Source organism: Peromyscus maniculatus, chromosome 22 (assembly GCF_049852395.1).
Source record: "Peromyscus maniculatus bairdii isolate BWxNUB_F1_BW_parent chromosome 22, HU_Pman_BW_mat_3.1, whole genome shotgun sequence".
NCBI classification, from domain to species: Eukaryota; Metazoa; Chordata; class Mammalia; order Rodentia; family Cricetidae; genus Peromyscus; species Peromyscus maniculatus.
Genome location: NC_134873.1, coordinates 11,917,213 through 11,981,259, shown reverse-complemented (window position 1 = coordinate 11,981,259; position 64,047 = coordinate 11,917,213). Strand labels below are relative to the sequence as shown.

The following is a 64,047-nucleotide window of genomic DNA, read 5'->3' as shown; positions in this document are numbered from 1 at the left end:
TCTCCATGTCATTATTTGGACCTGGTGGTCCCACAAAAGAAAATCTGACTACATATCTCCTACATATCAATGTGGTTTCTGGGGATTGAACTCAGAACATCAGGCTTGGTGTAAGCATTCCTACCCACTGAAACATCTCACCATGCCTTTTTTATTTTAAATTGGACGTATCTCTTAATGAGCTTTAATTCTTCTTAACAGAATAAGTTTTGTAGGTTTGGAACACAGCTCAATGATGGAATGCTTCCCTGGATGCACAAGGCTGTCTCTATCCCTGTGCAGGAAAGGAACATCTGTAAACATGTTCTGAAACATATCCCAGGTAGAATTTTATTAGATTGCATTGACTATATTTATTAATATAGAAAGAATTTACTTCTTTCTTTTGTTGGTGAAAGTGGTGATGGTGCTTTTTTGGTTTTGTTTTCTCCTTTTATTCAAGGCAAGATTTCTCTGTGTAGCCCTGGCTCTCTTGGAACTCAATACCAAGCTGGCTTCAAACTCAAAGATCTGCCTCCCAGGTGCTGGGATTAAGGACATGGGACACTAGTCTGGCAAATTTGCATCTTCATAAAAATAGTCATTCCACCCTGAAGTATGGATAACACCTATTTATTCAAGTAAGTTTGTAAACCCTTTACAAATGTTTGGTCTGCTTTTGCTGTCTCCTATGTGATCTTTGTTTCTGATTCAAGGATTCATGTGACCAAGGCTGACTTTAAACTCTGTGTGTATCTAAATTGACCTTTAACTCATAATCCTTCTACCTCTATATCTTGAGTGATAAACACTATTGCTCTTGACTCATGGTGTACTTTTTTAAAGCTTTCCTATGGAAATGTAAGAAAACACTTAAGGATATCTTTTCAGAGGTATTCTTTTCTTTAAAATGTTTCTGAAGGTTGAGGATATAGCTCAGTTGGTAGTGTTTGCCTAGCATGCATAAAGCCACGAATTCAGTTCTCAGCACAGTATACAACTGGGCCTGGTAGCACATTCCTGTAATCTCAACACTCTGAAAGCAGAGGCAGGAGGATCAGAAACTGAAAGTCATCCTTGGCTAAATAGCAAGTTTGAGTCCAGCTTGGGCTACATAAGACCTTGTGGTCCCCCCTCCCCTTTTTTTCTCTAAAAGACCAGGCCAAATTATCTTCTAGTATATTTTAATTTTTCTTCATTTAAGTATGATATTTTTTATATTTATGTGTATAAGTACTTTATCCATAAAAAGGGGGATAGATATGATAGGATAATAAAGTAGATTATTATATCTATTTATAAACTAAAAAAGCTATCAGTCTTAGATAACTTGCATTGGTATTGATTCTTGTATATTGATACAAATTCAAAATTATTTTTGTTATAGTGTATGCTTCTACTTCTGTTTAAAATATTTTTGTATATTGATACAAATGTGAAGTTATTTTGTCAGACTGTATATATGTTTCTACTTCTGTTTAGGATATTTTTTGTATCGATGCAAATTAAGGATATTTTTGTCCTATTGCATTATACATTTCTACCTCTGATTAAGATCTTTTGTATATGTCAGAGCCTTGAGGTCACTGTTCTTATACTGTACATCTATTTAAATATTGTTTATTTTCATAATGTGAAGCTTTAGTCTATATAGGTTGATAAGAATTGCAGGTTAATAGTCACCCATATTTGTAAAATTTATAGTCATGTTAGTTAGCTTTTCTAGATGCATGGAGATATATTCCACAAAGACAGGTAATCTTCAAACACTTCAAAGACCTAGAGAATGTGGCATTTAAATGTTTTAATAACTTAGAATTCTGTTGATGGGAAACATGACTGCTCCTGGTAGCACAGATCTACTCCTAAGATGATGACAGGCACTGAAGACACTCCATATGGAATTTGTTTTCTTCTTGGTAAAACTTGCATATTGGGTAAAAAAAAACTGCCCTTGCCTTGACTGCTGGCAATAAGCACACTGTTCAATCTGGACAAGCAGGACACAAGGAAAAGTGACTGCTGTACCTTGCCAAGACAAGGTAGGACAGTCCTTCAAATTTTCCTGCTTCAAAAAATGGTCTGTCAGATATTCTAGGCATATAGACAAAGTTGGATGCAAGGAAACATTGGGTGGCTGTCCAGGCAGCCAGCAGTTTCTGTCATTTCTTGCATTTTTCAGAAGTTGTTTGCTTGTACTTCCTTCTTACTCAGCTAATATTACTCACCTTCTTAGGTCTTCGATGAGGTTGGAGACTAGATAGTTACAGTTACAATCTTTTCAAATCTTAGGTAGGGGCATATTAGGTATAAGACTTAGACTCTTCAGGATAGGACAACTATTGGAGTAATCTCTATAATTTGCCAATTATCTATGGTCTGGACATCTAGAATATCTTCCTTGCTTGATGTTGTTCTTGTTGGCTGTAGTTCCCTTTTGTTTATGTTACTACCTATTTTCCTCTGGACAATACTTGATCATTGTTCTTTATTTTTAATTTTTTTATTTTATTTTATTTAACAATACCATTCAATTCTACATATCAGCCACGGGGTCCCCTATTCTCCCCCTTCCCACCCCCTCCCCTTACCTCCAGCCCACCCCCCATTCCCACCTCCTCCAGGGCAAATCCTCCCCCGAGGACTGTGATCAACCTGGAAGACTCAGTCCAGGCAGGTCCAGTCCCTTCCTCCCAGACTGAGCCAAGTGTCCCTGCATAAGCTCCAGGTTTCAAACAGCCAACTCATGCAATGAGCACAGGACTTGGTCCCACTGCCTAGTTGCCTCCCAAACTGATCAAGCCAATCAACTGTCTCACCTATTCAGAGGGCCTGATCCAGCTGTGGGCCCCTCAGCCTTTGGTTCATAGTTCATGTGTTTCCATTTGTTTGGCTATTTTTTTCAATAATTGAGTAAAACCGAAATTTATTATAAGCCACAGTCATCCTAGGGACCTCCACGCTATATATATAGCCTCCATGGTTCTATGGGTTGTTGTAGCTAGAGTTTTCCTGCCTTGCCCACAGTCAGGACAAATCTTTGTCACCCGCCAGTCCCACAGCTGCTCAGACCCAACCAAGTAAACACAGAGACTTATATTGCTTACAAACTGTATGGCCATGGCAGGCTTCTTGTTAACTGTTCTTATAGCTTAAATTAATCCATTTCCATAAATCTATACCTTGCCACATGGCTGGTGACTTACCGGTGTCTTCACATGCTGCTGGTCATGGCAGCAGCTGGCAGTGTCTCTCTGCCTCAGCCTTCTGCTTCCCAGAATTCTCCTCTCTCCTTGTCCCACCAACTTCCTGCCTGGCCACTAGCCAATCAGTGTTTTACTTATTGACCAATCAGAGCAATTTGACATACAGACCATCCCACAGCAGGTTGTGGTCTGATTGTTCTTTATTTTATATCTAGAATCCACCTATGCGTGAGTACATACCATGACTGTCTTTCTGGGTTTGGGTTACCTCACTCAGGATGATTTTTTTTTTTTTAGTTCCATCCATTTGCCTGCAGATTTCATGCTTTCATTGTTTTTCTCTGCTGAGTAGTACTCCATTGTGTATATGTACCACATTTTTTTCATCCATTCTTCCATTGACGGGCATCTAGGTTGTTTCCAGGTTCTGGCTATTACAAATAGTGCTGCTATGAACATAGCTGAGCATGTATCTTTATGGTATGAATCAGCATTCCTTAGATAAATGCCCAAGAGTGGGATGGCTGGGTCTTGAGGTAGTTCGATTCCTAATTTTCTGAGAAACCACCATACTGATTTCCACAGTGGTTGTACAAGTTTACATTCCCACCAACAGTGGAGGAGAGTTCCCTTTGCTCCACATCCTCTCCAACATTGACTGTCATTGGTGTTTTTAATTGTAGCCATTCTGACAGGTGTACGGTGGTATCTCAGAGTCGTTTTGATTTGCATTTCTCTGATGATTAAGGATGTTGAGCATTTCTTTAAATGTCTTTCAGCCATTTGTAGTTGTTTTGTGAATTCTCTGTTTAGCTCTTTAGCCCATTTTTTAACTGGACTGTTCAGTATTTTGATGTCTAGTTTCTTGAGTTCTTTATATATTGTGGAGATCAATCCTCTGTCAGATGTGGGGTTGGTAAAGATCTTTTCCCATTCTGTTGGCTGTTTTTTTGTCTTATTGACTGTGTCTTTTCCCCTGCAGATGCTTCTCAATTTCGAGAGGTCCCATTTATTAATTGTTGTGCTCAGGGTCTGTGCTGTTGGTGTTTTATTTAGGAAATGGTCTCTGGTGCCAATGCGTTCAAGAGTGCTTCCTACTTTCTTTTCTATTAAGTTTAGTGTAACTGGATTTATGTTCAGGTCTTTGTTGATCATTGTTCTTATTGTATATAATTTTATATTAGGATCATAACTTTCTTAATTAGATAAAAAAGAGGAAGTGTGAAAATTCTATCTGTCCAGCTAATGGTATTGGGGTGACTAACACTAGGGCATGGTCTTGTCTAGGTACGTGACCAGATAAGAAATGGGGAGGAGGGTTGAGCGCTTTCTCTCTCTCTCTCCTCCTCTCTCCCTCTCCCTTCCCACCCCCTGGGACATGGAAGTTTTCCTGACACCATGGTTCAGTGAGCTGGTATGGAGCTTTCCCCATCCTTCCCTGTTGCATGAGGTGACAGTGGCATTGCCTCTTCTGTATTCTGTATTCACAAATGTGTAATTCCCATTTTATCGCTTAATAAATTATTGTCCAGACTTCCATGGGTTCTCACTTTATGCCTGGTACCTGAAGTGGCCAGAAGAAAATTTCAAATCTTCTAGAATTGGAGATATAGACTGCTGTAAGCCACCATGCGGGTGCTGGGAATCAAACCTGGGTCCTATGGAAGAGCAGCACTGAGCCATAGAGAATTTCAAATTCAGACAGAAGAAATTAACAGTGAAATTTTCTCAAAATTGGATCATAAGGTTACAGAAAGAAAGCCAGTTTTCACACAATCACCCTTAATTTATCCGGTAGCCATACAGTAGCTACCTGATGAAGAGAATGAACAAAATACTTGGATTCCAATTGAAATGCTAGACTTACGAAGATTTAAGAAGGCAGTAGCATCTTATGGCATGAATTCCCCATATGTAAAGCAAATGTTAAACACCGGGTCAACTTGTAATAGGATTTTACCAAACGACTGGTGGGATTTGGCACAGGCTGTTCTTGAACCCAGACAAAATCTCCAGTGGAAAATGTGGTTCAATAATGAGGATAAAAATATAGAAAAACAAGCCGAGCGGTGGTGGCACACGCCTTTAATCCCAGCACTCAGGAGGCAGAGCCAGGCGGATCTCTGTGAGTTCGAGGCTAGCCTGGGCTACCAAGTGAGTTCCAGGAAAGGTGCAAAGCTACACAGAAAAACCCTGTCTCGAAAAACATATATATATGTATATATATATATATATATATATATATATATATATATATATATATACATATATATATAGAGAGAGAGAGAGAGAAACAATGGAGGGGTAAAGGAACACAAGTCTTCCAGGATCAGCTTACTGGAGAAGGCCAATATGCTTCAGTACAAACACAGTGTTTATATGATGTCCAAAGCCTAGTTCTATGTCAAACAGCAGCCTTGAATGCATGGGACAGAGTTGAGGAACCAGGAAAAAAACTGAGTCATTTACAAAGGTTATACAGGGTCCAAAAGAATCTTTCACAGATTTCTTACAAAGATTGACTTCAGCAGTACAGAGAATGGTCCCAGATTCAGAAGCTAGTCAGGTAATAATTGAATCTTTGGCCTTTGAAAACGCAAGTGCAGCATGCAAAAGAATAATCAGGCCATTAAAGGCAAGATCTGCACCTTTGCAAGATTGGATTAGAGATACAGTTAATGTTGAGGCTTATGACCATGATGATATGTGGGTAGGAGAAGCAATTTCAAAAGGTTTGAGAAATGTTAGATGTTTTGGATGTGGAAAGCAAGGACATTTGAAAAGGGACTTTAAACAGGTCATTCCTAGAAATAATGTTTCTTCAAGGAACACTGGCAACAGAATCCCCCTTTCTTCTGGAGTATGCAGAAGTTGTGGTAAGGTAAAACACTGGACCAACAAATGTAGATCAACAAGGGATAGACAGGGTAATCCTTTGCCTCAGGCTTCAGGAAACTCCCTGAGGGGCCTCAGGCAGGCCCCCACTGTAAATCCAGTTCAAACCTCTCCTGCAGTTGTAGAGGAAACCCCTACTCAAAGCAACTAAATAACCAAATGCTTATTGGAATAAATCATGTTGGTTGGGATGATGAAACAGAGAATATGAAATTCAGGAAAAAACATAAAGAAAATTTTTTGGCAAACTTCTATTAATGAACAAAGACCAAAACTAACAATAAAAATAAGTGGTGTTTTGTTGTCTGCTCTGGTAGACACAGATGCGAACATGACCATAATTGCACCAGAATTTTGGCATCCAACTTGGCCTCTTCAGGAGGTAAACATTCAACTGTTAGGGATTAGGACATTATCTCAAGTGAAACAGAGTGGCAAGATGGCTCGAATGTATAGGTCCAGAAGGACAGAAAGGAAAATTAAAACCATATATGGCTAACAACTATGAACCTGTGGGGTCAAGATTTGTTACAACAATAGAATACTCAGATTAATATCCCTTCAATCTCAGAAACAAATCATAAACTAGCACATGTTTCTGAGAAAAATATTAGAAGATATTATTCTAATGAGTGCTCACCAGCCATCCATATTATACAAGAACAGGGCACAACAACTGATAATCTTCCAAAAACACCAACAGCTCTACCTTTAAAATGGTTAACAGAAAAGCCTGTATGGGTTCAGCAATGGCCTTTAACAACAGGGAAACTCCAGGCTTTAGAAAAGCTGGTAGAAGAACAGTTAAATGCTCAGCATATTGAAGAATCAACCAGCCCTTGGAATTCTCCAGTATTTGTTATTAAAAACAAATCTGGTAAATGGGGCTGGAGAAATGGCTCAGAGGTTAAGAGCACCAACTGTTCTTCCAGAGGTCCTGAGTTCAATTCCCAGCACCCACATGGTGGCTTACAACCATCTGTAATGAGATCTGGCACCTGCTTCTGTATACATAATAAATAAATTTAAAAAAAATAGTAAATGGAGAATGGTAACAGACCTTAGAGCAATTAACAAAGTAATTCAGCCAATGGGCTCTCTACAATCTGGAATTCCTTTGCCTACTCTGTTACCAAAAGGATGGCCTCTCATAGTTATTGATTTAAAGACTGTTTCTTTTCAATACCCTTACAAGAAAAAGACAGAGAAAGATTTGCTTTCACACTGCCTACTTATAATAATTCTCAACCGGTTAAAAGATTTCAGTGGAGGGTTCTCCCACAGGGAATGTTGAATAGCCCAACTCTGTGCCAATATTTCGTACAACAGCCATTGGAAGTGGTATGTAAAAAATTTCCTAAATCTATAATTTATCATTATATGGATGATATTTTACTAGCTGACTCAAATGCAAATACTTTAGAAAGAGTGTTTGAAGAAGTAAAGAAAATTTTGCCTTGCTGGGGATTACAAATTGCTCCTGAAAAGATACAAAGAGGAGATTCTATTAATTATTTAGGATATAAAATAGAGCTACAAAAAATTAGACCCCAAAAAGTGCAAATTAAAAGAGATAGACTACAGACTCTTAATGACTTTCAAAGATTATTTGGAGACATTTCTAATCTAAGAACTATTGTTGGGGTAAAAAATGATGAACTAAATAATTTGTTCAAAACCTTAGAAGGTGACAAGGACTTAAATAGTCCCAGATAATTATCACCTGAAGCTGAGAAAGAATTGGCCTTGGTAGAAAAGAAAGTACATGAAGGGCACGTGGATCGTATTGATCCAAAGCTGGATTTTGGTTATTTTGTATTTTGGTTATTTTATCTTCTAGGCATTCTCCTACAGGAATATCAATGCAGAGGGAAGATATTATATTGGAATGGATATTTTTACCAAATAAACCAAATAAAAAATTAAAAACTTATGTGGAAAAAAATCTCTGACTTGATTTGGAAAGGAAAATTGAGACTTCGTCAATAGCAGGAATAGACCCAGCAGAAATTGTCGTACCTTTAACTAAGGAGGACACTGAAAAATTATGGATAAAAAGTGAACCTTGGCAAAAAGCTTGCAGTAATTTTTTGGGAGAAATTAACAGCAAATATCCCAAAAGCGATAGAATTGATCTTATAAAGAGAACTGGTTGGATCTTGCCTCAAATTGTATGGGAATAACCCATATCTGGAGTTCATACATTTTTTTTAAAAGATTTATTTATTTATTGTGTATATAATGTTCTGCCTGCGTGTATGCTTGCAGGCCAGAAGAGGGAACCAGATCTCATTATAGATGGTTGTGAGCCACCATGTGGTTGCTGGGAATTGAACTCAGGACCTTTGGAAGAACAGCCAGTGCTCTTAACTGATAAGCCATCTCTCCAGCCCCATACATTTTATATAGATGCCAACAAACAAGGAAAGGCAGGTTACAAATCAGAAAATTTAAGTAAAGTTGTTCAAAGTCCATATAATTCAATTCAAAAATCAGAACTGTATGCTATTCTGTTGGTATTAATGGATTTTTCAGAACCTCTCAACATAGTAACTGACTCTCAGTATGCTGAAAGAGTAGTATTACACATTGAGACTGCAGAATTTATCCCCGATGCTTCAGAATTAACTTCACTATTCATTCAATTACAAGGTACAATCAGGAAAAGGAGTCATCCTTTATATATAACTCACATCCGATCCCATACTGGTCTGCCAGGCCCTCTAGCACAAGGCAATGATGAGATTGATAAATTATTGATAGGAAATGTGCTGGAGGCCTCAGAATTTCATAAAAAAAAAAAACATCATGTCAATAGTAAAGGTTTAAAAAAGGATTTTTCCATAACCTGGCAACAAGCCAAAAAAATAGTAAAGAAATGTCCTACTTATTCCGTCTATAATTAAACACCATTGCCAGCAGGATGTAACCGAAAAGGTACTCAGAGGAATGAAATCTGGCAGATGGACGTGTTTCACTTTGCAGAATTTGGAAAATTGAAATATGTACACCACACCATCGATACTTATTCAGGATTTCAATGGGCAACTGCTTTGAGTTCTGAAAAAGCTGATTCTGTAATCACTCATTTGCTAGAAGTTATGGCCATCATGAGTATACCTGCAAAAATTAAAACTGAAAATGCTCCATCATATGTTTCTGTTAAAATGAAACAGTTTTTTGCTTATTATAATATAAAGCATATTACAGGTATACCACATAATCCTACAGGTCAAGCAGTTATAGAAAGATCAAACAGAACTCTAAAGGATATGCTATATAAACAGAAAGGGGTAACAAAAACCCCCAGAAATTGACTACATAATGTTCTATTAACTTTGAATTTTCTGAATGCCAATGAGAAAGGAACAACAGCTGCAGAGAGACATTGGATAATAGAAAAGACTACAGAATTAAATCAGCCTATATACTTTAAGGATGTGCTGACCTCAGAATGGAAACCAGGATATGTGTTACATTGGGGACGAGGTTTTGCTTTTATTTCTACAGGAGAAGATAAGCTATGGGTACCATCAAAATTGATAAAGGTTCGATCTGAACAAGAGAGACCTCTTAATTAGAAGAGGTGATAGTTCATCAACTAGCATGAACATCCAATTTAAACTAACTTATACCATTAACACATGCATTTTCATTTAATCAGATAATAACTTGCCAAAAAGGAACATCCCCAAAAAACCTTGCGGAAAGGTTTTTGTTTTTGTCTTTTAGGAGAATGAGGGTTAAGGAATCTGAAGAACACTGGACAAATGAGACAACTGAAGAAAAGGGACAAATCATCTATCCCAGGAAACAGAGTGAAATGGCATAAGGGGTATATATTATCTAAAAAAATTTATGTCTTCCTAAATGTTTGTTTCTGCTTTTCTTTAAAGATGTGACACTATTGGTCTTCTAATAGTTCCAGTTCAATTAAAATTTAAAGCTGACTTTGGAGTTGGAGAATGGCTCTCTCCTTCTTTAAACTCAAGCATGTTGTTAAAGGGAAAATGCAATTTCCCTGTATTATGCCAGAAGAAAAGAGCCATCTTCTGTTATGGGACAGGAGAAAAGCAAAATTAATTAAGGGACTATTCTATTACTAATCTCAACTCTTTGATTCTATTCTGATTCTTTAAACTTTTCTTAAAGTATGAATTTTATATAAACATTTACAAGATTAATATATATATATATATATTTTAAACTTTGTTAAGATATGAATGGTCATATAGAGTACTAACTAATTCTAAAAAGAAAAAAGGCTTTAATTAGCTGCATATATATGTCTTTGTGTTCCAGTCTCTTATCAGTTTTTTGCAGAAAATCGGGGCCAGGCCTAACATCAACTGAAGTCTCCAGAAAGAAGATGGGGCCCCACAACAACAATTCCACATGGACAATAATAACATCACTAAGCTGACAAACATCATCTACAGATCAGCTTTGAACTACAAAGTGCTCAGAGCAATTTTGAGAGAGCTAGCTGAGATGATCCAGTCTCAAAGACTACTTGAATAAGGATTTGAGATAAACCCTGAACTTTGGCATTATACACAGACTGGATAACGAAGGATATAGTTACCTTTCCTAGAATTTGACAATTAACCTAAAATTTTTCTTTTCAGGAAAGAGATACCTTCACCCATACCCAGCAGGAAGCAATTTCAAGAATACGATGCCCACATTTCCAAAGAGGTGGTGTGGGGTGGGTGGGTTTTTTTGTTTGTTTGTTTGTTTGTTTGTTTTTGTTTTTGTTTTTTTTTTTGGTCTTTTAATGGGTTTTGAGTCTGGGAAAACTTTCATTGAATAGGGGGGTTGGTTACAAGTTGTTGTCAAGGGTTAGGAAAAGGGCTAAGCAAAGGAGATTAGATTTAAGGTTCTTGTTAAAAAAAGAGAGAAAGAAAGAAAAGAAAAGAAAAATTTAAATACTTTACATTGGATTGGATTGTTTTATATTGTATACAAATTATATATTGAAATTGGTATTGTTAGAAAATGCTATATGTATATTTCTAATTGTACTTATACCATTCATTTAACAATGTAATGCAATTTTCTGATCCTTGAATGTTGTTATTACCAACTATTAGGATATAATGAAATGAAAGTTAGTAGTTATTCATTATAATAGAACTTGTAGTCATATTAGGTATGTTTTCAAGATTGAATACATATATTTTAGATAGACAGGTTATCTTCAAACCCTTCAGAGATCTACAGAATATGGCATTTAAAACGTTTTAATAACTTAGAAATTTTTTCTTTTTTGTCATGACTATAAGACATGCCGGCTCTTGGCAGTACCAATCTACTTCAGAGAAAATATGGGCATTGCAGAAACTGCATTTGGAGTTAACTTTCATTGTGGCAAAAGTTAGCCACTGGACAACAAAGTATCCTCGAATCAACAGCTGAGAAACAGGACAGACAGAACATGAAACAAAGGACTACTGATTCTTTTTTTTTTTTTTTTTTTTTTTTTTGGTTTTTCGAGACAGGGTTTCTTGTGTAGCTTTGCGCCTTTCTTAGAACTTACTTGGTAGCCCAGGCTGGCCTCGAACTCACAGAGATCCACCTGCCTCTGCCTCCCGAGTGCTGGGATTAAAGGCGTGCGCCACCACCGCCCAGGTGGACTACTGATTCTTGCCAAAACAAGTGTGGTTATGGCTTTATCAAAAGGCATCTTCTGAGGCCAGGACAATATGGCACCATCCCTGAAGTGGCCTTCGTAATCTGGAAAAGGTACAGTGCCCTTTTCTTCGAAGGCACCTGAACAGGCAGGGCCGATGGCCGCAGTCACAGTCCCCACCCCGCCCTCCCGCAGGAACTGCATAGGACAGACTTTCGCCATGAGCGAGATGAAGGTGGCGCTGGCGCTCACCCTGCTGCGCTTCCGAGTCCTGCCGGACCACAAGCAGCCGTGCAGGCAGCCGTAGCTGATCCTGCGCGCAGAGGGCGGGCTGTGGCTGCGGGTTGAGCTGCTGAGAGGGGGCACGAAGTGACCCAAAACCTGGCCTGGGGCTGCCTCACCCACTCACTCACCTACCTCTAAAGGATCCAGAATCAACAGCACTGTTGCCTGCTCGAACCTCACCCAGCACCAGCAGGGAGCGCTCGAACCACCAGAGGCCTGGATGAGAAGGTTGGTGTCTTCTAGTCCAAGAGCCTTCCTGTAGCGAGGGGACCACAGGACTTCCTCCCTGAGCTCAACCATAGACTATCCAGTAAGAACCACAGTACATGCTAAACAGAAGAAGGAACGAACAAGTTTGAGGTTCTGTCACTGAAGCAAACACTCCATTTTTCTTTTGTTTCTTTTGAAACAAGGTCTTGCTTATGTAGCTCTTAGTGGCCTGGAACAGACCTTGTGGATTCTTATTACCCCAAACTATGGAAATCCTGAGAGTGTGCGGTAACAGAATTCAATGAAATAGTCTACCCCACTGCCTACCAAAATACCAACTGTTTACCCTCACCCCCCATACAAGAGCTGCACTGAAAACATTCCAAGGGACTAACATCCAAAGTGCATCTGCCCCTCTATTTTGCTCCAAGTTCACGCATCTGGGTGATGTGTAATGCTCCTCTCATGTTTTGATGTGGGTGACTATGATCTGAAAACAATAAAATCAAAAACAATAAATCAAAGGTAGTTACCACTTCAACATATCCACAAGTGGATCGTGCTCATTTAATCCTGTCTCGAAAAGCCAAAAAATAAAAATAAAACATGAAAGAAGGAAAGCTCCAGGTTCATTAAGAGGAAATAAAGTGGACATACTTTTATCTTTGAATAGTTTTGGCTCTCTATTCTCTATTCACATGAATTTCATAAACAACATGTCTATTCATACAGTGAGTTCTGCTGGAACTTGGATTGAAATTTGTTTTATTTTGTTTTTCAAGACAGGGTTTCTCTGCATAGCCCTGGCTGTCCTGGAACTCTCTCTGTGGAACTCATGTATTCCTGGCTGAGTATTTTTTAATTACTTTAAATAAGAGTATTTTTATTTTATGTATTAAATTACTTTTTATTTTATTTTGCTTGCGTGTATGTAAGTGACAGTGTAAGTGTGTGGTGCACATGAAGATCAGAAAAGGATGTTGACTCCCCTGAAACTGGAGTTACAGGTAGCTGTGAGCCACCATGTCGGTTCTGGGGAAAGAAGCCAGGTCCTCGGCTAGAGCTGCAACTGTTCTGAACCCTGAGCAACCTCTCCAGCCCTGTCCTCAATCGCTTCATTTCATCTATTTATCTCTGTGTGTACCCATATGCACACACCTATGCACTGCCATGGCGGTGTCAGAGGAGCAGCAGGTAACCAGGTTAACCACCGTGTGTGGGGGGGAGGGGGAGTTGGTTGTTTTGGCTTTTTTTTTTTTTTTTTTTTTTTTTTTTTTTTTTGGTTTTTCAAGACAGGGTTTCTCTGTGTCATCCTGGCTGTCCTGGAACTCACTCTGTAGACCAGGCTGATCTTGAACTCAGATCCACCTGCCTCTGCCTCCCAAGAGCTGGGATTAAAGATGTGTGCCACCACTGTCCAGCTATGCCTAGTTTGATGTGATTCTGGAGGTTGAACTTAAGACATGCTATTCAAGTACTCTACTGAATGGTCCAGGAATATAGAAGTATAAATTTAGCCCTGGGGTTAGCTATTCTTCAATAACCCCCTACCACTCCCTACGGAAACCAAAGTTAACTTTTAATGAGGTCTACATGACAACCTGCCTCGCATTGTTTCGTATTCCTCCCCATGGAAACCCAGCTATGTCAGGAGAAGTAAGTAACAGGTTTGAACAAACATCAATTAACTAAGTCAAGACGGGCTGCAGGGATGTACAAATATTGTTTAGCCAAAACCCCCTAAAACCTTGTTAATGGAAACATTGTAAAAACCTAAAACAATTTGTCTCTAAAAGTTAAAAATTCCTTTGTCTATGTCTCATGCTTACCCCTTACTATAAAGGAAGATTGAGCCCCCTCCCTGCCCCCTCCCTGCCCCCTCCAGCTGCCACGGCCTCAGAATTCCAACATGGGCTGTGGTCTCAGCTAGCTGATAAGCTTTTGTACCCCGCAGTGGTTTTGTTTTGGATTTTTGTTTGTTTGTTTGTTTCTGGAATAAAGTCTGCTTCTTGTTTAATACTTTGGAGGTCTGTGTTAGGATTCTGCTTCCACTCCAGCTGCATGCCCACACATGCGCAGTTCAGGAGCTAAGCAAGGGGTCTTTCATCTTTAGTCATCTGTGTGCTGTGTGGTTGTGCAAATGCAATGTGGTTGCACAGTCATGCAATCAGCACATACGTGGGTAGCTCCGTAAGCACCTGAGCATGTGCACAGGAATCCTTAAAAAGCCGGACACAGACTCCTCCTCTCTCTTCTCTGTTCTCTCCTCCCCCACTACCTCTGTCTCCCTCTCTCTCTCTGCATGTGCTTCTTCCCTAGGCCTGGTTCTTTTGTCATCGGTTGTCATCCCCCGTCCCCGTCCCGTGTCCCCCCCACCCCCCACCCCCCGAGATAAAGCTCAGATACTGGGTTTTGTCATGTCTTATGACCTTTTTACCCAGTAACCAGTGTCGCTTATCATTTTTAAAAACAACAGTCTGTCCCCCATTATTTCGAGACACTACCAACTGAACTATATCCCTAGCCCTAATTTTTCTTTTTTTATTTGGTGACCTGTTCTACTTACTTTCAGCTGCTGTGATGAAACATTGCCCAAAACCAGCTTAGGGGAGGAAGGATTTATTTGAGTTGTATGTCCCAATCACATAACGTTTAAGGACATCAAGACAGAAGCTCAAGCAGGAACAGGGCTGGGAACAGTGGAGAAAATCTGCTCACTGGATTACTCCCTAGGCTACTTTCCTACTCCGTCCCACAAGGGCCTGGGCCCTACCACATCCATCAACAGTCAAGAAGGTGCCACCCAGACATTGCCTACTGTGATGAAGGCATCTATCTCTGTGGTTCGGCTTCTCTTCTACCAGCTGACTCTATTTGTGTTGGCAAACACTAGCCGGCACGTTTCTGAAAGGCTCCTGTGTTGCATGCAGGCTTGGTCATGAGCTTGAAGTGTTATATGGAGGGCGGAGCTGTCAGAGGTAGGCGGAGCTATCAGAGGTGAGGACCAATCAGTTGAACTTAGGTTCTAGTGGTATGCCCCTGAGGGGGACGATTGCTGCTCAGCTCTTGTTCTCCTTTGTCTCGGCCACCATGAGAAGTTTGCTATGTCATGGTCCCCTACCATTATGCTCTGCTATGGACCCTAAACCCATAAAAGCTGTTCACTATGGCCTAAAACTTCTGAAAGGGTGAGCCAAAATAAACATTTATCCCTATAAATTGTTCATTTCACATACTTCACTACACTAACTACAGAAGGCTGACTATATTAGTTACTTTTCTCATGGTGACAAAAAAAGATGTTAAAAGAACTCAAGGAAAGAATGGCCTGGAGGGCAGGGCTGCAGGGGGCCAATGCAGTCCTGAACACATGTGGTTGTTGATGGAGCACAGTCTCCTCAAGGGCCCTGAGGTCTCAGACCCATGGAAACGGTGAGGCTCAGAGGGATGGCAAAGCCTAACTATTGAACTTCAGCTAAAACCAGTGTGTGCAGAAACTGCTCCCCCATAGAAACTTCCAGACCTAGACCAGCTAACCCCCCCTCCTTGTGCTGTGCATAATAAATGCTCACCCACGTGGTGGAAAGAGAGAACTGACTCCTATAAATTGTCCTCTGACCTTCACAGGTGTGCCATGGCACACGAGGGTACACACACACACACACACACACACACACACACACACACACACAAGAAAAAAATGCAATGAAGAAAATTAAATACAAACTACAAAACCCTCCCACAGCCGTACCTAAATGTCTTTTTCATGAAATAACTGGGTAATGTCATTCAACCAAGTTGAGACAGAAAACACACAATCACCTTTCAGTGGGAGAGGAAGCATGGTTTGCCACCATAGTAGGAAGGGGGCTGATTTTTACAGGTTACATTTCCCAAAAGACCCTTCTTTTTATTAACATAATTTTTTTTATTGATTCTTTGGGAATTTCACATCATGCACCCCAATCTGTAAGGTCTATGTCCTTAATTACGTCACCAGCCTTCGACAGCATCCCAGCCTAAAAAGCGGGCATGCCCCCTGTGCCCTCTCTCTCCTTCCGTATTCTCCCCCCTCTACATCGTCTCCCCCCCTCTCTCTTTCTCTCCCAATAAAGCTCTAGAAAGGTAACCATGGCTCATGACTCTTCCATCACCAATACATCCAGCACTCTCCTCCATCGACATAGCCGCCACGAGCACCGCTGCTTAGCCAACATTTGGGGCTGCTCAGACTCAGATAGACCACCGAGGATCTGCTGTGACTGCTGCCGCTTGCCGCCTCCTCCCCCATCCAGCAAGACCGGGAGACTGAGAGCGTGTCCCTCGCCTCCACTGCACCCCCATCACGATTCTTCACCACAGTGAGTTAGTCCGCCGTTCTCACAGCGACGGACACCCCCGGGGTGGGGGTGGGGGTGGGGGTTGTCCTCCGGCTGCGCTGACAATGGCAGACACATTTTCACTCTTGACAAGAAGGTCAATGCTGTCTCGGGTCCAATGGTGGACCAACTGCAGTGCAGCTACAGCCCTTACTGTCCCTTGACGAAGAGGACCGGTAACTTGAGCTGATTCTTAGATCTCTCTTCGCTTCCAATCCGGAGATTGGATTCTGATCCCGGTTTGTTATTTTAATTTTTTATTTTTCTCTTGGCTACAGCCATGGGTCAAAGGGGTGGATACACTTACCTCTTACATTGGCGGAAAGGGGCGGGTACTGGTAAGGGCCACATAACAACATCTCGGGAACTTCTGCCATCAAACGGGCAAATAAAATAGTTACTTTATCCCCAAGCTAAAGCTAAAGCTCTAAACTCTTCTTCCTCCCTATTTCTGCCTCTGCCACGAGCAACCTTTTCTGTCTGACTTCTGCAGGCAGTGGGCGGGCTCAAGTGGGTGGGCTTGAGTGGCTTCTACTGACTCTCGCCCTAACTCACCTTAACTCCACCCACTCATTCTCAAACGCCTTGAGAAGCACAGACAGGTCTGGTAGTGGCTAAGATCCATACAAATAAGTTTACATAGTCAGGATGGCTCTTAAGCCAAAAATCAGCTTATAGCTGATTTATAGCCTCAGACAAGTCTTCCAAGAGGATTGGTTTATAATCTGCCTCCTGGCAGATCTTCCAAAAGCTGTCCTTAAGCCATCAATCATCAGGGGAAAAAAATTCAGGACACAGAGTAAAATCTGTCTCTTGTTCCCCAGACCTCTCTGACTAAAACTTAAGCATCTGGAGAGCAAGTTCCTGACCCCACAGGCAAAAGAGTCATCTGTGGCATTTAAGGTGTGCCAGGGAAGAGATAAAAGCCTGAAAACAAAATTGCCAAGTGCTGGCACTCACTGACTCCCAAAAGCTGTTGGGTCCCTGTTTTAAGTGAGGAAAAGGCCACGGGCTAGGAAATGTCCTTCCAGGCCATCAACAGCCTTGTTAAAAGTGCCGCCTAGAAAGACAACCAGTCAGCTGACTGCCCCCAGGTGCCAAGATGCATGAGTACATCAAGCTAAGACCTCCAACAGACCTAGGCTTGGCTACGGACATGACAGGGAACCCAGAACGCAGCAGGGAAGCAATCCGTTTCTTTATTTCTGGACACCAGAACCACTGACTCAGTCCTGGGAGTTTTGGGATTTCACCTCTCCTTTCTCTATCATCGGGTACAGAGGACAGCCTTACCCACCTCACCAGATTTAATTGCACTTTCAGAGTTACTTAATGAAAACAGATTTCCAGCTAAGAGCTCATTGTTTCACTCCAGATCTACTGCCTGTGTTTTTCACGTGCATACAGACAGGGCCCTGATCTTTGCCTTGTCCCTAATTCCAAAAAATAAATTCTCATGCACCACAAACTTTTCTCTTCCCAGTTCCCTGTTCTAACTCACTGTTCAGCTAATGGTACAGGACCACCATGGAGCCGGAGTCCAGAGATCATCAAGTAAGAAACTGTAACAGCTAAAAGGTATTTACATCCCCAGACCCAAAAGTGTCTGAGCGCTACAAAAAAGACTTTAATGTAAATATCTATTACTGTGAGATGCTTTTAACAATTGATCACCTATCTCCTGGATGCCGAACTAGTAAAGAAAACAGGTGCTTTAAAATAATCTGTCTCTGATAAAGCTTAACATGTTTCGAAATCCATCTGGACAGGCTGGATCTACCTCAGATAAATGTCAACATAAAATAATAGATTCTTTTCTCTCTAAGCTTTTTTCTGTGTCACCAGCGTCTTGTCAGACAAAAGGTTCCCAGCCACAGCCAAGAGGGATACATGTCTCCAGAACAACAGATGACAGACAGTATCCTACAATGCCTGTCTACTTCAAAAGACTCCCCTTCCCCATTTCCCCAAGAGCCACCCGACATCCACCATTCAGCCGGAAGCAGTCTTTGAGAGAAACGACGCCCCTATTCTTATACCTGCTTTTTTTTTTTTGTATAATAAGCGAAAGTCTAGGATGTAAGGATTATGTCCTTAATTATGTCACCAGCTTGCGACAGCGTCCCAGCCTAAAAAAGTGGGCATGCCCTCTGTGCCCTCTCTCTCTTTCCACACTCTCTCCTTCCGTATCCTCCCCCCTCGGTGCAGTCTCTCTCTCTCTCTCTCTCTCTCTCTCTCTCTCTCTCTCTCTCTCTCTCTCTCTCTCTCTCCCAATAAAGCTCTAGAAAGGTAGCCATGGCTGGTGACTCTTTCATCACCGGTACATCCAGCACTCTCATCTGTTGGCATGGCCGCTGCTTAACCAACACAATCCCACTCATTTCCCAGTCCTTCCATATCCTTGTAACTTCCCTCCCAAAAGAAAGTAAATAACAAATAAATAAATAACGAACAAACAAACATCTCACCCACCTCCTGGGCACGACAACCGCAGTCTTCCTTCACTCCTATCACGGCTGTCAAGTTCCACTGTGCTTGGATCATTCTGCTTCTTCGTCTTTCCCGCCTCTCTATGATAGCCGAAGGATTTCCGTGGTTCAGCACAACAGCGGGATGTCTGAGAGAGGAGTCTAGGCCAGGTCCAGTATTGATGGTGTTGCAGAAGTCAGAGGTCTTGAAAGGGACCAATGACTCACTGAAATGAACATTTGCAAGTAAAGCTGTTTGGGCAAAAGAGTCTACTGCGAGACATACCGCAGCTTCCAGCCACTACAGTGAACGAATGTGTGAAGGGACCCTTCTTTCAGAGTTCCCTTTCCAGCTCGGGATGATTGTGTTTGTCAGGGTAAGTTTTTGTAAGTTATTATCATCGGATCTAAAGGGAGGGAGGGAGGAAGGGAGGGGAGGAGTGATGGAGGGAGGAGAGAAGGAGGGCAGCAGGAGGAAGTAGAAGATTCAAGAAGAATTTGGCACATTCCCAATCCAATCACTCCCTCAATATGCCCTCAGGGTTCTGTGTGGAGCCCCCCAACCTTTCTTTTTTCTTTTTTTTTTTTTTTTTGAGACAAGTTCTCCCGCATATCTTGGTCTTGAAACTGTGATCTTCCTCGTGGCTACAAAAGTTGTCTGACCCCCAATAGTAAATGAGCATCTGACACCAGCCCATGCCCAGCTCTTCCCTCCACTGCCTTACCTCCTCTGCTCATGGCTCCTCTTAGCCTGACCTCCACCCCCACGCTTTTCCCTCAAACCTCGGACACCTCAGCCACCAAATGAGCTTAATCTATAGACTGTGACCCCGGTAGTTCCAGCAGAGACGCATTATTTGTTCCTGCTCTGGGAGTCTTCTGTCAACCCAGGACCTGCGGCGCAAGAAGGAAGAAATTGATCTCTGCCAGGCTGTTCAGCCAGTGGGCGGGGACATTTCAGAGCCTCCCAGTTCTGCGCTGAGAAACGCTGTCCCCCAGCCTCTCTGCAAAGGAGTTAGGGAGATGCTCTGGAATGGGCCTGGCCTGAACCTGGCACCCTGGCGCCTGAAATCTCATGCTCATGTTTTTATCTGCCAGCTCTTGGCCTTGGGAGGGCAGGTGCAGTTGTAAACTTGGAGTCTCAAGACACCTCTGTCCCTGGTTCAGACAGAAGGTGTTGAATCCCGAGGATCGGGGGTTGCCTGAATCTGTGACTCAGCCTGTTGTAGTCTGTTTAAGGTTGGACCCGCCCCCACTCCTCTAGGCCACCTGCCAAGGCACGGAGGTGGCAGCTGGGCCTGCGAGGGATTGGCTAGCTCAGCCCAGTCCAATTCTCCACACAGCTTCCGGTAAGTCAGAAGCCAGGGACAAAGACGTTTCCGAAAAGACAGGAGGTCTTGGAGGACTCGCTGCTCCTGAGAGAAGGTGCCAGGCTGGGAGGCGGCAAAGGGGGTTCTCGCTCTGAACAGAGAGAACTCCGCCCAGGGCTGGGAGGGCTGCAAGTGTCTGCTGGCCTTGGAGACTTCTGCTTTCCTGGTAATTGCACCCAGGGCCTATGCTTCAGGCTGAGCCGTTCTAGAATGCAAACAGTTCCTGTCTTCTGTCCCTTCGTCTCCCGTTGTTCCTCTTCTCTCTCATTATGTGGTCCTTTCACTTCTTCCGGCTCTGCTCCCAAGTCACCCTGTCTATAAGGCTATAACCCTATCCAGTAAACCTGGACGTCCCCATCCCTCTCCGGGGGGCCTCAGAACCTCAACCTCTGCCCATCTGCCCTGCAGGATGCTACAGCTGAGCCTGTCCTGGCTGGGGCTGGGGCCCGTGACTGCCTCCCCATGGCATCTTCTGTTGCTGAGTGGAGCCTCCTGGGTTCTGGCCCGAATTCTGGCCTGGATCTATTTCTTCTATGACAACTGCTGCCGCCTTCGTTGCTTCCCGCAGCCCCCGAAACCGAACTGGTTTTGGGGTCATTTGGCCATGGTGAGTGTGGCAGTAGGCGGTCTTGGAGTATCCGGATAGATGTGTTCCCAAGGGGTGAGGAAAGCTGCTCATGGAGTGAGGGTCAGGAAAGGACAGTGGAGAAGTGAGGGAGGGTCTGGGAAGCGTGCCTCTCCTCTGCCCCAGCATCCACTGCAAGCGCTCAGGCCTTTCTCCTTCTCTCTCTTCCCTGCCCCAAGCCTGCTTCAGGTCACACTATCACCAGGATTCATGGTCTGAGGTCTCTTCCCCTTATTTATGCAAATCTGGCCTACACAGGAGCTCCCAGGGAGGGCAGCACAGAGAATAGACACCCCTGGTCCATTCGCTTTCAGCTGCAAAAGTCTGGCCCCTGCCTGGCCCATCCTTGTTGTCCTTGGGCCAGTGTGTGTACCTCCCTGGACTGCCATTTGCCCTTTAGTGATGAGCTACGATCCCCCTGTGTCCCTCTACAGGGACACTGAGGGGCAGAAGAGAGATATGAGTAGTACATCTTCCATTCCTCGGGCCCTGTTCTTTTCTTATCTTATCCTCCCCTCTCAAGATATATCAGTGTATCCATTGTCCAACTTGAGCATTTTGTTTTTGTTTGTGGTACTGGGATGAAGCAAGCTCTCTGCCACTGAGCTGCACCAAAGCCTGACTTTGTTCTTTTTCATTAGGGACCTCTCTGGCCTCGCCCATAATAGCTACACTTCCTAGGAAGGGCCCCTTCCTCAGCTTCTCCCCTCATTCCCAGCGCTCCTTGCTCCATGCTGCCCTGGCCCCCATTGCAGAGTCACACTTTACATTTCTGTGTCATCTGTGAGGGCACCACCTCCAACGCTGTTGATTCAAGTGCTGCTTTCTCTCCACGCAGTCCTTTCTCCTTCCAAAATCCTTCTTCACCCTTGTCATGCCTGATCAGGTAGAGTCCTGTAGGAGAACAAAACCAGAAATATGTGTGTATACACACACACACACACACACACACACACACACACACACACACAAATATGATTTATTAGAGTGGGTTACAATCGACAAGGCCTGGGTAGATCAACAGTGGCCATCTGCACACCGAGGAGAACAGAGCAGTTGTACATCTATGAAACTGGATGCCTCAACAGTCCCAGTCTGGTGCTCAAAGGTCTGGAAGTCTCATAGAAAATTTCTGGTCTTCAGTCCACAATGGAAGGCCAAAGAAGTAGAAGTTAATGTTATTAAAGATGGATGCGCTCATGTGCAAGAGACAAAAGGCAGCAGGCAAGCAACACCCTTTTCCTCAAACGTTTTTTAATATTTATTTTTATTTTATATGCATTGGCGTTTTGCCTGCATGTATGTCTGTGTGAAGGTGTCAGTTTCCCTAGAACTGGAGTTACAGACAGTTGTGAGCCTCCATGTGGGTGCTGGGAATTGAACCAGGGTCCTCTGGAAGGGCAGCCAGTGCTCTTAACTGCTGAGCCATCTCTCCAGCCCCTCCTCAAGCATTTTTGCATCAGAAAGTGCCACCTACTCAAAATCTTCTCCCATATATATGAAACATCCTCACAGACTCACCTTGAGGTTTGCCTCTCAGCTCCAGCTCTTGTCATATTTACCATCAAAATTAACTCTCACAAGCCGACCCCTTGTCAGCTGGACCACAGCCACATTTCCTCCTGTCATGGTTGATTTATCTAAATCAATACAATAATAAAATCACAATTCCACCTGACCTAACTAATCCTACACATAGCCAATAATATGCTAATTCTTTGCCCTCCCTCAAGTATATGGGAAAGGCTCTTGAGGAATACTCAGCCTTTTAGTAGTCCTTAAGGTAAAAATGATGGTACAGGTTTACAACACTTAATTACTGATATTTCTTTTTTGTTTTTTGTTTGTTTGTTTACTTTTTTTTTCAAACAGAGTTTCTCTTTGAGGTGCCCTGGCTGTCCTGGAACTTGCTCTGTAGACCAGGCTGTCTTCAAACTCACAGAGATCCGCCTGCCTCTGCCTCCTGAGTGCTGGGATTAAAGGTGTGCGTCACCACTGCCCGGCTGATTTTACAATAAGTGTTGTGTTACACGGTAAAGGAATAAGAGAGGAAAACTACAAATGTCTGCTTAATGTATGTGCATATATGCACAAACATTCTTTAACAATATTATTTTTTAAAGATTTTTCTTTATTTATAATGCATAGTGTTCTGTCTGCATGTAGGCCTGCAGGACAGAAGAGGGCGCCATATCTCATTACAGATGGTTGTGAACAGATGTGGTTGCTTGGAATTGAACTCAAGATCTCAGGAAGAGCAGTCAGTGCTCTTAACCTCTGAGTCATCTCTCCAAACCAACAATTTTATTATTTTTAACTGTGTGTGTGAGTGTGTGTTCCCACATGAGTGCAAGTGCCCTCAGGAGCCAGAGGCATCAGATGTCCTCCCATACCTGGAGTTACAGGTGACTGTGAGCCACCGGTGCAGGTGCTGGGAACTGAACTCTGGGCCTCAGGAAGAATGTATTCTTAACTGCTGAGCCATCTCTCTGGCCCCTGCACAAATCTATTTTTGTTTTCGGGTTTGTTTATTTTTGAGACAAGGTTTCTCTGTGTAGCCCTGGCTGTCCTGGAACTCACTCTGTAGACCAGGCTGGTCTTGAACTCACAGAGATCCACCTGTCTCTGTCTCCCAAGTGCTGGGATTAAAGGAATGTGCCACCACTGCCTGGCTGCAAATCTATTCTTAACAAAATAGGAAAGACCTACTCATAACAATTGCAATCCCTGTTTTTTGGGTTTTTTTTTTTTTAACTTGTCACACAGCATTAGCTATTTTTTTTAAAGATTTATTTTTTAAGTGTATGTTGGAGGGACTATGCATGCATGCATGAGGTGCCTGCAGAGTCTAGCAGAGGGCATCAGTTCTCCTAGAGCTAGAGTTACAGAGGGGCGGGAGGAGCATAACATAGGTGTCTTGTTAGGAGGAGGAAGACAGGGTAAATATTGTGCCCCATTTTGTGAGCATATCTAACTTAAATTCCCAGCAGAACTCATGGTCTGACATCTCCTGCCCATTAGAATTCCCTTTATAGGTATTTAGAAATCTTGATCTTGGATAAACTCAGCCATCCATAATTTTTCATGTCTTCTCCTTAACTGGAGAATGTGGTAAAACTGGACCCTCCCCGCCCCACCTCCAGCCTGCCTCCGTCTGTATGAGACCTCCCTCCGTCTGCTTGCTGTGCCCACTCCTTATGCACAGTCACCTTCACTGGTTGCCTCATGTTCCGTCCCGCTTCTCCTCATAATCACTCGTGTGATTTCCAGGTCCCTGAACCACAGTCCCACATCATCTCTCTCCCCACAGCTCTCCACGGCAATGACTTCTCCATCCTTCCAGGAGTCTCTTCTCTTGGTTCCAAGATGGCACCCACACTGCTCTCCCCCGAGCTCTCTGTGGTCCCCCGTGTCTACTGCTGGCTCCCTGACATTTTTTGTTGTTGTTGTTTTTGGTTTTGTTTTTGGGTTTTCGAGACAGGGTTTCATTGTGTAGATTTGTGCCTTTCCTGGATCTTGCTCTGTAGACCAGGCTGACCTCGAACTCACAGAGATCCACCTGGCTCTGCCTCCCGAGTGCTGGGATTAAAGGCATGTGCCACTGCCACCGCCGCCGCCGCCGCCGCCGCCGCCGCCTGTCTCTGACATTTTTGTATCGATTTCACTGAAGCCCTAACCTCTCCTCCCTCTTCTCATTTTCGCAAGGTTACCTCCTTGCCCGGGTGGGGGGCCAGCGCCTAAGTTGGCCATCAATTCCCTCTTGAAAGAGGGTTCTAAGTTCACATCCTTTCTGAGCTAGGGATCAGGATTGGAGCTGCCTCTGAGCAGTACAGGGAGGCACCTGGCCGCAGGAGAGTGTGCTGGGGTTGGAGTAAATTAGCTGAGAGAGCACTCTAAGTGGGAACGAGTGAAGGTGTTGAATGGCGTGGGGAGGAGAGATGAATGAGTATTGGAGTTGGGAAGAATTCAATGGGAACAAAACGAGATGTGCATATACACAGGGGAGACGGAGAGAAAGAACAGACAAGTAGTAGAGCTATACATATGTAATTTTTAAAAGTTAGATCACTACGTATAATGTTTTAAATAACATGTTCATATATACTTCATTTTGGTTGATTATCCCCACTTCCCCACTACACCCTTTTACCCCCTCCCCCTTTGTTCTGTTGTCTTCCCCATCCCCTCCACTGAAGCCTTTTATTCGGTCTCATAGGCCTCTTTCTGGTTTCCAGACCTTTGCTCCCATCTAAGCACACGTATTTAATAGTTAGAGGCTAGGATCAGCAGAGAACATACTGTATTTGCCTGAGCCTGGGCTACTTCGCCTAATACAGTGTTTCCTGGCAGTTTATAGCTGAATAAAATTTGGTTGTGTATATCCCATATTTTCATTAGCCAGTCACCTGTTGGTGAAGATCTAAGCTGATTCCATTTCCTTGTTATTGTGGAAAAAAGATCAGGGATAAACGTGGATGAATAAGCATGGCTGGAGAGATGGCTCAGAGGTTAAGAGCACTGGCTGCTCTTACAGAGGTCCTGAGTTCCATTTCCAGCAACCACATGTCGGTTCACAACCATCTATAATGAGATCTGGTACCCTCTTCTAGCCTGCAGGCACACATGCAGACAGATCACTACAATAAATAAAGATTTATTTAAACATGCATGAGCAAGTATCTCTGTAACAGAATATAGAATTTTTTGGGTATATGCCCAGGAATGATATAGCTTTGCCATATGGCACTTCTATTTTTAATTTCTTTGAGAAGCCCCCGCATTAATTTCCACAGTGCATATGTTAGTTTATAATTGTGCCAGCGGATAAGGGTTCATGTTCTCCTACACTCTCACCGGTATTCATTATCACAAGTTTTCTTTGTTTTATGTGTATGGTGTTTTGTCTGTGCACCACGCATGTGCGGTACCTCCAGAGGTCAGAACAGGGCATTGGATCCCCTGGGACTGGAGTTGCAGGCATTTATGAGCTGCTGTGTGGGTGCTAGGACTTGAACCCAGTGCTTTGGGAGGGCAGCCAGTGCTCTAAACCACTGAGTCAGCTCTCCAAACCCACTCACTTGTTTTCTTGGTGGTAGCCATTCTGACCAGATTGAGGCAGAATCTCAAAGTATATTTAGTTTTTCCTTGGTGAATAGAAACATTTAAAAAATACTTTAGAATATTTACTGGCAATTTGCATTTCTTATTTTGAGTAATGTCCAGTTTGTTGGCCCATTTATTAATTGAGAGTGTGTGGGATGTTTAATTTTTCTCAATTTATATATTCTAAATATTAATTCCTTGTCTCATATTTTCTCAAGTTCTGTGCACTGTCTGTCATTATGCTGATAGTTTCTTTTGCTCTACACATCTTTTTAACTTTTGTGTAACCAAATTTTTCAGTTCTTGGGGCTATTTCTTGTATTTCTGGGGTTCCATTCAGAAATTTCTCACACCTACATTATCTAAAGTTCAGTTCTAGCTAATATTTTTAGTCCTTTACTATTTACCTATCACATGTCCTTGTATCCTCTATGTTATTTATAAAGTGTGTCACATCTATAAATCATTTGTGTATGTGTTCCTGATGATTCATCAAACCACTGTTTAAGGTAAGAAACATAAAAGTGAAGAGAGAGTGAGATGTCAAAGAGAGGCATGCAGGTTGAAAGTTGAATATGGGAAGAGACACAGGATGAACCTGGGGTGGCTCAGCAAGAACCATAGATTAGTGCTGCAGGTAGACGGGGTGAGAGAGGGGGGGAGTGACTGGCAGAGAGTGGGAGGACACCTTTCCAGGACTAGCCTCAGACCTCTCATTTCCTAGATGAAGAGCAACGAGGAAGGCATGCAGCTTGCAGCACGTTTGGGCCACATCTTCCGTGATATCCACCTCTGTTGGTTTGGACCTGTCTACCCAATCCTGCGGCTCACCCACCCGAAGTTCATTGCTCCCCTGCTCCAGGCCTCAGGTATCCCTCCCAGGATCTCAAATGGCCTCTTCCCTGCTTCTTCTCCCAGTCCTTCTCACACCTACACAGACCAAGCTGAGCAGGAGATGAAACCCTATGCATCAGACGCCATGACTCGGTCACCAGTCTTCGGAATGACCATGGACAAGGTCCTGGGTCTCCCGGACTGCTGAGGTCTGTCTAGAGTGAATGAAGCCCAATCTTATCCAGCAACGGGAATCTATTGTCTGGGAGTGTAGCTCAGAGGGAGAGCACTTACCTGCCATGTGCAATGCCTTAGGGAAAGGAATCTGTTGTTATTTGAGGTCAGGGAGGAGGTCTTCAAGCACAACTGGATAAAGGTTGTAAACAAGAGCTCCAGGAACTTTCATTTCTCAGTTCTGTTTTTGTGATGGTTTCACAGATGACTCCTAGAAGCTCAGCCTCCTCCAAAAAGTCCATGTAGTACTGGGAAGTGTTTTAAGGTTCCTCTCAATTGATTTTGGTGGGAGAACTGGCTACTTCCTCTAATCACTGCAACTTGATCGCCGAGGCTCTGGGTAGCATGGCCTCCTTTCCAAATACTGGGATCGAGACTGGGGAAGGTGTGATAAGGTGCTTGATCCAAGAGAATAGAAATGTAGAGGCAGACACTCCGAGTCATCCTTCTGTTACTGGAATACCGAAGCTTTTTCTGTCCATCAGTGCTAATGACGATGGTGAGCAGACAGAAATTGTATGTTTAAGTTGCGCTTTATTCAGATACCTGGTGACCTGAGAAGGCACCAGTTTAACATGCTTTATTAGTTACTTTTCTATTGCTGTGATAAAACACTATGACCAAGACAACTTATAGAAAGAAGGCTTTATTTTGGGCTTATGGTTCCAGAGAGATGAGTTTGTTACCACTATGGTGTGGAAGTATAGCGGCAGGCCAGCATGGTGACTGAAGCTGAAAGCTGGGAGCTCCCACATCACACCACTAACAGGAAGCAGAGAGAGAAAATTGGGGGTGGTGAAAGGCTTTTAAACCTCAAAGCCCCCTCCCAGGGACTCACTTCCTCCAGCAAGGTCATCTAATCTAGCCTACCTCAAATAGTGTCACCAGCTGGGAACCAAATATTCAAATGCCTGAGATATGAGAGACATCTCATTTAAACCACAGCACTACAACACTGCCTTACTAAAAAGCTGGGTGTGGTGCTATGCACTTGAATTTCCTCTACCGAGGAGGTAGAGACAGGTCAATTCTGGAGCTCACTGGCTAGCTAGCCTTGTCAAATTGGTGAGCCCTAAGTCCCAGTGAGAGACTTTGTCTCAAAAACAAAAACAAACAAACAAAAAACCAAGGTAGATGCCTTCTGAAGAATAACTCCTGAGGTTGACTTTTAGCCTCCATGTGCACAGGCACATATATGCCATCCCCTTACCCCACACATACATCTCTCAAGCAAGCAGCAAAAGTCAGTCAATATTCCCAGAGTTCAGGTTTGCCCCTTTGGCCTGGCTGGGGTTCAGGGCATTAAATGCTGTGCAGCTAGGCCATGACATTCTCATGGACATTGAGTCTTGTTAGTGTCTGTGGTCTGTATTGCATTCTTTTTACTGTTGCCTGGGCTGAGAGCAGTTACCTCAGAATAAGCAAACTATTAACTGTGTGTATGTACAGATATATTTACAATGTGTAGATTTCTATCCTCAATATGGAGTGAAAATATTTCCTTATAATATAAAATATAAAATCCCCTTAACCAACCCTTCAATCCATACCATCTTCCACCCTCCTGAAAGTACAGCCAGCATTTTTTTTTCACCAGCTTGATATGGTACAAATTCTTATCCTAATAGTGAAATGTTTCACTAAATCTTGCCCAGTCATTGGGCAAAACCAAAACTTAACAAATCAATATCTTAAGAGACCTCATTGATTTATATTGTTTGATGTTGGGTCGTAGGTGCCGCAGTAGAGAGAGAAGCTTACGGAGATGCTAAGCCTTCATTTTCTGAGGGAGCAGAGGGGTTCAGCCTTCTTGGAAAAGACTGACACCCAGCTAGCTCACTCCAGTTACTTTATTCAAAGATGTACAAGGTTAACAGGGGCTGGGAAAGGTTCCCACTACCAGTCATCTTGCTCTTGCTGCCCATGAGAGCAGACAACCCACATGAATCTCTGTCCCTTTTGATTATGACTAGCCATGATCAAAAGTAAGAACTCCAGGTTTGCCAGGAGTGTCTGTCTTAGGACCAAGATCAGTGCAGCTGCAAGTTCTCACATAGCACCAAGTGCAGACTCTCCAGAGAGACGACATTTCTTCAAGGTTCGAACAGTCTCAAAACAATTTCTCAGCCTCCATTGATTAACCCAAACATAGCAAAGGCTTTGCTGAAACATTTCTCTCAAAGCCAGACACAAAGGCTTTACTATACATTTCACTTAAAGCCAGATATTAAGGCTTTACTTACATATCGCTACAGATTTAACCAGCGAGTCGGACTTTAGTTTTACATTCATGTACTGAATTTTGACCTCAGGAATTTTAATAACCTTCAATCGCTATATGCTACTATCATTAAAGAAGATTCTTTTCTACAACCCCTCTGTGATTTGCTTGGGTCTTCTGTGATGTGTTTAATACCCCTGGTTTTATCTTTGTCATTTTAAAAAAATAGTCATCTTATCTTAGGGCAAGATCTTATTTTACTATGCCAAAAATCCATTCTTTAAAAAAAAACATTTTAAATTTTCTTACCAAAAATATGCGTTTCTGTTTTCTCTTACATTTCTCTCTCTCCTACTAAACTGTTTTGTTGTTGTTGTTTTGGTTTTTTTGGCTTTGTTTCTTTTCTTGATATTCTGAGACCCAGAAACACAATAAACAAATGTATCCACTTCTTAAGAAAGTATTCAATCCAAGTTACATTTATGACATAATGTAGCAGATATAATTACTCTCTCACATTTATTGAGCTGTAAAGTTCCTGTCTGTGCAAGACCTAAGCAGACTTCATTGCTGCTTAGATTTTTTTAAAGTCTGTTTTACACATTTTTTCTTTGTCTCACTAATGTCTGAGAGTTTCAGAATCTTACAATCCAGCAGAGGCTGGCAAGTTAACAAAGCCTTCAATGATCTTGGATGGGGAACTGTATTGTATAAGCAAGAAGGGAGGGGGCCAAAAATCTTTATGCCAGTCCCGTAATTACATTATGAGATACAAAAGGCATCTGTTACCCTGAAAACTGTGGGAGAGAGCAAATATCTGGCTTTTTACTGAAGAAATAAAAGGCAGTGGGTATTCAGTAGTGCAGACTGGGCAGGAGACTTAGTGTTGGGTCTACCCACAACAGATTGGACTCAGAGAGTTTGTGTATTCATTCTAAAATATAACATATAAAACAGAGGCTGTAAATCTGCCACTCATTCATAATCAGGCTCTCTAAGGCCAGATTAAATTTTGTTATAATAGATACAGAATACAATATGATAGATACAAGATGGTACATAAAAACAATTACACTATGATTGGTGAGGTGGCTTGGTGACCAAAAGCACTTGTTGCACAATCCTACCAACCTGGTTTGATCCCTGGCACCCACTAAGAGTAAAATGACAGAACTGACTCTACAGATTTGTACTCTGACCTCCATGTGACTGCCATGCATGCACACACACCCACGCATCCCACATCCCACACACACATTCACAATAACAATAAAGGAAATAGATTTTGAAAACAATTCCATTAATTCAGAGTGCACTCTTAAATGGAAACAAGGCAGAAAATTTATATCTCTTGAACAGAACTTCCTGAAATGAAAGCAAAATACCGAGACTATTTGAAAGTAATAATGACTATATATAATATATGATAATGACTATAATGAGAATAATCTCATTATGTGTATTTAAGGTAATATCTTTCCATTGATTTCTGATCATTGGATAAACAACTATAATTGTAAGATATTATGAATAATTATAGAAACATCTAATGACCACCCCCACCCCCAGAATGTAATACATACAGTGGCCAATATTTTTACAATAATTTATCATTTTCTTTTTCTTATAAGATAATAAACTTAATCAGGCTAATTGTCTGGATGTTCCTCCCTAAGTGGTTGTCACCAGGAATGGAGTCTATGACACCATTAAAGCAGGCAGAATTGTGAAGTAGATCAAACAACAGAACAGAACGGAAGCTTTAAACCAGATGCCTCGTGCGCCACAGCCTGAGAGAAGGAAAAACCTGCACTAGAGCACACTTTCAGCCCAGAAGCCACACAAGCTGCAACCCAGGCACAAACAGGAAGCACCGCAATTCAGTTCACTAAGTGAAGGTGACAAGGAGTGGCAGGAGCTGGGACAGGGCAGGACACGTGAGCCTAGGAGCCCTAGCCCAGGCAGTCATTGAGACTCCTTGGTAAGTCAGTGACTAACTGGAGAGTCAAAAAGCCATCCAGCCAGAGGTACCACACTAGGTAACCAGAACACCGAGGTTCTTACTGCCTATCAACATGAATGCCAATGACTAGAAATTAAAACTTAATCTTTAAATTGTTCTTTATTGGGAGAGCCTCAATCCAAGAAGGCAGAAAGTTTTAACAACAAAAACGGCCTTACGTCTCATCCTCAACCAGCACGTTATATAGCGGGGGTAGGGAGATGATGGAAGATCAAAAGACTCATTCCAGAGCTCAGCCTTTCCCCTCTGGCCACATGGTCAGCCCTATCCCTGAGGTTCACAGTGCCGATACTGCTCCTCCTATCATGTCCTACATCTCTCCCCTTCCAAGAATGTGTCAAGTGCTTAGGGCCAAGGACTCCCCTATCCTCAAAGATACCCACAGGAAGCTACCCCCATGTACCCACCACTTAGAGCTGCCACTGCCCCCTCCATCAACAGGGTCAATGCGACACAGCTGGACTCATCTGGGCTATGGTGGAGCTTCCCCTGTAATGTTCTGAGCACCATCTCCCTCCCAGATCACCCTCCAGCGTGGAGGCCCTTCCATCTAAACTGGGGTAATGAGTCACTGAATCATGGGGGGTCCTTCATATGTCATTTGCTTCCCTCAGCGTCAGACTCCTCCCTCAAGCATTGTCCATCTTGGGGTTGGAGAGATGGCTCAGTGGTTAAGAGCACGGGCTGTTCTTCCAGAGGACCCGTTTCAATTCCCAGCACCCATATGGCAGCTCACAACTGTCTGTAACTCCAGTTCCTGGGCTTCTGACACCTCACACAGACATAGATGCAGGCAAAACACCAATGCACCTAAAATAAAAATAAATAAAAATTTAAAAAAAAAATTGTCCATCTTGTCAGAATGCTATTGAATGTGATAGGAGACAGAAATGCCTAGGATATATCTAAGTCACATTTGGGACATTAATAGGACTTTATTTAAATCTTGTCTGAGATGTATCTGAAGGGCACAAGTTGATCAAGCCAGACTATTTTGTGCCATGTCAAGGAAGACCATGTATGTTGTGTCCATGACAAGTCACATGTCATATGTCCAAGGATGTGTCAGTGAGATCAGAGAGTTGCAATAAACACTGTGTCCTAGCTTTGTGGGAAGGCCTGGAGAGTGCTGTGCTGTGTTCAGATGTGGAAGGTGGGCTAGACCAAGTAGGAGCCACACGAAGGCGTGATGGGGCATGTGTGCCATGTTAACCTGACCTTTGCTCTACCTGTTGCTACAGCTTGGTCTGGTCCCCTCCTGTGTCCCCCCTTATCCCTGCTTTCTTTGCCTTTGCCCCCTTCTTGTCATGCTGAGCTTGGAGGGGAAATGCACAGCCCAGGCTGAGTCCCTACCCCTCCTCAAGGCCGTTGCCTACCTTTTCCGTGGCCCCTGATTGTCCTCTTCTGTGCCAGCTGCTGTTGCACCCAAAGACATGACTCTCTATGGCTTTCTGAAGCCCTGGCTTGGTGAGTATCTGAAGGTGAAGGTCAGGGGACTCCCTTGAGGCTGGGGGAGGGGGGGCACTACCCTTGTCTATTGTCATGGCTGCCCTCCCAGGGGATGGGCTCCTGCTGAGTGCTGGTGACAAGTGGAGCCACCACCGACGCCTGCTGACACCCGCCTTCCACTTTGACATCCTGAAGCCCTATGTGAAGATTTTTAACAAGAGTGTGAATACCATGCATGTGAGTGTCTTGAACACAGGGTCCCAATGGAGCCTTGTAGAAAGCGATGTGGGGATGTGGTTTCAGATGTAATCTGCGGGCGTGGCTCTGCTAGATGCCTTTGGAGCCTCAGATTTCCCTCTCCAAACCTTAGCTTTCTTTTTCTTTCTTTCTTTTTTTTTTTTTTTTCTTTTTTGGTTTTTTGAGACAGGGTTTCTCTGTATAGCCTTGGCTGTCTTGAAACTCACTCTGTAGACCAGGCTGGCCAGGAATTCAGAGAGCTGCCTGCCTCTGCTTCCTGAGTGCTGGGATTAAAGGCACGTGCCACCACCACCCAGTTAAAAAAGATTTCTTTTGAAAAAAAAAAGAAAAAGAAAAGAATAACAACTTCACTGGCCTTGTTGGGCCAGCTAGATCTTTCTTTATACTCCTTAAGAAAGTCTGGGTTTTCTAGCATGGAGAGACTGGGTTCTGAAAGAGAGAAAAAGCAGAAAGCCTTAGTATTTCTCCAAGTTTAGCTTCAGAGATAGCACATCATTTTTATAACATTCCTCAGATCAGAACAAATAAATCCCTAGTTCAGCTCAGATTCAAGACATGGAGAAGCAGGCCTCGCCCCAATGGAGAGAGCTACAAGGGCTTGTTGCAGAGGCTGAGGGTGGAGGAATTATGAAAAACTGAAGCCATTTCTGAAGCTTCCTACCACCGTGCTAGCAAGGATGGCAACGTCAGACATTTACTGATCACCTACTTCAGAAATACAGAAATATTATGACAGCGCCATGACCTAACTCATCCGATATAATTCCCACACTGCTCTAAGGTAGAGGTGACTGTGACTACTACATTATGGATGGTGAAACTGAGGGCCAGAGAGGTCAGGGAGTGTGTCAAAGCTCACCAGCAGTAAGAGAGTATAAGCAGCGAAGCAGATATTTAAGTATGGTTTATGGGGCAAAAAAATCAGGTCAACTTAATTATTACTAAAGGTTTAAGAGGTGGGACTTTGTGCTAAGGCACACCGAAGGGGGACTTGAACTCGGGGCTCCTGTCTCCCAGACTTGCATGTTTGTCTCATATAGTAATACCTGTTCTCACCCAAGTCTGGCCTGCCCCGGGGTGGAGTGTCTGGGGCAGAGGACCAGAAGAATGGCTCATAGCAGGGTAGGAGACTCTGCTCCAGTGTTTGGAGTTGTGTGGTGCCTCAAGAAGGCAAGATTCAGAGGAAGGAGGTTAAAAAAAAAAAAAGAGAAGAAGAAGGCAAGATTCAGTGCCATCTCAGTCCACTTCTCTGGCCAGGCCAAGTGGCAGCGCCTGACCGCCAAGGGCAGCGCCCGTCTGGACATGTTCGAGCACATCAGCCTCATGACGTTGGACAGTCTGCAGAAATGTATCTTCAGCTTCGACAGCAACTGTCAGGAGTGAGTCACTGTCTTTGCCTGGGAGCGTGAGGAACCATGGACCAAGGGAGGAGGCTGGAGAGGGAAGGACTGTCCAGAGGGAGAAAAGGTGGGCTATACGTGATATTTAGGACAGTGTAAAGACAAAGAGTGGTCCTTTCAGAGAGATGGAGTTGTTTAGATAAGGCAGGAAGTTGTAGATGAAGACTATATTAACAGGCAGTTTGAAATAAGACATCTGGAAATTAGGTTGTGACACACAACCTGGGCAAAGAGCTAAGAGGAGAGCAGATTGGTTTGAGCTCCTGGTGTCAGAGGTTCAGTCCTTCCTGGTCAGGAAGTGAGGGGCGGAACACCCCCATCACAATGGTGAAGAATAAAGAAGGAAGGATGGTTATGCTTGCAACCAACCTTTCTCCTCCTTCCCCTGTTGAGTCCAGGAGGCCCCAGCAATGGGATGTGGCTGTCCACATGCTGAGCAGGCTGCTACCCAGGCAGTCAGTCTTCTGGGTAATACCCTATAGACATGCGCAGAAATATGCTTCACTAACTCTTCAGGGTGTCTTACGCCAATCAAGGTGACTATCAAGATGAACTGTTACTGATCCCAGTAAGAAGAAAGGAAGTGGGCACAAAGTCCCGCCCCTAGCTGGGAAGCTGTTTCCATTGGTACCCTCTGGGAAAAGAAACAATCAATTTTCTTCAAAGGAGTGATACTGGGTATATCTACCACACTCCAAGACAGACCTCATGCTCAGGAGTAGCTGATCAGCACAAATCAGACACCTTTTGTTGTTGTTTGTTTGTTTGTGTTTTGTGTGTGTGTGTGTGTGTGTGTGTGTGTGTGTGTGTGTGTGTCCAGCCTTTTGTTTCATTGTGGGGTTGTTGTTGTTTTTTAAGAGAGAGGAAAAAAAACATAAAGTTGGATGGGTGGGAAGATTCAAGAAGGAATTGGCAGAGGGGGAAGAATATGATCAAAGGTAAAAAAGATTTAACTGTCACCAGGCGGTGGTAACCAATTCCATTAATCCCAGCACTGGGGGTGGAAGGGGGTAGGGGAGAGACAGGAAAATCTCTAAGCTCCAGGATGGCCAGGTCTACACAGAGAAACCCTGTTTTAACAAAAACAAACAAAAAAGATTAAATGTCACTGAGGATTAGACAGTGGAAAATTGCCTTCTTTTTTTTTTTCTCTCTCTTTTTTTTCATTTAATTTTAATTAAAGTTTGAGTCAGGCTGGATTACGTAGAGAAACTTTTATTTAAAGAATATGAAACTTTTCATTTTTAGAAAGGGTCTTACTACATGACCAGGTTGTCATGGAGCTCACAATCCTCCTGCCTCTTTTTCCTAAGTGTTGAGTTTGCAGCATGAACACCAGGGCCAGTTGGCAACTAGATGTTAATGATGTCAAACAATCAGCCAGAAGGATGTGAACTTCATCGTGCGTTTTTTCAGGCAGCCATGGGTATTTAAGACGAGAGTTTAAGTCACAGCTGAATTTGGATACCAGCTCTTTAGAGGACGGACAGTCAGGTAGATACACAATGTAGGATCTGGAGAGGGAAAAATCTGAGCGTGGTGTGGAAAACCGGGCAGATATCGGCAAGAGAGCTGGGAACAAGGCCCATGCCCACCCTGGAATCCCGGGGACATGAGGGCTCATAAAGAGTAAGAGGCAGAGAGAAGTATGGTTGGAAGGCACCTTTTTTTGAGAGGGGTGGATCTTAGTCCTGGTCTCTGCATTAGGGAGGGGGTGGTTGTGGGGTTTCATGTGTCCTAAGAGTTTGCTTTCTCTCTGCCCCTCCCTGCGCTGCAGGTCTCCCAGCGAATACATTGCTGCCATTTTGGAGCTCAGCTCCCTCATAGTAAAACGGCACCGCCAGCTCTTCCTGTATATGGACTTCCTGTACTACCTCACTCCTGATGGGCGGCGCTTCCGCAAGGCCTGTGACGTGGTGCACAACTTCACAGATGCTGTCATCAGGGAGAGACGCTGCACCCTCAATAGCCAGGGTGTTGATGAATTCGTGAAGGCCAAGGCTAAGTCCAAGACTTTAGATTTCATCGATGTGCTCTTGTTGGCCAAGGTGGGCTTTTCTGGCATCTGATTTGCGTGGATCTTGATGTTCAGTGTTAGCTAGAAGTTGAACTTAATCTAGAAAGTACTAGGGTGGCATAAACAGTGGTTATAAAAAGGAGGAAAAGATTGGAGATAAGGCTTAGAGGTGACTGTTGAATGCTATGTAGAAGAAGCAAAGAACAGCAAAACGCCAAGGAGGAAATTGTGTGGAAGGCTCTGGAGATAATACAGGGGAATCCTGTGTGCACAGTGGGTGTCAGGGCTTGTCTCTAGACAGACTCGGGAATGCTCAGAGACTGTATGAGTTGTGGTCTTGCTTTGTCTACAGGATGAACATGGAAAGGAGCTGCCAGATGAGGATATTCGGGCAGAGGCTGACACCTTCATGTTTGGAGGTGAGGGTCCCTGTGTAGAGCTACAGAGAGGGTAGGATCTGTTAGTCCAGAGTCATCTGTCAGGGGGATACTCAGGATCCCTCCATTCCTTCCTTCCATCCCTTCCTCATCCTTCCCGAAGACCTCACTGTGTAGACACTGTCCAGCCTGTGGTGTGGAAGCAACCCAGAGACACAAGTCTTCCCATCTATCCTGCAGGCCATGACACTACGGCCAGTGGGCTCTCCTGGGTCCTGTACAACCTGGCGAGGCACCCGGAATACCAGGAGCGCTGCCGGCAGGAGGTGCAGGAGCTGCTGAAGGACCGAGAGTCTGAGGAGATTGAATGGTGAGTACAGGTCCTTATGATCTGTTCTATAGCCCATCTCTTCGACACTGCTCCCCAGATGGGGAGGAGAAGCTCTTTTTGTTGATTCTTCCATTATTGCTTGGCGTGCATAGAAGCCGAACTCAGAGGGAGATACCCAGCCTGGCTGGCGAGAGAAAGACTGTATGCTCAGTGACAGAGATCTCACTAACTTGCTAGTCAAAATTGGCAGAGGTTTATCAGTCATCTGTATGCTGTGCAGACTGGGGAACCGTGCCCTTCAGGGTTGCCTGGGGAATCAGAGGCAGTAGGAAGAGAGCAGATGCTACCAACACAGATTCAAAACTTCCCTCCCTCCTTTGCTTGTCTGCTTAAACTTGCATTTCCTCCCCGGGGCCTTAGCTCCCCTTTGTTTTTGCTCTTCTGTTTAGTCCACACATTGCAGTCAATGCCGGGGATACACAAAGATCTCGATGGATAATAAGTATCTAGCTCTTCATTCATGAAGTGAGTCCACAGTGCCTACCATGTCATAACTCTGTCCTGGGCAACATAGGGAAACACTACCTCAGAATTACAGTTTTTTTGAGGAAGGATATCTTTATGTAGCCTAGTGGGGTGATTTGAATAGGAATGACCCCCCCCCCATGAACGCATGAGTTTGAATACTTGGTCCATGGGGAGTGGCACTATTAAGAGGTGTGCCCTTGTTGGAGTAGGTGTGGCTTTGTTGGAGGAAGTGTGTCACTAAGGGGTGGGCTTTGAGGTCTCAGAAGCTCAAGCCAGTTAGTTCACTTCTCCAGCACCCCGTCTGCCTGCACACCACCATGCTTCCTGTCATGATGATAATGGACTGAACCTCCGAAACTGTAAGCCAGTCACAATGAAATGTTTTCCTTTATAAGAGTTGCCATGGCCATGGTGTCTCTGCACAGCAACCCTAACTAAGACACTAGAGTGGCCTCAAATTAATCCTCATGCCCTTCTTGAGTGCTGGTATTATAAAACCATGTCACCATGCCCATTCCTAGATACATTTTTAAGTTGATCAGTTTGTAGTGGGATATTTGCTATGCTGCCCAGGCTGGTACCAAACTGATGGACTCAAGCAATCATCCTGCTTCAGTCTACAGAACGGCCGATCTTAATAGCTGAACAAAGTCGAGTCAGAGAAAAAAAAAAAAAGGAAGCCAGACTGCTTGATGGCACAGTAAAGGAGGCAGTCGCAAGTTCTTCAGGTCAAGGAGACAGGTCAGGTCTGCTATACCAGGAAGGAAACATGCATGAAGATAGTTTGTCATGCTTAGGGGTCAGGGAGAGCAATGTGCCTGGATGCTCGCAAATGCACATGTGAGGACCAGGTAGGCTTCTCATGAGACTGGAACTGGGAATACAACATTTTGAAACTGTTAAGAATTTGAGCTTTTGCAGGCGGTGGTGGCACACACCTTTAATCCCCAGCACTCAGGAGGCAGAGGCAGGAGGATCTCTGTGAGTTCTAGGTGAGCCTGCTCTACAGAGTGAGTTCCAGGACAGCCAGGAGTGCATACAGAGAAACCCTGTTTCAATAAATAAATAAATAACTGTCTCAAACTTTAACCAAAGGTGTGTCCACTGAAGACCTTTGGAAGCCAATGTAAGATCAAAGGTAAACGTACCAGGATGCTGCAGATTATAGTGAGCTCTAGTGCAGCCTAGGCTGTAAAGTAAGACCTTGTCCCAAAATGAACAAAAGAAAAGTGTGTGGTGTGCTGTCTTTAGGGCAACCAGACCCTGTGCAGATGTGGCAAGGCATTTGTGGGTCATGTGTTTCACTGTTGGCCAGAAGCTGCCTGGGGAGCATGCCTGAGGCTTCAGCTTCCCTTCCCCATGCTTGATTTCCCCTTTTGTCTCCTGGGAGGTCTCTAGAGCCTTCAGTCATATGCCCTTCCAGGTCTTTCCTCAGCAGTACCTTCTGTACACATGTGTATAGAGTGATTTATTCTTTTCACTCAGTATCGTGTCCAGCTGCTCCTTCTTTTGGGTTCTGTGTGGCATTCCACATTTGTTCAGCTCAGATCTCCACTGGGGGCATTTATGGAAATATTTTCAATGAGAAAACATATTGCTGAATTGCCTTTTAGCATCTCTATGCCGATTTACTGTCCAGTGTGTAATGGGACTAGTGGTTCCTATTTCTACCTTTAGACTAACTGTCTAGAATTTTGTTAAATGGATGTACCATGATTTATCAAAACACTCCTATCTTAATGGACATTTTCCTAGCTTCCAAACTTTTTCTCTTTTTTAAGTATCATATTTATTTATTTATTTACTGTGTGTTTGTGTGTTGAGCCATCTTGCTGGCCCTCCAGCTTTTTCCTCTAACAAACACAATCTAGGGAGTATCTGTGTACTTCAACCCTTTGTATCATGTGTGAATACCTGCGCAGGACAAATTCCAAGACTACAGTTACTGAAGTAAGACCTTTTGACTGTATGCTGGTAAACTGTGTATTTAACAATGCCTTTTGGATTGGAGAAGTGGCTCAGCAGTTACTTGCTATTCTTGCAGAGGACCAAATTTTGGTTCCTATTTACCCACATTGGGTGACTCACAACTGCCTGTAACTTCAACTCCAGGGAATCTGATACCTTCTCTGGCCTCTGCATATATATTTTTTTAAAACGTCACTCATGAGTTCCATAACTAATGAGTTCTATAACTCAGAGGCTCTTGGAAAATCAACTTCCACATACAGACCTGGAGAGTGCTCAGTTCTTAGTGTCTTCCTCAGTATCAGTTTATGCTGTGGAACTTGAAAGCGTTTGCCGATCTGACAAGTTATAGCACACTCTGCTACATGAATGAACACCACTGTATGTATTGATAGTGTTGAACATGACGTTCATCTTTTGATCAGCCTTGCATATATCTTTTTCTTTTACATGTCAAATTACTTTGTATTCGTACCTTTGGAATTTCTATGTTTTTTCCTTACTGATTTGTAAGAACTCTTTTTAAAATGTTTTTAATTTTTGTTTTGAGACAGGGTCTCACTATGCTTTGACTGTCCTAGAACTCACTTTTAGACCAGGCTGACCTCTAACTCAAACAGATCTGCCTGCCACTGTGTCGGATTAAAGGCACATACCAATACATCTAGCAATTACTTGACTTTTAATTTTTTTATATTTTCATTGTGTGTATGTGTGTGGTTGCATGAGTGTCTGCCATGTGTGTGGTAGTGTGTTACAGATGACAGAAAAAGGCATCAGATACCTCGGAACTTGAGTTATAGGCAGCTGTGAGCTGCTTACCATGGATTCTGGGAAAAAAATCGTTAACTGTTGAGCCATCTTTCCAGCTCCAGAACTTTAGAAACTGTGTGTATGATGTGTGTAGGTGGTGAGCATGTGTATATGGGTGTTTGTATGTGTGTGAACAAACATGTGTGCATGTATATGTGCATGTGTGTGAAGGCCAGATGTTGACATCAGATGTCTTGGTTTTCCCACTTCCTTTACTGAGTCAGTGTCTCTCACTGAACAGAGGTTGCTGGTAGGTGCGGAAAGTTCAACAGCTTATCTGGTCAGCTATGACCTGGTGGATGGTGGAGATCTGAACTATGCTCTTTGTACTTTCATGGCAAGCATTTTATCTACGGAGCCATCACCCAGCCCTAAGAACTCACTACATATTAAAAGTCTCGTCTTGGTTCTTCTTTTTCCGGAATGGAAGTCATTTGGTTTTAATTAACCGTCTGTGACACTGAGAACTTTTCATTTACTGCTCTTTCTTCGCAGTGCTAGGGATGGAACCCTGGGCCTTGGACACAGTAGGAAGTGATGTCGCTTGACTTCCCAGGGCCCTAGTGTTGGGTCCCTGGGCTACCGTCTGCTCATGACAGGTGGCCTCTGTACATGTCTGCATCCCCAGCGTTAGTGCTTGGGTCCCTCCGTCGCCTCACACCTCACCCAGCCTCCATACATGTTAATTCTTGCCTGGAGTAAATGTGACATAACATCCCTCCCATTGCCAAAAATCTTTCATTTCTCTGATAATTTACGAGCTGGTGTGTATTTCCCCTTCCCGCCCTCTTTCTTTCTTTCTTCCTTCCCTCCCCCCCTCCCTTCTTTCTTTATTTCTTCCTTCCTTTCTTGTTTGTTGAGACAGGGTTTCTCTGAGGAGCCCTGGTTGTCCTGGAACTCACTCTGTAGCCCAGGCTGGCTTCAAGCTCACAGAGATCCACCTGCCTCTGCCTCCCGAGTGCCAGCATTCCCTATTTTCTTTAGTCACCCCTCCTTGTCTCCTTGACAAGTTCTTATTCCACTGAACTGTTAGTCATATAGCCTGGGCTGGTCCTGACCTCCTTCTGCCTCAGCGTCTCGAGTCCTGCAATTATAGCTGAGATATTTGTTGATTTACGAGATTTCCTGAGTGTGTGTGTGTGTGTGTGTGTGTGTGTCCTCTTTATTTACCAGCTATTAACTTCTCATGTATTTATGAGCATGTCTGGAGTCTACTAATATTCCTTTCATCCCAGCACTTAGGAAGCAGAAGCAAGAGGATCAAGGTTAAAGGTCATCCTTAATTGTTTAGCTAGTTCAGACCAACATGAGAACTGAAACACCAAAGCAAAGGGGCTAAAGCAGAGATGATGCGACAGTTCAGAGCACTCACTGTTTTTCCAGAGAACTCTAGCTGAGATCCCAGCACCAACATCAGGCAGCTCACAACCGCCTATGATTCCACCTCCAGGAGATCTGACACCCTCTTTTGGCCTCCACAGACATATGTGCCACACATGCAGACACATGCGCACTCATAACTTTAAAATATTAATATTTTTTTAAACAAACAATAGTTTGGGTACACAACTATGGATCAGCCTCACTGAGTGGCAGAGGGACTGGGCAGGGCTCTGGTATCACTCATGGATAACTGTGTGGTGGTTCCTCAGGGACGACCTGGCCCAGCTGCCCTTCCTGACCATGTGCATCAAGGAGAGTCTGCGGCTGCATCCCCCGGTCACGATGATCTCCCGCTCCTGCACCCAGGACGTTGTGCTCCCAGATGGCCGGGTCATCCCGAAAGGTGCCTCAATATCAGTAGGAGGAAGGACCTGGGTAGGATGGGGGTCCCCAGAAACAACATGGACCTTGTCCTGATGGTCTCCTTACTCAACAGGGAATGTCTGTGTCATCAGCATCTTTGGAGTTCACCACAACCCTTCAGTCTGGCCAGACCCTGAGGTAGGAACCTGTCCTTTCCCCAACTCTGGGACCTGAGGAAGAGGCACAGGCCTACCTGGGAAACCAGAACTATCCTTCTCCTTTCTCTATGTCTGTCTTTACTGCGGTCGGCTCAATATCGGAAGAGACACAACGGGTTAACATAGTCTTCCCTGGCTTGCAGGTCTACAACCCCTTCCGCTTTGACCCAGAAACCCCACAGAAGAGGTCTCCTCTGGCTTTTATTCCCTTCTCAGCGGGGCCCAGGTGAGGCTGGTGGTCTTGGGGTAAAGGGGGAGGAATATGGGTCTGGTGGTAGGGACAGGGGACAACTGGGTGGGTCAGGATTCTGGGTCTCCTTCCCGACCTGTGTTTGGGTTATGTGCAAAGGTCTGCCTGCAGAATCAAGGGTTGCAAGGTCAAAGGCTCTGTACTCTGAGCCCCGCCCTGGTTCGAGTTGGGCGCTGAGGGGAAGGTCCCAGTAATACGGACGGCCATGCAGCGCCCTCCTGCCCCTCAGACTTACCAGGTGCAGCGGGCACATGGTCAGGATGGGTCCGAAGGTGCCTGGCTGGGTCTCAGTGCAGTCCCCACCCTGTCCTCCCGCAGGAACTGCATAGGACAGACTTTCGCCATGAGCGAGATGAAGGTGGCGCTGGCGCTCACCCTACTGCGCTTCCGCGTCCTGCCGGACGACAAGGAGCCACGCAGGCAGCCGGAGCTGATCCTGCGCGCAGAGGGCGGGCTGTGGCTGCGGGTGGAGCCGCTGAGCACCGGTGCACAGTGACCCCCCAACATCTAGCCTGGGACCACCCCCACCCACCCGCCTACCTTTTTGGATTTCTGAATAAGTAGAACTGTCTCCTGTGCCTGAGGGGCAGTGAGCACCAGCCCAGAATTTGACCCCAAGAGTCTCACTGCCTGCTGGGTGACCACAGGGCCTCCATGCTGATCAGTGTTCTCCTGGAATTCAAGCCTAGACTTTATCCTGTGAGATCCACCATAGGTGTTTTGAGTGGGAGAGGGGAGCAGGCTTCCCACTAGAATTGAGTCTTTGTGATCATTGAGGCAAACCCTGAAAGTCACTTCATTTCCACCTTTATTCTCTTGTGGTCAGACTTAGAGCAATCCTCCTGCTTCTGCCCTCCGGGTGTCACACTTACGGGAGCAGACCGCTCCACTAGACCCGGCCTCTTACATATGAAGGGATAGTTGTAGGATCCGAAGTTCCTCCAGCGAGGGGACTCTCGGAACCCTGGAGGATGGTGTTAAATAACTTTTGGGGCTTGTGATGGCTAAAGCAGCTAAAATTTACATGAAATTATACTGACAGGCTCCCCAGCTTTCTTTCGCCTTTTCGGCAACAGTGCAGCTGTCCACTGGGTGCTCCTGCCTGCAGGAGGCTCTCACGAACTTACCCTATCGAATCACTTCCCGGCTTTGACTTTTCTTTTTCTATCACAAGATCGTTAAAACTGAGTTTCAAGGGCTGGAGAGATGGCTCAGAGGTTAAGAGCACTGGCTGCTCTTCCAGAGGTCCTGAGTTCAATTCCCAGCAACCACATGGTGGCTCACAATCATCTGTAATGAGATCTGGTGCCCTCTTCTGGCCTGCAAGCAGACATGGAGACACAACACTGTATACATAATAAATACAATGAATCTTCGAGGAAAAAAAAATCAAGTCTTGGCTTTTGCACTAGGCTAACTGACATGCTTGGTTTAAAACAAAACAAAACGGACTGACTTTGAATTGGTCATAGTGGCACGTGCCTTACCCTCCCAGAGGCTGAAGTAGAGGGATGTTAGAGACTAATGGTTGCAGTCAGCCTGAGCTACACAGTGAAATACAGTCTTAAAGGGGGACAGAGGTCTGTTGATAGAATGGAAGCCCTAGGTTCCATTCCCAGCATCCCATAACATGGTGTTAAAAGCCTAAAACTTAGCACTTGGGAGGTGGAGGCAGGAAGATCAGAATTCAAGGTCATCCTTGGCTACACAAGTTCCAAGCCAGTCTGGGATACATGAGGTACTGCCTCAAAAAACATTATTTAAGCCAGGCGGTGGTGGTACATGCCTTTAATCCCCCAGCACTCAGGAGGCAGAGGCAGGCAGATCTCTGTGAGTTCGAGGCCAGCCTGGGCTACAGAGTAAGTTCCAGGACAGGCTCCAAAGCTACACAGAGAAACCTTGTCTCAAAAAAAAAAAAAAAAAGAATTGAAAAATGGAAAAGTATTCAGGTTTGAGAGTTGCAAACACCCAGAAACATAACCCAAATAACTTAGCTTACCATGAATTGAAACAAGTATCACGTGATGTTATTTATTTGTTTGTTTACAGTTATTTGAGACAGGATCTCACTGTGTAACCCTGGCTGGCCTGGTACTTTCTATGGAGACCAGGCTGGCCTCAAACTCACATAGATCCACGAGTCTCTGCGTCTCTGGTGTTGGGATTAAGTTGTGTGTCACCCCTCGAAGTAGTTACTTCTTAAACTACATTAACTTATTCATTTTGTGTGTGGGAGCCGGGGGGGGGGTATGAATATGAATATACATATATATTCCTAAATGTAGCCTGCTCAGTCTGGATAGTTACTTATATGAATGGTTTCAAGGCTGACCATTTGTTTATGACAGGTGAGGTGGCGCAAGCCTTTAATCTTAGCACTCGGGAAACTGAGGCATGTGAATTTTGTGAATTCAAGGCTAGCCTGGCCTACATAGCAAGTTCCAGGACAGCCAGGACTATATAGAGGGCTCCTGTCTCAAATAAAAAAATATTTCTTTTTATTTTATGTGCATGAATGCACTGCATGCATAAGTATAGATAAACACAGAATCCAGAAAAGGGCATTGGACTCCCCAGAACTAGTTACAGGCAGTTGTAAGCTGCCATGCTGGTCCTGAGACTAGAACCCTGTGCAATCCTAATTAGTCTTAACAATAAAAACCCAGAGTCAGATGTCGAGGATGAAAGCTGAAAGATCAGAGAAGCAGAGCAGCCAGCCACCAGAGACTTCTTACCTCTACAAATCCTCACACCAAATAGGAAGGGAAGGGGTCCTGTCTCTAAGAATCCTCAGACTGAAGCGGGGAGATCCTGTCTCTACCTGCCTTATTTTCCTATCTCCACCTCCCTAGTGCTGGGATTAAAGGTTTGAACCTCCCATGTGCTGAGATCAAAGGCATGAGATCCCAAGTACTACCCAGCTCCATTTCTCTTTTAGACAGGTTCAATCTCATGTAACCCAGAGTGGCCTTGAACTCCTGATCTCCCTGCTTCCTCCTTCTACGTGCTGGGACTAAAGGTGTTTAATTAATTAACCGCCTGGCCTCTATGATTAACTGGTGGTTAGCTCCACCCTCTGATCTCCGGGCAAGCTTTATTTGTCAGAACACAAACAAAATATACAACAACCCTGATCCTCTGCCATAGCAGCAAGTGCTCTTAACTTCTGAGCTGTCTCTCCAGCCCGGTGATTCTCATAACTATATAGCATGTTTTGAAGGGAGTAATGGGATTCTTCAATTATATTTTTATTTTCAAATAAATTTTGGCAATTCTGTGCCCTTTGGGTTTTCACATAAATTTCGTAATTACCTGAACATCACTTTTTAAAACTGCTCTACCAGAGGTCCTGAATTCAGTTCAATTCAGAGGCACATACCTTTGATCCTAGCACTCAGGAGGCAGAGGCAGGTGGATCTAGGGAGTTCCAGGACACTTTGACCTATACGGTGAGACCCTGTCTCAAAATTAATTAATTTCAAAGTCAGTGTGTCTACTTCTACAAAGAGTGCTGCTACGATTTTGTTAAAGACTTCTTTAAATCAATAGGTCAATTTGAACAGAATCAGCATTTTTTTTGTTTTGTTTTGTTTTTCGAGACAGGGTTTCTCTGCGTAGCTTTGCGCCTTTCCTGGAGCTAACTTGGTAGCCCAGGCTGGCCTCGAACTCACAGAGATCCACCTGGCTCTGCCTCCCAAGTGCTGGGATTAAAGGCGTGCGCCACCACCGCCCGGCCCAGAATCAGCATTTTAACATTATTAAGTTATCCTATCCATGAACGTTGTATGTCTCTCCATTTATTTGGATCGCCTTGAATTCCTCTCATCAGTGCCTTGAGATTTTCATCATAGATGTCTTGCACATATTTGTACAACTGAGTACTTTAAAAAAAAATTTATAAGATTTTTTTTAAAGATTTATTTATTATGTATACAGTGTTCTGCCTGCATGTTTGCCTGCAGGCCAGAAGAGGACGCCAGATCTCATTACAGATGGTTGTGAGCCACCACGTGGGTGCTGGGAATTAAATTCAGGACCTCTGGCAGAGCAGCCAGTGCTCTTAACCTCTGAGCCATCTCTCCAGCCCCGGAATACATTTTTATGGTGCCCATCAGTTTTAAAAAGTGATTCATTTCATCAGGAAATGCTCCGTTCTTTGCTTTATGATGCAGCCAACGTTTCATAGAGTAATATTTGCTACATTGTTTCGTTCCCTGCTCTGATAGGCTTTGAAGACTCTGCCTAGCATCACAATGTTCATGAAGAGTTGGGGGATGCGGGTCTGTGGGGACCTGAAACTGCTACAGATGCCTGCTCTACCTGGCTAGTGTGAGTCCTGTTTGTCTCCTGGCCTTGGAGAATGCTCCCTCTATAGGACAGTTTGAGAACAGCAGGCACAAAGGGAGCCATCTTCATGGGCTCAATGTGTGTGTCCAGGACTGCAGTGGGAATTCTGGGAAGGTCACATACCACCCTTCTGAGGTCTCTAGAGACAGACTCCTGATGCTCTTGCTGACTGAACTGAGGTGGCAATGAGGCAGGTAGAGGGAGGTGAGGAGCCCTGACACACACACACACACACACACACACACACACACACCTCGTCCCCTTCCCGTCATAGTAGTTCTGCTAGGAATATGACTCTGAGCACTTGCTCTATGGGACCAATCACAGAGTAAGTCTGGACAGATTCCTGGGTGGTTCAAGGGGAATCATGTGATCTGGCCTAGGGGCTTGTCCTCCTGAGCAGCAGTTAGCTCTTCTAATAAATAAACATCTTTTCTTCTCTGGATACCATCACTTGTGTCTCCCCCTGTGACATCCAGGATTCTTGAGGTTGCCTGCATGCAAGAATAGACACACCTTATACCATCATGGTCATCACAGTCCTTTAGAGGAACAGAGCCAATACAATGGAAATACATTACTAAGGGGTATGTTAGCATGTCTTACACAGTTCTGGCAGAGTCTGTATGGTAGAGAGGTTAAGATGTCTATATGGTGAAGTTGAGAACCTTGCACTTGCTCAGTCCATGAAGCTGGATCTTCAGCAGTTCAAAACCTGGAGGGATGGGCTGAAGAGATATCTCAGCGGTCAAGAGCACTGACTACTCTTCCAGAGGTCCTGAGTTCAATTCCCAGCAACCACATGGTGGCTCACAACCATCTGTAATGAGATCTGGTGCCATCTTCTGGCTGGCAGTCATATATGCTGTATACATAATAAATAAATAAATCTAAAAAAAAAAAAAAACAAAAAAAAAACAAAAACCTGGAGGGTACCTGAAGAACCATTGGTCTATAGTTTACATTGGAAGAATGACGAATATAGATTCCAGTGTCTGCAAACAGTGGCAGATTCAGAGTAGATCCACTCACCAGCAAGGAGCAAAGGTGGACAGGAAAAAGCAACCCTGCTTTTCCTTCAGATCTCTCTATCTCTCTGTATTGGCAGGTGTTGCCTTCTAGGGGAGGGTCTTCCTTTGCAGTTAATCTTTCCAGGAAATAGCCTCATAAGCTTGTCTGGAGGAATTCCTCTTAGTTGATTCCAGATCCAGACACCCAAGATCAAGCACTATAGCCACCTGGTGTACAGTAAGCAAGTTTTATGGGAAAGATGCTGCACCGTGTAGTACTTTCCTGTACTGGCTGGTTTTGTGTGTCAACTTGACACACAAAGAGTCGTCAGAGGAAGGAGTCTTGGGTGAGGAAATGCCTCCATGAGATCTAGCTGTAAGGCATTTTCTCAATTAGTGATCAGTGTGGGAGGGCCCAGCACATTATGGGCAGTGCCATCTCTGGGCTGGTGGTCCTGGGTTCTATAAGAAAGCAGGCTGAGCAAGCCATGAGGAGCAAGCCAGTAAGCAGCACCCCCCATGGCCTCTGCATCAGCTCCTGCCTCTAGGATCCTGCCCTGTGTGAGTTCCTGTCCTGACTTCCTTCAATAATGAAGAGCAATGTGGAAGTACAAGCCAAATGAACTCTTTTTCCCCCAACTTGCTTTTTGGTCGTTGTGTTTCATCGCAGCAATAGAACACTAAGTAAGACATTTCCCTGCATGCGATACCCTCTCTACTTACAGGGCTTGCTCACAGCAGCTCCGGTAGTACTTACCAGGCTCTTCCTTCACTCCCTCTGCTGGCACTCCTTTCTTCTTCTCAGAGGCTCTATGGACAGCTCCCTCCCTCCCCGGCTGTGAGAACTACAGTCAGGAGAGCTGGCCCTCCCCACAGTCAGAGAAAGATGGGGTAGAAAGAGGACTCACTCAGTGTTCCTTTGTTCTGCCCTCCCCTGTGTGGACCCCATCTCCTCAGAACCCTTTTCAGTCCCACCCCACATGTGCCCTAGTGCCTGTACTCCTTGCCCTGCAGCTCAGCCCAGCCCCAGGCACGTTCTGGCAGCTGGGCTCATTATCTTTGCAATCTGACCTGGGTAATCTCCAACAGTGCAGGATTCTTTATAACTGATCCTTTTCACCTGGGCCCTGGTCTGCTTACATTCTAAGCCTTAGGGGAAGGACATGGATTTTCCCAGGCTGTGAGACTGCCATGCAGGAGCATCACAGAACCTTAGTTTCACACCAAAAAAATGTTGTACACCATCCTTCCACCTTGCAAGCTTCTCTGGGGCTGGGATTACCTGATCCTGGTCTCCTGGCCTATGATTCTGTTCTTTTGCCTAATGTATCCTGTCCTTACAAGGACATGGGTGCTGGACATGTGATAACTCAGAATTACCTTTGCCCACACCTCCATTCTTGCCCCTCATCCCAGAAGGGAGTGCCCAAGTTCTAAGGATCAAGTGTTTTACAAGCCTGGTTGCCTTACCTTTAAACAAGGCCAGCCCTACCCCCACATCTTGGCCACCTTCCCAGGCCAGGAGCAAACAGTTAGGTCTGGAAGTGATTGGCTGGTCTAGTCCAACCCAGGCCCTCATAAACCCCTCCAGGAGCCAGAGACAAAGATGTCCCAAAAGAGGGGAGGAGGCTGTGGGGAACACATGAGAAGGTACCACGCTGCTGCTGGTGGGGCTACAGGGTCCTGGCTCAGGAGGGGGTGTGAACACTACTAAAAGGAATATAGCAGCAGGGGCCAGGTGGTCCAGGAGATAAGGATTTCTAGGCAACTGAGTCGCAAGTAATGCCCATATGACTTAGACAGGTGGGAACTTTAATCAGTCTCTCATTTCCATGTCTTCACAGTCTAATCTCCCTCTCTTCCTCTTTATCTCTGTTCCCCTCTCATCCCTTCCCATACATTTCTGAGTATCCCTCCTCCTCTCTGCCCTGTCCCTATAGCCTAAGCAGTACCTGATCCTGTCTACTCTTCCTGGAAGTCCTCATTCCTCTCCTGAGCTTAATATAAATCAGAAGGCTGGGTTTGTAGAGTGCTTGCCTAGCATAGAAGAGGCCCTGGGAAGGGGAGGGAGGAGGTACTGGAGAGATGGCTCAGCAGTTAAGAGCACTGACTACTCTTCCAGATGTAATGGAATGGGTTCAATACCCAGTACCCACATGGCTGTCTGTAACTACAGCTCCAGGGCTTCTGACATTCTCACACAGACATACATGCAGGCAAAACACCAATGAATATAAATTAAAAATAAGTTTAAAAAAAAAAAGAGGGTCCTGGGTTTGGTCTCCAATTCTGCATAAATGGAGAATTCTGGAGCACACCTGCACTCAGGTGTGAAATTAGGAGGTTTAGAAGCTTAAGTCATCTTTAGCTACACAGCATAAACACTGCCTCAGAACAACAAAATACACAAATTATGGTCATACAGAAGAGTAAATATTAACTAAAATGTCATTTAGACTCCATTTTAGAAAAGGAAGGAGGTGGGCTGGGTGTGGTGGTCCATATCTTTAATCCCAGCACTCAGGAAGCAGAGGCAGGTGGATCTCTGAGTTCAAGGCCAGCCTGATCTATAGAATAAGTTCCAGGACAGCCAGGGCTACACAGAAACTCTCTCAAAAAAAAATCAGAAAGAAAGAAAAAGGGAGAAGGAAGGGAGGGAGGGAGGAAAGAGAAAGAGAAATTAAGAAAGAAAGGAAGAAAAAAAGGAAAAAGAAAGAAAGAGAAGAAAGAAAGAAGAAAGTGAAGGGAACTAGAGAGAGAGCTCAGCAGTTAAGAATGTTCCTGCTCTTCCAGAGGACCAGTTCCCAGCCCTCATGTCAGGTTGCTCACAACCACCTGTGACTCCGGCTATAGGAGAGAAGATGTCTTCTTCTGGCTTACACACACACACACACACACACACACACACACACACACACACACACACACACACACTTACCTTCCCCTGGATCCCATCTGTTCAAGGTCTCTCTCACCCGCACATGACTGCACTTCCCAGCTCTAACCATCCCAGTCTTAACTGTATTCTTGATGCCTAGTTTTGGACCTGGAAGCCCCAATTGGGGTTCATTCTCTGTTCCTGCTCTGGAAAGTCTTGTTTCTGCTGGGAAGGCAGGACTTGAACGCCACCAGGCTGAGTAGCTGGTGGGCAGACTCTTCAGTCCCATAGCCTTCTCATATTGTACTGAAAAACGGTGCCTGCCATCCTCATAGCCCACTGGACAGGAGCTCAGGAAATGATCAGGCACCGAGCTGGCTAGATTCTGATCTCCCAGCTTGTGGATTTCCAAGTTCACCCTTTTCTTAGTGTACCATATCCATGGAGGAGCAAGGGTGCTGGAAATAGATAACGCAGCATCACCCTTGTCCCACAGTAGTCCTTCAGGTGTCCATGTTTTGGCAGCTTATGATGATTCCTCTCTGCACCAGGCTGATTCTACCCCCATCTTGGCCACTTTCCCAGGCAAGGAGGAGGCATCCAAGCTTGGCAGAGATTGGCTGGCTTAGAAAGGCCCAGCCTCCCAGCGTCCAGAAGCCAGGGACAAAAGAGTCTCAGAAGAGGAGAGGGAAGGTATGGTAGATTCCTGTTCCTGAGAGGAGGTGCCAGGCTGGGGGTGGTGATATTGCAGGGACCTAGTCTGGGATAGGGAAGGTACAACCCAAGGCCAGGGCAGGGCAGAAAGCCAGCTGGCCAAGCATGGATGCTGCAGGAAGCCAGCTGGCTTTGGGGATGGTAGTTTATGAATAACTGAAGCCCTGGATTTTAATTTTGCATAATTTAGGGATGTCGACTCCAGATCAATCTCTCTCCTCCTCTATGTTTTGCTAGCGCTGGTCCTCCCCCTCATCCCCGTGCTCCTCCTTCCCCTCCTCATTTTCTTGTCTACTCTTATAGACTCTTCCCCTGCATATCCCGGGATCTCACTCCTCCTTCCTGCTCTGTCCTCTGTCCAGTGTCTCTGGAGATCCCTGCCCCTTTCCTAGCCCTCCGTTATTCACTGGTCATTTATCCACCCAGCAGGATGTCACAGCTGAGCCTGTCCCACCTGGGACTGGGGCCTGAGGTGGTCTCCCCGTGGCAGCTCCTGCTGCTGGCTGGGGCCCTCTGGCTCCTGGCCCGAATTCTGGCCCAGATCTATGCTGCCTATGGGAACTACCGTCACCTCCGTGGTTTCCCTCAGCCTCCCAAAAGGAACTGGCTTATGGGCCATGTGGGCATGGTAAGTGTGGCGTCAGGATGGGTGGGAGTGTCAGAGTGGATGGTCTTTTGGGGGCCAGGAACGGGGCTCAGACTGCTGGGGTGGGTGAGCTGATGGTCTCGGGTATGCCTTCCCCTCTCACCTCCCTGTGCTCCCACCCCAGTTTGCTCTGGATTTCCAACTCTCTTCCTCACACTGGAGGATACTGAGTTCTCAGGGTGGGAGACACAGAGTGGAGACCCCGACATTTCCTCCGTTCTGCTTGTTGGACTGGAGGCCTCCCGGGGACTGTGGCCTTTTCTTTGTGTGAGCCCATCTCTGTCCTGCAGCTCTCCAGTATTGATCTTTGATCTCTGTCCCCAACTGCACACAGGCAGGGCACAGCTGGCGACAGCTGAGCTGCAGGCTGACTCCCCACCTCCCTCCCTGGGCCACTTCCTCCTTATCGTGCTCTTCATCCCAAAGATAGACCAGTGGGCCCTGTTGTACTACCTGGATGAAAACTGTCCACTCCCCCCCACCCCGTGGACCTTCCTTGACCCCACCCTTTACCCACTCACCCCCCCTGGACCTCCCTTGACCCCACCCTTTACCCACTCACCCCCCCTGGACCTCCCTTGACCCCACCCTTTACCCACTCACCCCCCCTAGACCTCCCTTGACCCCACCCTTGAGCCCACACTTTGGACTTTGACTCCCATCTGATCTCCCATTTAGGTGGCTGACTCCAGCTGCTTCACTTGCACATGGCTCAGTGTGGGCTGTGCACAGAGGTTCCCGATGCTCTGAGGCTGGTGGGCATCCGGTGTTGTGGGTGGGAGCTGCTATCCTAATGGAGACTTGGAGGTCACTCCTGCTCCCCTGGAACCTGCTAAGGCTGGAGGTCCCTGGTGTGTGGCCCTTTGCCCAGGGGAAGAACTGGAGACCTTGTGGACCAGCTAGGACATGAGAGGTCATGGGTACATATCCTAACTTGTCCACTGGGTCTGGAGTGGACACTTGGGTCTTGGGCATGGCTCTGGGAGGAACAGAATAGAAAGAGGGAAAGGCTCCCTTCATCCCTGCAAAATCAAGACACAGGTTCACTTATGACAGAGCTGTGTCATTTCCACAGGCTGCAGAAGGGACCTCTAATGCTCCTGGGAAAGAGACTTAGTTACAGTTTTCTGGAGAAGTGGAACAAATAGTACACACACACACACACACACACACACACACACACACACACACACACACACGCAGAGAGTGATATATGGAGAAGTGATGAGGACATTTTCTAAGAAATCTGTCCAAAAGTGGTATTGTGATTGTGCTGACCTCAGAGTCTACTGACACAAATCTACTAGGTGTAGTTCACTGTACACCTAGACTATGTGGTACCAATTGTTGTTCTACTATACAAATCTGGACAACATGGTGCTATCCTCAATATTGTAGGAGATTTGTTATATCATGGTATTTATGCATCTGAATGTATCCAAACATAGAAATGTATAAGGAAAATAATAGGCAACAGAGATTCTTTAGCTTCATTGTAGCCATAACAGATAAATCTGTGCAGTCTGTCTTTGACAAAGACATCATTATCACACAAATACAGTTATGTATACATACATGCATATCTATACATATATGTAAAGCAGGGTAGAAGAGAGAGGGGTACAGTGCATTATGGAAATTGGCTTATGTCTTTATGGAGATGGAGGAGTACCTCAGTATGCCATCTGCAAAAAGGAATCTGGGCTGTGAGCAACTCAGTCTTGGAACAACAATATGTGAACCCAGGGGTGTGTAGGGGCTCAAGTGTAAATACTGGAGAGTTGTAGAGTAACCTTTTTTGTACACTGTGAAGATGTATCACTCAGATTGGTTTAATAAAAAAGCTGAATGGCCACCAGGCAGTGGTGGTGCATACCTTTAATCCCAGCACTCAGGAGGCAGAGGCAGGTGGATCTCTGTGAGTTTGAGGCCAGCCTGGTCTACAATGTGAGTTCCAGGACAGCCAGATCTTCAACACAGAGAAACCCTGTCTAAAAAAACAAAAACAAACAAACAAACAAGAAAGCTGAATAGTCGGGCTGGAGGGATGGCTCAGTGGTTAAGAGCACTGACCGCTCTTACAGAGGTCCTGAGTTCAATTCCCAGCAACCACATGGTGACTCACAACCACTTATAATGAGATCTGGTACCCTCTTCTGGCCTACAGGGACACATGCAGGCAAAATACTGTATACATAATAAATAAATCTTATTTTAAAAAAAGAAAGCTGAATAGTCAATAGCTAGGCAGGAGTTTTGATGCAGAGAGGACACTGGGAAAGAAGGAGGAGATGCCAGGGGGTCCAGAGCAAGGTGGATGGGCAGTATGGAGATGAGGCAATAAAGCCACCAGGCAGAAAGTAAATTAATAGAAAGTTATAAGAGCTAGTTAGAAAGAAGCCTAAGCTATTGGCAAAGCTTTCATAATTAATAATAAGTCTATGTGTCATGATTTGGGAGCTTGTAGGTGGGACAACACTGGAGCTTAACATTTCAAAGACCAGAATTTTGATATCTGATGGTAGGAGAAGATGGGTGCCCCAGCTCTGGAAAAGGGATGCACTTTTCCCCTTCTCTGCTTAGTCCCTCTAGATCTTCAGTGGGTTGGATGGTATTGTCCACACTGTCTACTGATGCAAATAATAATTCTTTTTGAAACACCATCACAGACACACCCAGAGGTCATGAGCATCCCTACCTGGGCATCTCTTCACCCAGCCAACTTGATCCCTGATATAAACCACCTCAGGAGGTGACTGTCCCCCTGTTGCTTGCAGGTCACTCCTACAGAGCAGGGCATGAAGACACTGACCCAGCTGATAGTCACCTACCCCCAGGGCTTTATGATGTGGATGGGCCCAATGTTCCCCATCATCACTCTGTGCCACTCTGACATCGTCCGATCTGTCCTCAATGCCTCAGGTACCCATGGGAGCTGCTGGTGGTGGGAATCTAAGGGCTTCCATTCCCTAGCCACATACTTCTGTTCAACTCCTGAAGTGGTCCAGCCCCTCCTTTCTTCCCTGTCAGCCCCTCTCTTCTCTTTATGGTTTCACCAGCTCCCACATGACTCTATTGTCTGCACTCACCTGGATCTTGGTGTTCTGGACTTTTCTCAGTCTCCAGGTGTCTTCAACCCAAGGTCCTGTCCTAGAGGAAGTCAGTTATTGAGATAGAACTTGACAGGGACATCCCTAACCTTGTGTTGTCAGAGGGAGAGAGGCCCTGACAGCTAAGTGGAGAGGTGTGGTCTCTGTGAGAATTATATGCAGAGGCTTCCTGGAGGAGGAGTTGTTCAAGCTATATCTGTGGGCACAAGTTGTAGCTAGAGTTTTCCTGCCTTGCCCACAGTCAGGACAAATCTCTGTCACCCGCCAGTCCCACAGCCGCTCAGACCCAACCAAGTAAACACAGAGACTTATATTGCTTACAAACTGTATGGCCGTGGCAGGCTTCTTGTTAACTGTTCTTATATCTTAAAGTAACGCATTTCTACAAATCTATACCTTGCCACGTGGCTCGTGGCTTACCAGCATCTTCACATGCTGCTTGTCCTGGCAGTGGCTGGCAGCGTCTCCTTCTGCCTTCCTGTTCTTTTATTTCTCCTCTGTTAGTCCCGCCTATACTTCCTGCCTAGCCACGACCAATCAGGTTTTATTTATTGACCAATCAGAGCAACTTGACATACAGACCATCCCCCAGTACAGTCAAGTGCAGACCATCTCAGACACCTGCACTCAGGCCCATGGTCCTAATCATCCTCTATGCAAACCTGCTGAGTAACGCCACAAGGAACCCAAGAAGGGCTCCCACAGGACATACATTAACATCCCACAGCAACAAGTAGTAGTGTTGAAAGCAGGGCCAGGTGGCTGGCTATTAAAGAATCTTGTCTGTTATTTCCAAACCACCCAACTCTGTAGCTAGAGTTTTCCTGCCTTGCCCACAGTCAGGACAAATCTTTGTCACCCGCCAGTCCCACAGCCGCTCAGACCCAACCAAGCAAACACAGAGACTTATATTGCTTACAAACTGTATGGCCGTGGCAGGCTTCTTGCTAACTGTGCTTATAGCTTAAATTAATCCATTTCTATAAATCTATACCTTGCCACATGGCTGGTGGCTTACCGGCATCTTCACATGCTGCTGGTCATGGCGGTGGCTGCAGTGTCTCTCTCTTCAGCCTTCCGCTTCCCAGAATTCTCCTCTCTCCTTGTCCCACCTACTTCCTGCCTGGCAACCTACTTCCTGCCTGGTCACTGGCCATCAGTGTTTTATTTGACATACAGACCATCCCACAGCACAACTCTGCTGAGTTGGTTGATCACCTTATGTTCGTTGGTGTCTTGTGAAGGCCCGGAAATCTCCCTAGGACACCCACCTCAGCCTAGCCTCCTTCTGCATTCTCATCTTCCCATCTTGGGACACACCAGGCTAAGAAGGGAAAGAGAAGAGTCACCACAGCTCTGTCCCTTGCCAGGCATGGGCCTGACACCCCCTGCCTGCCAAATTATTTCAATTATGTCCTGGAACTTGAGCATCTAAACCAACCACCCCACTTTACTCTTTAAAATACTTGTGGGAGGGCATGTTTGTGCATGTGAGTGCAGGCATGTGTATGCCATGGAACACGTGTGGAGTTAGAGGGCACCTTGGGTGTTGATCCTTGCCTTCCACCTTGTTTGATACAGGGTCTCTCATTGTTTACTCAAGTATATGCACACTAGTTGGAGAGACCTCAAGCTTCAGGGGCAGGTGGAGAACCCTCTTGTATCTGGCTCCTATTTTACCATAAGAACACTGGGATTACAGACGTGCTGCCAAATCTGGTTTTGGGGGATTTATACTCTGGTCCTCAGGCTTTGAGGCAAGTGCCTGTATCCATTGAGTCACCTCCCCAGTCCAAACCACCCTACATTCATGAAGTGCATGCTCTTTACTCCATGTGGACTGTATTGGCTCCAGCTTGCCCACAACTGAGGTCTCTATGATTTCTCTAGCTGATAATGTAATGTGTATCAGGCAGGCAGGCTGGGTTGTGGCCCTGATGCTCCCCCATTTTTCTTACCTGGACATACCCTGTCTTATGTCTGATCATGTTGCTTATTTTGTGAACATAATTATGTGATGTCATCTGTGTGGTCACAGCTGTTGCAAGTTTACATTACATTTCCATCTTCTTTTTTTTTTTGCATTTGTATTTGTTGCAGCTGAGATGCATGATAGTGGTCATGTCTGGGCTTAACTTCAGATCTGAATATATGAGGTATGGCAGGTACTGAGAAGCTATTGGAGATGGCCTTCTTGTTTTTCATCTCTGGACCCTCTTTAGGGCTATCTAAGGTCTGGGATCCAGGGTCCTTCTGAGAATTGATGGATACTTTATCTATGTTGTATCCAAGGCAAGACTTTAAGAACCTCCAGGTGAGATCAGTGGGTTACGATCTGGGCCACATCTGGTATATTAATGGAGCTTTTGCTTTTTTTGAGATACTGTTTTGCTGCTCAGTCCAGGCTAGCCTCAAACTCTGGGTTTTCTTGATTTAACCTCTTGAGTGTTGGAAACAACAAGAACCACAATCCTTATTAACTTTTCTGTTGCTGTGATAAAATGCCATGACCAAGGGAACTCATAGAGGGAAGAGTTTATTTTAGATTACGGTTTTGGAGGGAGAGTCCACCATGGTGATGGTGACAAGAGTAGGAAACTGAGAGATCACATACTCAACCATAAACACAAAGAAGAAAGAGGAATCCAGGAGTAGCTATAGTCTATGAACTCTCAAAAACCCGACGCAAGTGAGGCATTTCATCCAGCAAAGCAACACCTGTTAAACCTCCATAAACAGTGCCTCCAGCTGGAGAACAAATATTCGTGTACATTAGCCTCTGGGAGACATTCTCATTCAAACCACCATACATAACTATTCTCAAATCTTGTCAGCAGCTTGACTGAGGTATACACAGAGGTCTGTCAGATGATCTCTGGTCCATGTTATAGCATAAGGGGTCAAGATGTCAAGGTAGTTATGTCAGGTTAACCCTTATGTGTCCTTGTGATGTGTCCCATATCTGTTCAGGAAATGTCAGATACCTAGGGTGCCTAGATGACAGAGACCTAGGTTTCATTAAATGTCACAGAGTTTTGTGATGGGATCGGGTATGGCAGACATGTTAGACTATGTAGAAGCCATGTGAATTGGTGCTGCAGCATAATGTAGCATGTCAGGCCATACCTTTGTCTTACATGCTGCTATTGCTATTGCCTGGTCTAGTCTTCTCTCATTTTCAACTTCATTTTGCTTCCTCTGTCCTTGGTTCTCTTCATGGCATGTGGACTTTGGAGGTGAAGGACAGACTCCTGGGAGGGATTCCCACCCACCTTCCATGGTCTGCCCTCACTGACTCTGTGACCCCCAACTGTCCTTGTTCATGTCAGCTGCAGTTTCTCTCAAGGATGTGATATTCTACAGCTTTCTGAAACCTTGGCTGGGTGAGTATCTGCAGGCGAGGGGCAAAGGACACCCTTAGGGGTCAGGGAAAAGTCTACTCTTGCCTAATACTATGGCTGCTCCATCAGGGGATGGGCTCCTGCTGAGTGCTGGTGACAAGTGGAGCCGCCACCGGCGGATGTTGACACCCGCCTTTCATTTCAACATCCTGAAGCCGTATGTGAAGATTTTCAATGACAGCACCAACATCATGCACGTGAGTCCCTGGAACCCTCATTTCCACACCCTGGCTATTCCTGGTTTTGTGTGGTTGGAGCATAAGATGAAGAGGCTGGTTCTGGGTCAGGGGTTTTGATTAGGCAGGGTCTCAAGGAGCCAAGGTTTAATCCCTGTCCTCTCTCCTTCTGCCAGGCCAAATGGCAGCACATGATCTCCAAAGGCAGCGCCCGTCTGGACATGTTTGAACATGTCAGCCTCATGACTCTGGACAGTCTGCAGAAATGTGTCTTCAGTTTTAACAGCAACTGTCAGGAGTGAGTCTTTGTTCTGGGCCTCAGAACCTGGGTCATGGACCAAAAGGAGGGAGGACAGACTAGGAGGACTAGAGTGGCCTCCCTAGAGGAGGCGGTTCAGAACCAACACTGAAAGACATGGGAAAGGAGAAAGTGGCTCTTCCTCACAGGAGGTAGGATTGTTTCAGTAAAGCCACAGAGATGGTGACAAGCAGAACTGGTGGGAGAGGAAATGGGGAGGCACCTTAGAAATGAAATTCAAGGGATCAAACGGCCAGTGTAAGGCAGGAGTACTTTTAGTCTATGGTTCTAGGGAAACTATGAAGGTGTTTGTCATATTTCTTGTGCTAGTCATATTTCCAAGAGTGTGGCAAAGTACTTGAGAGAGCTTGAAATGAGGGCAGGCTGATTCTGGCCTGTGGTTTTGGAAGCCTTAGTAAATGGTCGGTCGGCTCCATTGAGCCTGTATAACAGCAAATCACAGCCAGGAGCACCTGTTAAAAGAGTCTGACACCTCATAACATCTAGAAACAGACAGACAAACAAAGAGGCTAACAGATAGACTATCCCCATCAAGAACATACATAATGTCCTAAGACATTCCTCCCTAGCCCCCACATCTTGAAGTTCTATGGCCTTGAATATTCTATAGGAGAGCTGGAGAGCTGACACTTGCAGAGACCCGAGTTTGATTCCCAGCACCCACATGGAAGTTTACAACTATCTGTAACTCCAGTTCTAGGTGACCCAACACATTCTTCTGCCCTTCAAGGACACCGGTATACAAATGCATACATCAGGCAAAACACATAAAATAAAAATAAATACTTTTTTTAAGACAAGGTCTCACTATGTATCCTTAGCTGGCCTGAAACTCACTATGTAGACCAGGCTGACCTCAAACTCACAGAGATCTACCTGGCTCTGCCTTCAGGGTGCTGGGATTAAAGTCATGTGCTGCCATGCCCAACAAAATAAATAAATTATATACCAAAAAATATGAAATAAATAAGTTACCAATATTTAAATATTTAAATAAATATAAAATTTAAATAAATAAATATATAATATATAAATAAAGTTCAAGAATACACACACACACACACACACCTTAGGGAGTTAATTCTAAGTTGCAGAGCTAGTGATACCTCCTTCCTTAAACTGCTCATCTAGCTTGGACCTCATTCAGCTCACCTATCAGTATCAATGTTGCCACTGTTGACTCATCTAGTGTCTTCATAATAAGTCAGTATTGAGAGCTGTCCACACTGTGGTTTGGGGGCCTACGGGTGTGGAGGCAGCTCACAGAGATGTGATGAGCTTGTTGAGAGTTGAATCTCAGGGCTCATTCCACTCTTCTTCTGTGGCCAACTGTTCCTGGCTACTCCATTCCCAATGGCTCCTGGCTGCTGGTAAGAAGCACAAGATTCATGTATTTTAAATTGCTGTCTCCTCTGTCCAAATCCTGAAGGAAGCCTAGTGACTATATTGCTGCCATCTTGGAGCTCAGTGCTCTAGTGGTCAAAAGGCACCAACAGCCTCTGCTGTACATTGACCTGCTGTACAATCTCACCCCCGATGGGATGCGCTTCCGTAAGGCCTGCAACTTGGTGCATAAATTCACTGATGCTGTCATCCAGAAGCGGCGCTGCACCCTCCCAGATCAGGGTTTGGATGATTTCCTAAAGTCCAAGGCTGAGAACAAGACTTTGGATTTCATTGATGTGCTGCTGTTGGTCAAGGTGGGCATATCAAGAAGCAGGATGAATATCGATGCCAAATGTCAAGTCAAATAACATGAGCTTGATACAGGGGGCACTGTGGAGCCATGCAGGTGTGGGGTTGGGAGAGACATGGCATGCATAGGCAGATTTTAGCGATGATCCTGGAATACAGACTTCAGGAAACTGCCAAGGCTGAAACTGTGAAAAGCCTGAGCACTTTACAGGTTAATACATCACTGTAGGGCATTTATGTCTGTACATGCACATATGCTGGCAACTGCTTCAAGTCAGTAATCACAGCAGCCCTTAATTAGTCATGGCAACAGGCACAGCCAGAATAAGATGCAGCAATGGCTTCTCCATTTTCCCCCTTTCCAGGAGATGAAGTGTTTAGCTGTATGTGCCAGCAGGGTTTACATCACAGAGAAAGGGCAGTGCATTATCATCTGTGGTTCATGTTGAATAACAAGTACACCTGAATCTAGTTCCCCTCAAGGTGGTAAATGGTGAACAAAGAGGGAAGGAGGGAGGGAGGGAGGGAGAGAGGGAGGAAAGGAGGAAGGGAAGAGAGAGAAAACTTTGTTCTAGAGTTAAACAGCTTCTCTTCAGGGCAAAGTCTGTAGATTTGCAAACCATGTTTCAACAGGTGGGATAAGGTTCCCTGGATCTAGCATTTTTGAATATAGATAGAAGTCTTTGGAATAAAGATTTACTTCTGATTCCCAAGGCAAGATGCCATACAGTCATCTTACGTATCAAGTCACTGTTGGTTTTCCATAAATTCCTCATCAAGCAGAAACATGATGACATTTTATGTATAAGTTGCTGGCTCTTCCAACTGTGAACAACACAGGAAACAGCAGAAAGCCTGGGAAGTTATGTACCAATAGTAATAGCCAAGAGATATGCAGTGGTGGGTGGCCTTTGGTTTCTGGCTGAACAACAGATCCTTTGAAAATGTCATAGTTTAAACACAGAAATTTTCAGAACTTCTGAGATTTCGTGGGTCTTGCTTGGTCTCCAGGATGAAGATGGAAAGGAGCTGTCAGATGAGGACATCAGAGCAGAGGCTGACACCTTCATGTTTGAGGGTGAGGGTCCCAGTGTGGGACTAGGGAGGAGGCAGGAGTTTCTCCATCTTGAGACTTGTTGGGAGGACCTGGAATCCTACGGTTCTACCCTTTCCCTTTTCCATCCTTTCCTGGACTTAATTACGTGGGTGCTGTCCACTCAGTAGTGCTGAAGCAGTGCAGAGACCCATGCCTGTCTGTCCCTCAGGCCATGACACCACAGCCAGTGGGCTCTCCTGGGTCCTGTACAACTTGGCAAAGCACCCAGAGTACCAGGAGCGATGCCGGCAGGAGGTGCAGGAGCTGCTGAGGGACCGAGAGCCTGAGGAGATTGAATGGTGAGAATACGCCTTCCTGACACATTCCTCTCTCCTTGGCTCTCCTCCTCAAGTAGGGGTTGAGTCACTCTTTGATGATTTTCCTATATTTGCTCATGGGCACAGAATGTGAGCCCAGAGAACAGACCTGGTACCAAGGCTGGCTAGCAAGAAAGCAGTTGTTGGCTTTGAAACAGAAAAAATTGTGTTGCTGAGAGAACAGAAATAAGGAAAAGTTGGTGATTTTTTGCATGTGTTCAGTGAAAGTACTTCCCCTAGTCTTTTTTCTTTCCAATAGATGTTTTCTTCCATGAGTGTTTATTCTTCTCCTGTACCCTAGATCTTATGTAGTGCTATGTTCAGGAACTCATAGGTGATATTTGGGCATTAAAGTGTGCTGGAGCTAGAGATATGGCTTAGCTATTAAGAGCACTTCCTGCTCTTGAAAAGTTTGGTTCCCAGAATCTACATCTGGTAGCTCACAACCAACAGGAACTCAGTTCTAGTGGATCTGAAGCCCTGACCTGCACTCATAAATACACACACACACACACACACACACACACACACACACACACACACTTACAAATAAAATGGCACACACTCTTAATCCCAGCATGCGGGAGACAGACAGGAGGCCCTCTGAGTTCCTGGTCAGGCTGGTCTACATGGCAAGTTCCAAGGTAGCCAAGGCTGTGTGGAGAGTCTCTGTCTCAATAAAATAAAACAAAATGGCAGTCGATGTGCTGCCCAGGACCCCTGGGTCATTCATCCCTCCTACAGTGGCTTTCCCACCTGTTTTGTGTTCACCTCCACTGTGGCTCCAGAGACCAGGGAGGGACCAGGCTAAGGACTGGTCAGAAGGCTACAGCTTGGCAGGAAATCAGTCCCAATTTAGAACACTTCCTAATTCTCTACTGTTCCAGTTACCACATATTTGGTCCACCTTGATGAGAAAACATTTCACTGATCCACGTGGGCTTCCAGTCTCTCTCTCTCTTGCTCCTTGAGTAATAGTTCAAAGGGTTTCCTTAGGGACGACCTGAACCAGATGCCTTTCCTGACCATGTGCATCAAGGAGAGTATGCGGCTGCATCCCCCGGTCCCTGTCATCTCCCGATGCTGTACTCAGGACGTTGTGCTCCCAGATGGCCGGGTCATCCCTAAAGGTGCACATAGGACAGGGAATAAGGGTCCAGGGTAGGCAGCACAGGCTTGTCGGTACAACCCCCTTCTCTCCTTCAGGTGTCGCCTGCCTCATCAGCATCTTTGGGATTCATCACAACCCATCTGTGTGGCCGGACCCTGAGGTGCTGCCTGTCTTACCCCCTATTTTCCCACATCGTGTGGTAGGGATACTAGGGGAAGAGGTGTGGCTTTGATCTAGGAAATCAGACCTCGCCTCCCCGAGAACACTCTGAACTCTGCCCCTAGTTGTACTGGAAGGTCACTCATCTACCTTGGCTCAATGTCTTCTGCAGGTCTATGACCCCTTCCGCTTTGACCCTGAAAACATCAAAGACAGGTCACCTCTGGCATTTATTCCCTTCTCAGCAGG

At 45.0% G+C, this 64,047-nt stretch overlaps 2 protein-coding genes across 4 annotated transcripts in view; both read left to right on the top strand.

Annotated features, from left to right (window-relative positions):
• Positions 1-20,013: 20,013 nt before the first annotated feature.
• Positions 20,014-44,208, top strand: LOC102917587 (cytochrome P450 4F6). Of its 3 annotated transcripts, none has more exons than XM_042266872.2 (13): positions 20,014-20,403; positions 20,833-21,031; positions 26,877-27,021; positions 32,878-32,931; positions 33,023-33,150; positions 34,429-34,550; positions 36,349-36,619; positions 36,941-37,007; positions 37,206-37,335; positions 42,258-42,391; positions 42,485-42,549; positions 42,713-42,795; positions 43,138-44,208. In XM_042266872.2, the coding sequence occupies exons 2-13, from the start codon at positions 20,834-20,836 to the stop codon at positions 43,313-43,315; spliced, it is 1,575 nt and encodes a 524-aa protein (XP_042122806.2). In that variant the 5' UTR covers positions 20,014-20,403; position 20,833; the 3' UTR covers positions 43,316-44,208. The 3 variants fall into 3 exon arrangements, with proteins under 3 accessions (XP_042122806.2, XP_042122805.2, XP_006991355.2); XM_042266871.2 differs by having other exon boundaries at positions 20,397-20,590; XM_006991293.4 differs by having other exon boundaries at positions 20,398-20,479.
• A 7,775-nt stretch (positions 44,209-51,983) lies between these two features.
• The window catches only part of LOC102917070 (leukotriene-B4 omega-hydroxylase 3), a 12,685-nt gene continuing 621 nt past the window's right edge, over positions 51,984-64,047 (top strand). Inside the window, exons 1-11 of the mRNA XM_042266974.2 lie at positions 51,984-52,396; positions 55,192-55,336; positions 58,854-58,907; positions 58,995-59,122; positions 59,278-59,399; positions 60,850-61,120; positions 62,127-62,193; positions 62,381-62,510; positions 63,525-63,658; positions 63,735-63,799; positions 63,971-64,047. The exon at positions 63,971-64,047 is cut by the window's right edge and continues 6 nt beyond it. Of these exons, the coding sequence (XP_042122908.2) occupies positions 52,199-52,396; positions 55,192-55,336; positions 58,854-58,907; positions 58,995-59,122; positions 59,278-59,399; positions 60,850-61,120; positions 62,127-62,193; positions 62,381-62,510; positions 63,525-63,658; positions 63,735-63,799; positions 63,971-64,047 (1,391 nt within the window). The 5' untranslated portion in view covers positions 51,984-52,198. The remainder of the gene's footprint in view (positions 52,397-55,191; positions 55,337-58,853; positions 58,908-58,994; positions 59,123-59,277; positions 59,400-60,849; positions 61,121-62,126; positions 62,194-62,380; positions 62,511-63,524; positions 63,659-63,734; positions 63,800-63,970) is intronic.

Coding starts and splice junctions, on each gene's coding strand:
- LOC102917587 (XM_042266872.2), top strand. CDS start 20,834: ATGCTACAGCTGAGCCTGTCCTGGCTGGGGCTGGGGCCCGTGACTGCC. Junction 27,022..32,877: donor TCCCCTGCTCCAGGCCTCAG/GTATCCCTCCCA, acceptor CTTCTGTGCCAG/CTGCTGTTGCACCCAAAGAC. Junction 36,620..36,940: donor ATGTGCTCTTGTTGGCCAAG/GTGGGCTTTTCT, acceptor CTTTGTCTACAG/GATGAACATGGAAAGGAGCT.